We start from the raw sequence: 71,301 nt of genomic DNA, 5'->3' as shown, positions 1-71,301 counted from the left end.
TAGTTTTTTTTTTTTGTATTTTTTAGTAGAGGCGGGGTTTCGCCGGGTTAGCCAGGATGGTCTCGATCTCCCGACCTCGTGATCCACCCGCCTCGGCCTCCCAAAGTGCTGGGATTACAGGCTTGAGCCACCGCGCCCGGCCGAGATCTTCCTTTTTGTTTCAACTTTCGACAGCATGGGAAGTATTTAAAGCGACACAACATCAGCTGTGACCCAAACAATATTGTAAAGGCAAAATGACTTTACCACAATATAAGTTTTGCATATAAGCACTGTTTTGCCTTTTAATATTAGCTTGAATTTATTAAGAAATACTTTCAAATTCACAGCAAATTCTAAGCACTATTATACTATAGTATAATAGTGGTTGACAGAGGCTATTCTTATTCAGAAAAACTCAAATCTTGGCCCTGAGCTCAAAATATCTCAATTAAACTTCACTACCAATGAGCCTTCAAATTTCTGTGTGGTAGAACAAGTCAAGGTATTTATCATCTATTTCTGATAAAAATTCATGGAGCTGATGATTAAGTCCACAAGAGTCAAGTTCAGTGTTAACAGTACTCATTCAATAACACATAATTCAAATATTTTCCTGAAAATATCGATATATAATACAACAAATTTCACAGGCTTTAAACCTCTTACATTTCTGCATGCTTTATAGAGTTGTCCAGCTAAGCCTCTTGCTGCTCCACACATATTTTTACTGTCATCCGTTGTAACACATCTTAATAGATTCCATTTCTGATTGTAATGAATTAATGTTTTTTCGACTTCTTTAAAAATATTCTCCCCTATAGTTATTACATGCATAAAAGCTACTCCTCCAGCCACTTCAAATTCGGCATTGACTTCTCAAGTTTTTTAAAAACTGCCTGTTGGCCAGGCACGGTGGCTCACACCTGTAATCCCAGCACTTTGGGAGGCTGAGGCGGGTGGATCATCTGAGGTCAGGAGTTTGAGACCAGCCTGACCAATATAGTGAAACCCCATCTCTACTAAAAATTCAAAAATTAGCTGGGTGTGGTGGTGCGTACCTGTAGTCCCAGATACTCGGAGGCTGAGGCAGAAGAATCGCTTGAAGCCAGGAGGTGGAGGCTGCAGTGAGCCGAGATTGTGCCACTGCACTCTAGCCTGGACAACAGAGAAAGATTCCATCTCAAAAACAAAAAACAAAAAACCTCAAGAAAATTAGCCAGGTGTGGTGGTATGCACCTGTAGTCGCAGCTACTCAGGAGGCTAAGACAGGAGAATCACTTGAACCTACGAGGCAAAGATTCTTCCCAAACTCTTCAACCAGCTATCCTCAATGCAAGGCTAATATTCTTAAACAAGTTTATTTTTTCTGGGTACATTTATTCAGCCATTGTAATCAAACATCATGTAATTAACTTACCATTTATAAACAGATTTCTTTCTTGGTTAACAAATGAACTACTTGATAATTTACTTTAGTTATGGATTCTTTGTCATTTTTAATTTTTGTGAAGAAATTCTGCCATGATCCCTGCAATACTGATGCATATCATCCTCTTTTAGAAGAGCTATAATGTCATTGCACAATAAACACATTTTGTCATGTGACGTGATAGCAAAATAATTCACACCCCATTATGCCTTCAAAACAGACATTCAAAGTCTAATTTACCTTCTTTGTTTTTTTAACATGAAAGAAATGTACTCATAATTTTTTTAAAGTTAGAGTGTGGCAATATATGTAGCACTCAAAATCCTGTTGTTTTTTAACTGTGTAACTGCAATTCTCATTGTGCCAAGTAGCAGTTTAAGGCAATGAGAATGCTACATCCAGCCCTCGGCACAATTCCTCACTTTTGCCAGTGCAGCACAAAATCACCCATGGAAAAAAGTAAACAAATTAGCATGGCTGTGTCCCCATAAAGCTTATTTACGGATAATACAATTTGACTTTCATATCACTTCATGTGCTACAAAATATTCTTCTTTTGATTGTTCAACTATTTAAAAATGTAAAAACTATTCTTAACTCATGGGCCATACAGAAACAGGTGGCAGGCCAGATTTGGTACACAGGCTATATTGTTAGCCAATCCCTGCTATAATACCTTTAATTTTTTTTTTTTTTTTTTGAGACAGAGTCTCATTCTGTTGCCCAGGCCAGAGTGCAGTGGTACGATCTCCGCTCACTGCAACCTCCACCTCCTAGGTTCAAGCAATTCTCTTGCCTCAGCCTCCCGAGTAGCTGGGATTACAGGTGCATGCCACCACACCCAGTTAATTTTTGTATTTTCAGTAGAGACAGTGTTTTGCCATGTTGGCCAGGCTGGTCTTGCACTCCTGACCCCAGGTGATCCGCTTACCTCAGCCTCCCAAAATGCTGGGATTACAGGTGTGAGCTGCTGTGCCCGGCCACATTTAACTTAATTTTAAGTTCATATTAATTTAATTATTTGTATAGGTAATACTTGCACATGCTCTAAACTTAATTTCTTAGAGAAGCGTGGTTGGCATAAAATTTCCCTTCTGCATCAGCCACCAGCTACCCCGTTCCTCTCCCTGGAGGCATCCAGTGTTGCCAGTTTCTCACGTAATCTTCCAGAGACACTCTGTGAACATCTAAGCAATTACATACAGATATATATTTTTTCCTCTTTGTGTTTACATAAAAGGCAACATACTCTACTTCAGACTCACTCACATGGCTATAATCAAAGATAGCAATGTTGGCAAGGATATGGAGAAATTGAAACCTCTGCAGATTGCTGGAAGGAATGTAAAATACTGCAGCCGCTTACCATATCAGCCAGCACTTCTCCCCCAGGCGTATACCCAGGAGAAAGGAAAACACAAATTCACCCAAAAACTTGTACTCCAGTGTTCATGTTATTCATAATAGCCCAAAATGGAAAAAATCCAAATGTCTATCCACTGGTTAACAGATAAACTCTGTTAAAAATATATACAATAGAATACTATTCAGCCATAAAGATGAAATACTGATACATGCCACAACACACTAAGCCTTGAAAGCACCATGCTAAACGAAAGAAGCTGGACACCAAAGTCAGTGCGTTGTATCATTTCATGTATATGAAATGCCTAGAAGAGGCAAATTCATAGAGACAGAAAACAGATTGCTGGAGGAGGAAAGAATGGGAAGTGACAGCTAATGAGAACAGGATTTTTTTTTTTTTTTTTTTTGGAGTGATAAGAATGTTCTGGAACTGGATAATGGTGATGGTTGTACAACCTTGTGAATTTACTACACCACTGAATTGTGTACTTAAAAAATGTATTATATAATATGGGAATTACTTCTCAATAAAATTAGTAGCATATTATACATATGCCTTGCCTTTTTCCCTTATCATCATCTAGAGACCAATTAAAAGGGGATGAGACATGCAAAAGCAATATGAAATACAGTGGTGGCTTCTGTGAGCACTGGCCAAATTCAAAATGATAGTAACCCAAATCTAAAAATACTTGCCTCAAAAAAGAGAATATTGACTGGGCAAGGTGGCTCACCCCTGTAATCCCAGCACTTTGGGAGGCCAATGCGGGCAGATCACTTGAGGTCAGGAGTTTGAGACCAGCCTGGCCAACATGGTGAAACCCCATCTCTACTAAAAATACAAAATTTAGCTGAGTGTGGTGGCAGGTGCCTGTAATCCCAGCCACTCGGGAGGCCGAGGCTGCAGAATCACTTGAACCTGGGAGGCAGAGGTTGCCCGAGATTGCGGCACTGCACTTCAGCCTGGGCAACAGAGTGCAACTGTGTATCCAAAAAAAGAAAAGAAAAGAAAAGAAAAGAAAAAGAAAAAGGGAATATTCAAGTCTTTCTACAACTAAGTTTTAAAAAACTCTGTAACTGGTTATCAGTAGGCTGAAAACCGAACCCATCCGAGCCTGAACCTGCAGCTTGTGTATTAACACAGTTGAATTCACAGCCTATAGTACTTTTTTTTTTTTTTTGAGACGGAGTCTCGCTCTGTCACCCAGGCTGGAGTGCAGTGGCGCAATCTTGGCTCACTGCAACCTCTGCTGCTTGGGTTCACGTGATTCTCCTGTCTCAGCCTCCTGAGTAGTTGGGATTACAGACGTCCGCCACCACGCCTGGCTAATTTTTGTATTTTTAGTAGAGATGGGGTTTCACCATCTTGGTCAGGCTGGTCTCATGATCCAACCGCCTCAGCCTCCCAAAGTGCTGGGATTACAGGCAGGCATAGGCCACCACACCCGGCCTACAGTACTTTTAATGAAAAGTGAGGGCAATGGTTGAGAAAGAAAGAAAGCCTGACAAGATGGAACTGGAATAAAAATATCCAGAAATATTCTGAGACTCCCCCAGCCCTACCACTGTGCAATACTCCCACTGTGCCTCTCCTCCCTTAGGAAGAGTCCTCGCCCTTTTAGGGAAAATAACCACACTCTCATGCCCTGCTACTACACATTTTTACTTGGCTGGTAACCAGAATTGAAATTCAACAAGGCCTGGGAGTGAAATGCATTATTATGGAAGGAGAATGAAGAATTACTTCTTGAAGGAAGAGCATGGCTGCACCAACGTGTATAGTCATACTGTAAATAAAAACAAAAACAAAGATACGTATAGTCATCATGAGAAGGGACTTAGGGTCCCTGGGCACAGAGGGTGGAGTTTGTTTCTCCGCTGGAATGAAGTTATTGATTTAGGTGCATTCTTTCAGGGGGCGTGGGCAGCTGCTTTAGCAGTTTGCAGCTTTGGCTAATGTTCTGAATGCTGCTCTGTGCAAAATGACATGGCAAAGCCAGAGACACTTTGGCATAAGACAGAGAAAGAATTCAAAGACTTCAGGAGATAGGAATGCTGCCCTGGAACTGCGGTGGGTTTCCCCCTTACCGGCTCCTCCCGCCTCCATGTGGCTTCCATCAGGGCTGGAAGGCTCTCCACTCACCGTGGCCTTGAGAAACGGATTGGCGAGGAAGATGGCAGTCTTTCAAATGGGCTTCATTAGCTGTTCTCCTGGCCTGGGGATGTTGGTGGTATGGGCTGGAATTGCCTTACTGATCTCAGCAGGGATGAGAGGAGCAGGCGTTGGCTTGGTCCACGTGGCCACAGTTACCTGCCAGAAGCCAAGTAGATCGGGTGATCATAATAGGCAATAAGGCAAGCGTGCTTATTAGGTTTCACAACATGGTTGGTGTAAGGCCCAGAGATCTTTAGTTGTGGTTAATTAGTGGGTTCCCAGGAATTAAAGTGACAGTTGCTCCATCCTTTTGTACGCAACCATAAAACAAAAACAGAATAAAATAGACCAGGCTAGGTGGCTCACTCCTGTAATCCCAACACTTTGGGAGGCTGAGGCGGGTGGATCACCTGAGGTCAGGAGTTCGAGACCAACCTGATCAACATGGTGAAACCCCCGTCTTTACTAAAAATACAAAAATTAGCCGGGCATGGTGGTGGGCGCCTGTAGTCCCAGTTACTCAGGAGGCTGAGGCAGAAGAATTGCTTGAACTTGGGAGGCAGAGGTTGCAGTGAGCTGAGATCATGCCACTGCACTCCAGCTTGGGCGACAGAGTGAGACTCCGTCTCAAAAGAAAAAAAAAAAAAAGAATAAAATAAGTCCAGGTCTAATGAAAATCAAGACACAAGGAAGTCAAGAACTGGTATCTAATTCTGTACGCTGGGTCACTTCATCGATCCAGAGTCTCTCGTCTAGAGACTGGAGACTGTAAGTAATATGGTCTAGGTAGGCTTAAGACCCACATGATCACCAAGGCAACCTGGAGGGCTTCTTCCTCACATTTCCCCAAAGAGAAATGTGCCCTGGGAGAAGAAACATACCAAAACCTTTGGTCTACTGGATACTGGATCCAATCTAATTAATGCTAATTATTGAGATCCTAGGAACCTCGACATCACCATGGTCTGCCCTTTGGAGGGAGGTCTATGTGGATCCAGAGATGGAGTTGGGATTGAGTCCACCAATAGCAAGCCCATCCCAAGGATCTTTTCTGTCTAGATGTAGATAGTTAGATGGATCTCCTCAGAATCAGGCATCATCACCCACTGGCTTGTTAAGCCCTGGAGTAAATGCCACCATGGTGGGCAGGGCCAAAAACGAGACACTGGAACTTCCTCTTTCCTCCAAAATAGCAATCAAAAGCATTGTTACCTCTAAAAAATGTTTTAAGTACACATTTCAGGGGTTGTAGTATATTGTAGACAGTCCCAAACATCAAACACTTGGAAAGTTGGAAAGGGTGTGCTTGGTGACCCCCATGGCATCCCCACTGAATCTGCAATTCAGCCGCTGCACAGGGTGTCAGTTGAATTAGCCTTAGCTTAATCAGGTGGTTCTCCAACTGTCGATCCCAACCCAACTCCCATTTTCTTCTCACTGGGCAAAATCAATACAGTGCCTGGAAACTGGTGTGCAATTTTTTTTTTTTTTTGAGGCGGAGTCTCTCTCTGTCACCCAGGCTGGAGTAATATTGCGTGACCCCAGCTCACTGCAACCTCCGCCTCCCAGGTTCAAATGATTCTCCTGCCCCAGCCTCACGAGTAGCTGGAATTACAGGCATGCACCACCACGCCTGGCTAATTTTTGTATTTTTAGTACAGACAGGGTTTCACCATGTTGGCCGGGCTGGTCTCGAACTCCTGACCTCAAGTGGTCTGCCTGCCTTGGCCTCCCAAAGTGCTGGGATTACAAGCAAGAACCACCGCGCTTAGCCTGGTATGCACTTTTTTTTTTTTTTTTTTTTTTGAGACAGAGTCTCGTCCTGTTGCCCTGCCTGGAATGCAGTTGCGCGATCCTGGCTCACTGCAACCTCTGCCTCCCGAGTTCAAGTGATCCTCAGCCTCCTGAGTAGCTGGGACTACAGGCATGTGCCGCTACACCCAGCTAATTTTTGTATTTTTAGTAAAGATGGGGTTTTGCCATGTTGGCCAGTCTGGTCTTGAACTCCTGGACTTAAGTGACCTTTCCACCTCGGCCTCCCAAAACGCTGGGATTACAGGCATAAGCCACTGTGCCTGACCCTGGTATACACTTTTGATTGAGCAAAAGCATTTTTCTCCATCATGAAAGAGAAAATACCAGACGATGTTTCCTTTTACTCCTTTACAGGTCTTCCTCAGAGTCCTCTCTCCTTTTGGAACATAAATTGTTCCCAGTGAAATGGAACATTGCACATAACAGCTAATTGGTCTATTACATTGAAAGCAACATGTTGACAGACCAGGAAAAACAGAGGAACAGCGACCTTGAAGATATATATATATATTATGTACATGGAATATATAATCATATATCTCATGTATATGGATATATATTATATGGATATATAATATATGGTTGGTGCAAAAGTAATTGCAGTTTTTGCATTGTTGAAATTTGTTGTTTGATATTGGAATACATTCTTTTTTTTTTAAGCAACATAATGGGTTTATACTTAATATAGTACTTATCAGGATGTTACTTAGTTAATGTAAAGTTTTTTTCTTAATGTTAAATCTCTTTTCCATGTCAATGTCTATAGTTTTTTTAACATTAATTTTTTTTCTGCATTTCAGTGTTAGATACACTGAATACATTTTTCTAAATGTTTTTTCTCCAGAGAAAAAATTTCCCTTTTTGACTGACTCTCTGATATCTAAATACAATATTAACTTGGGAGACAACAAAACAAAAATCTAATAAAAAGACGGAGAAAACTCCCCAACGATTCAGGAGGCAGTGATTATAACTGAACAGTGGTGATTTCCTAAGATTCTGGGCAAGAACTTCCTTCTTCCTATTTCACATTCTTTGACAATTTTAAAACTATGAAATATTACTTATGTAAATTTCAGCCATCCGACTTCTTTGACCTCCTTTCTAACTAGCAAATACAAATTATAGGCTCCATTTTTCTGTGCATTATTTGTTGTAAAGAAAACATTTGTTTTTTCAATTTATATATGTATGTCTGTTCCCATTTCAGACATACTCCCTTATTTACTGAAAATGTAAAACTCCCTTATTTACTGATTCTTGGAAACTTTCAGACACCAAAGCTAAGGTTTAGCCTCCATAGCACAAAGGTTTTCAGGGTGAGGTTTGATTCAGTAGGCTTTTCAAAGTCACATCTGTCCATTTCTTTTTCGTGCATATACCCCCAAGCAGCACAAATGCCTGTAATGCTGAGAACCACACCTAATAAGAGGGCGATTGCATCATCAGCTTCTGCTGCTTCGACAACAGGCAGCACCAAAAGCAGTGACATGAGGACTAAGGACGACTGTGTTGAAACTGAGGTCATGATGTTGGAATCTTGAGGGCTGAAGGTTCTAAAGAAATGGTATATATAGAATTCTATCTGACTTGAAATTTTCCCTTCCTGGAGCTCCGGATGCTGACATGAAGAAGTTCCACGTGACACTACCTTCCAGGAAGCAGCCATTACAGGACTGGAATACATTCTTAAATTTGATTATGTCATACATCATCTTAATGAGCATTTCTCTCTTTATTTATTTTTGCTAATGACTTATTACTTGCTGTTTATTTTTTATTTATTTTAGACTATGGAAATGATGTTAGACAAAAAGCAAATTCAAGCAATATTCTTATTCGAGTTCAAAATGGATTGTAAAGCAGTGGAGACAACTCACAACATCAATAATGCAGTTGGCCCAGGAACTGCTAATGAACATACTGTGCAGTGGGAGTTCAAGAACTTTTGCAAAAGAGAGGAGAGCCTTGAAGATGAGGGGTGTAGTGGCCAGTCGTCGGAAGTTGACAACGACCAACTGAGAGCAATCATGGAAGCTGGTCCTCTTACAACTATACCAGAAGCTGCTGAAGAACTCAACGTCCACCATTCTACGGTCATTCGGCATTTGATGCAAACTGGAAAGGTGAAAAAGCTCGATAAGTGGGTGCCTCACGAGCTGAGCAAAAATCACAAACGTTGTCATTTTGAAGTGTCGTCTTCTCTTATTCTACACAACAACAATGAACCATTTCTCCATCGGATTGTGATGTGCCACAAAAAGTGGATTTTATATGACAACCAGTGATGACCAGCTTGGTGGTTGGACTGAGAAGAAGCTCCAAAGCACTTCCCAAAGCCAAACTTGCACCAAAAAAAGGTTATGGTCACTATTTGGTGGCCTGCTGACGGTCTGATCCACTACAGCTTTCTGAATCCCGGCAAAACCATCACATCTGAGAATTATGGTAAGCAAATCGATGAAATGCACCAAAAACTGCAATGCCTGCAGCTGGCACTGGTCAACAGAAAGGACCCAATTCTTCTCCAGGACAACGCCGACCGTAGGTCCCTCAACCAACGCTTCAAAAGTTGAACAAATTGGGCTACGAAGTTTTGTCTCATCCGCCATATTCACCTGACCTCTCGCCAACCAACTACTGCTTCTTCAACCATCTTGACAACTTTTTCCAGAGAAAACGCTTCCACAACCAGCAGGATGCAGAAAATACTTTCCAAGAGTTTGTCAAATCCCGAAGCACAGATTTTTACATTACAGGAATAAACAAACTTATTTCTCATTGGTAAAAATGTGTTGATTGTAATGGTTCCTATTTTGATTAATAAAGATGTGCTTGAGTCTAGTTATAATTTTAAAATCACAGTCCAAAACGGTAATTACTATTGCACCAACCAGAATATATGGAATATATAACATAATATATAATACATTCAAAATATACTATATAAAAATATTGTATATATTTATTTATATATTATATTAGCTATATATTTCATATATATTATACTCCATATATAATATAGATCATATATATTCCACATATTATATATAATACTCTATATATATTTCATTCATCATGTATATTTCATATATAGTATATTTAGGCAGGGTCTCGCTCTGTTGCCCAGGGTGGAATGCAGTGGCACAATCACTGCAGCCTCTACCTCCCAGGCACAAGCAATCCTCTCACCTCAGCCTCCTGAGTAGCTGGGACTACAGGTATGCACCATCACACTTGGCTAATTAAAAAATTTTTTGTACAGACAGGATCTCACTATGTTGCCCAGGAGTAAAACTCCTGGACTTAAGCAGTCCTCTTGTCTCAGCCTCCCAAAGTGCTGAGATTATAGGCTTGAGCCATCACACCCAACAAAGGATACTTTTTCTGGCTGTTCTGCACCACAGCCTCCTTGGATGGGTAGGAGTGTGTTCATTTATCATCTAGCACATAGGCTCCTGAAACAGGAGGAATAACGTTCAAATATGATCAAAAGGAGTATGCATCTCACACAGAGAAGCTGGGCTTGGAGCTGTTTTAACTGAATGTGACTGAACATGGTCTTAATTTGTAAAAGAAAGCAGGTTTTGAGTTATTTAAAAGATGCATATGGGATAAATTTTCAACTTTGTACACGTTGGGATTATGAACATGTGTCTGTGCACAGGTATAGGTGTGCATGAGCCCTTGAAAGTCAAAGCACAGGCCAGGAACAGTGGCTCACACCTGCAATCCCAGCACTTTGGAAGGCCAAGCCTGGTGGATAGCTTGAGTCCAGGAGTTTGCCTAAGTCAGGGAGTTTGAGACCAGCTTGGGCGACATGGGGAAACTCCGTCTCCATAAAATAAATAAATAATTTTTTAAAGTTAAAATTAAAAATTAAAAAAAAAGAAAGTCAAAGGGTGGACTGCAGTGAGCATTTTATTGTTTTTGTCTGGCCAGCAGCCCAAATGCCTTTGGAGAAAAGTTACCCTCAACTCCAATTGTGCAATACCAAAGAAGGAGCCAATCAGATCACCTTGCACGTGTGGCCACAGGACTGGGCAAACAATCCAGGCTGATAACAGGTTTTTGTTTGTTTGTTTTTTGTTGTTGTTGTTTTGTTTGTTTTTGAGACATAGTCTCGCTCTGTCACCCAGGCTGGAGTGCAGTGGTGCAATCTCGGCTCACTGCACCCTCTGCCTCCTCTGCCTCCTGGATTTAAGCAATTCTCCTGCCTCAGCCTCTCAAGTAGCTGGGATTACAGGCATGTGCCACTATGCCCAGCTAATTTTTGTATTTTCAGTAGAGATGGGGTCTCACCATGTTGGCCTGGTTGGTTTAGAACTCCTGACCTCAGGTGATCCACCTGCCTCAGCCTCCCATAAGCATTGGGATTATAGGCGTGAACCACCGTGCCCAGCCTGATAATAGGTTTTTATTGGTAGAAACATTTTAAATGACAAGACATAGAATACCTAACAAAAATGTCTTATGAATGAAAGAAACATAAGTGGCATTTATAAAACACTCCTCACAACAAAAACAGAACACACACTTTTTTTTGGTAATGCTTGTAGTACATATGCCAGGTTAGTTTACATTCTAGGAAATACAGCAAACCTCAACAATTTTTAAAGAATTGCAATTAAATAGAGTATGTTATCTGAACGCAAAGGAACTAAAAACTAAAAACCAATAACAAAAAGATGTCTGGATTATCCTGAAATATTTGGAAATTAACACACTTCAAATAACCCATGAGTCAAAGTCAAAAGGTCAATTAAAAATATTTTGCACTGAATTAAAATGAACAAACAACTTATCCAAAATTATAGGATATAATTAAAGGAGTGCTTAGGGGAAAACTGATAGCATTAAATATATATGTATGTATATATGCTATCAAATCAATGACCTAAGCTACCACCTTAAGAAACTAGAAAAAGAAGAGTAAACTAAACCCAAAGCAAGTAGAAATAAGCAAATAATAAAGACAAAAGCAGAAACTCATGAACATGTAAACAAAAATAATAAAGAAAATCAAACATAAAACTGGTTCCTCAGAAAGAGGAACAAAATTTATAAGCCTCTAGCCTGACTGATCAAGAAAAAGAGGAAAATAGATTACTAATGTCAAGAATGAAAAATATTACATTATAGATCTTAGACATTAAAAGGATAAAGGAATATTTAATACAATATTATGCCTATAAATTTGATAAATTAGATGAAATGGGCAAATTCCTTAAAAAACACAAACTCCCTAAACTCACTAAAGAGAAAATAAATAACTTACATATTCCTGTATATATCAAAGAAATTGAATTTGTCATTTAAAATATTTCACTAGCCTGGCCAACATGGTGAAACCCCATCTCTACTAAAAATACAAAAATTAGCTGGGCATGGTGGCGGGCGCCTGTAATCTCAGCTACTTGGGAGGCTGAGGCAGGAGAATCGTTTGAACCTGAGATGCAGACGCTGTAGTGAGCGGAGATCACACTACTGCACTCCAGCCTCGGCGACAGGGCGAGATTCTGTCTCAAAAAAAAAAAATTTTCAACAATACTCCAAACCTAGATGGCTTCAGTGGTGAATTCCACTAAACATTTAGGGAAGAAATAATACAATTTCCCACAGATTCTTCCAGAAAATTGAAAAGAAGAAATGCTTCCCAACTCATCTTATGAGGCCGTTACACAAATACCCAAACCAGAAATAAACACTACAAGAAAAAAAATCCTTTAGACCATTATCCCTCATAAACATAGATAACAAAAATCTTCAACAAAATGTTGGCAAACTGTGTTCAGCAATATATAAAAAGAATAATGCATCATGACAAAGTGGGGGAGTTATCCTGGAAATGCAAAATTGGTTCAACATTTAAGAATCAATGAATGTAATTTAATTGACTCAAGAAGAAAAACTATATGAACTTCTCAATAGAAGAAAAAAGATAATTGAACAAAATTCAGCATCAATTCATTATAAAAACTCTCCAAAATTAGACACAGAAGAGAACTTTCACAATCAAACAAAGGGCAATTACACAAAACCTACAACTAATGTCGTGCTTCATGATTAAAGACTGAAAACTTTCTCCTAAAATCAAGAACAATGTAATGATGTTCACTCTCACCATTTGTATTTAACATCATATTGAAGGCCCTAGCCAGTGGAATAAAGCAAGAACAAGAAAATAGATTGGTGATAAAGAAATAAAACTCTTGATTCAAAGGTGACACGATTGTCTATGTAGAAAATACAAAAGATTCTATTTTAAAATCTCCCAGAACCAGTAAAGGCATTTAGCAAGGTCACAGTATGTAAGGTCAGTTCAATTAATTGCATGTCTATAGACTAGCAATAAATAATTACAAAATGAAAACATTTTAAGTAGCATTTACAAGAACACTGAAAATAATGAAATATGTAGGCTAAAATCTAACAAAATATATGCAAGATCAGCATACTGAGAAGTACCAAACACTGATGAAAGAAATAAAATAGGATCTAAATAAATGGTGAGATAATCTGTATTTTTGAATTGTCAGATTCAATATTATTAAGATATAAATTCTATCAAAATAACCTATAAGTTCAGTGCAATCCAAAACAAAATCCTAGAATTTTGTAGAAGTAAACAACCTGATTTTAAAATTTGTATGTAAAGGCAAGGGAACTAGAAGTGCCAAAACAATAGAACAAAGTTGAAGGACTCAAAATACCTGATGATTTCAAGAGTTACTTCAAAGTCACAATAATCAATACAGTTTGTTATTGCTGAAAGGATGGATACATAGATCAATGTATACATAGATTAATGGAATAGAATAGAATCCAAAGAAAGATCCACACCTATATGGCCAATTGATTTTTGACAAAGAGATGAAGGCAATTCAATGGAGAAATGATCATCTTTTTGACAAATGATGCTGGAATAATTGGATATTGATATGAAAAAAATAGGAAAGTTGACCCAGGTGTCATACCATACTCAAAAATCAACTCAAAATGAATCATTGGTGTAAACATGAAAGCCCAAACTACAAAACTTCTAGGAGAAAATGTATGTCACTATGGGTTAGGCAAAGATTTCTAAGACAACATCAAAATACAATCCATAAAAGAAAAATATGATAAATTGGACTTCATTAAAATTTTGAACCTCTGCTCTTTGAAAGTTACTGCGAACGAAAATGAAAAAAGAAACCACAGACTTGGAGAAAATATTTGCAAAGTGTGTATATGGTAAAAGACTTATATCCAGAATATATAAAGATCTCTCAAATTCAATATCACAAATTATCAGGGAAACGAAAATTAAAACCACATTGAGATAACACTTTACTTCTGCAAGAACAGCCATAATTAAAAAAAAAAAAAAAAAAAAAAAAAAAAAAGATGTGGAAGTGGTGAAAAGGGAACACTTTTACACTGCTGGTGGAAATGCCATCCAGTACAATCACTATGGAAAACAGTATGGACATTCCTTAAAGAACTAAAAGTAGAACTACCATTTGACCCAGCAATCTCACTACTGGGTATCTACCCAGAGGAAAAGAAGTCATTATATGAAAAAGACAGGGCTGGGCATGGTGACTCATGCCTGTAATCCCAGCACTTTGGGAGGCTGAGGCAGGTGGATCACTTGAGGTCAGGAGTTCAAGACCAGCCTGGCCAACATGGTAAAACCCTGTTTCTACTAAAAATACAAAAATTAGCTGGGCGTGGTGGTGGGCACCTGTAATCCCTGCTACTCAGAAGGCTGAGGCAGGAGAATCGCTGGAACCCAGGAGGCGGAGGTTGCAGTGAGCCAGGATCACACCACTACACTCCAGCCTAGGTGACAGAACAGGACTCTGTCTCAAAAAGAAAAAAAAGAAAAAGACACTTGCACAGGCATGTTTATAGCAGCACAATTCATAGTTGCAAAAATATAGAACCAGTCAAAATGCCCATCAACCAACAAGTGGATAAGGAGAATGTGATACACACACACACACACACACACACACACACACACACACTCTCACACCATGGAATACTACTCAGTCATAAAAAGGAATGAAATAATGGCATTCACAGCAATCTGGATGGAATTGGAGACCATTATTCTAAGTGAGGTAATTCAGGAATGGAAAACCAAATATCGTATGTTCTCACTTATAAGTGGGAGCTAAGCTATGAGAACACAAAGGCATAAGAATGATACAATGGATGTCAGGGACTGTGGGGGAGGGTGGGAGGCATGAGGGATAAGAGACTACACATTGCGTACAGTGTATACTGCCCAGGTGATGGGTACACCAAAATCTTAGAAATCACCACTAAAGAACTTATCCATATAACCAAAAACCACCTGTTCCCCAAAAACTATTGAAATAAAATAAAAAAACGAAAACAAACAAGCAAAGACCTCAATAGAAAAATGGGCAAAATGTTTGAACAAACATTTGAATTAAAAAAAAAAAAAAACAGCAAATATGCACACAAAATGATGCTCCATGGCTCAGTCTTGTTACTCCGTACAAAAAAAGAAAAAAAAATAAAGACAGATGCTCAATGGCATTAGTCATTAGGGAATCGCAAATTACAGCCACAGTGTGATACAGCTATTGCAAAGACAAAACTAAAAAACAAAAACATCGAGAAAAACCTGGCGATACCAAAGGTGTGACAAGGATGCAGGGCATCTGGAACTCTCATTTGCTGCTGGTGGGGATGCACAATGATACATCCACTTGAAAAAACATTTTGGGGCCAGTGCAGTGACTCACACCAGTATAGTCCTAGCACTCTGGGGTGCTGAGGCAGGAGGATCACTTGAGTCCAGGAGTTCAAGATCAGCCTGGACAACATAGTACAACATAGTGAGACCCTGTCTCTATTTTTAAAAAATTGTTTTAACCAACAAACGTTTTGACAGTTCCTATAAAGTTAAACCTGTATTTTCCATATGACCCAAAAAACCCAATTCTAGATATTCAAGAGGAACGAAATTCAATTCAAGAGGAATGAAAGCTTATGTTCACACATCAGTGTTTATGGTAGGTTTATTCATAATTACAAAAAACTAGAAACAACCTAAATGTCCTTCAACTGGTGAATGAATAAACAAACTATGATACATCCATATGGTGGAATTATACTCAACGATAACTAGAAATAAACTTCTGATATACTCATCATGTATGATGTTGAGTGAATGAAGGCAGATTAAAAATTCTACATACCATAAAATTTCATTCATAGGACTAGAAAAGGCAAAATTACAGGGACAGAGACAGGATCAATGTTTGCCAAAACCTGGGGGACAGGGAAATCAGTTAACTACAGAGCAGCATGAAGAAATTTTTTCAGGTGATGGAAATGTTCTATATTGTAATCTTGGTGGAGCTTACATGACTGTATTCATTTGTCAAAACTCATAGAACTGTAACCCTAAAAAGTTGAATTTTTCTGTATACGAATTATACCTCAATTTTAAAAAATAAAATAAAGGAAGCTCAGAGCAACCAAATCGTTGATGAGGATAACATGCCTTTATAGAATTATTCCAGTTAATAAATGAAGAAGAAAGTATACAATAAGAACATAAGGGAAACTATATTCTGGTTATCTACTGCTATGTAGCAAACTACCCCCTCCCAAAACGGAATGGCTCAAAGCGATAACTGTTTTATTCTATTTCACAAGTTTGTGGCTCCTGAATTAGGGCAAAGCTCAGATGAACAATTCTTTTGCCCCGCTGGACACTGACTAAGGTCACTCAGTGGTATCTGACTAACAGTTGGTCTCATCTGGGGAGTACAAGAGGCTTTGCTCATATACCTGGCATCTTAGCCGGGACAGGTGGATGGCTAGGCTCAAATGGCCCTCTGCCTCTTCACATAATATTAGGTCTTTCTACCCCTGCCGTCTCACCAGCATAGTCGTTAGAGTCTTACATGATGGCCTGAGGCCCCAGGGATGACTATTCCAGTAACAGGAAGAAGAAGCCACAGGTATCTCAAAGCCTGAGCCCAGATCCTGACCCAGCATCTCTTCTACCACATTCTACTGGTCACAGCAGACTCAAACTCAGGCAGGAGGACACAGTCCTCACCTCCATATGAGAAGAGTGTCAGATTCAGAGTGGCCATCTCGAATCTGCCAGAAACCCCTAATGAATTACTAGATCTAGACAATCATTATCAATGGCTGCTAACATCAAAAAAAGGAGAAAAGACAGAAAATTAGATGTTAAGGGGTCAGGCATGGTGGCTCACGCCTATAACCCCAGCACTTTGGGAGGCTTAGGCGTGCAGATCACTTGAGCTCAGGAGTTCGAGACCAGCCTGGGCAACATGGCAAAACCCCATCCCTACTGAAAATACAAAAATTAGCCAGGTGTAATGGTGCATGCCTGTCATCTCAGCTACTCAGGACGTTGAGGCAGGAGAATTGCTTGAACACGGGAGGCAGAGGTTGCAGCAAACCGAGGTCATGCCACTATACTTCAGCCTGAGCAACAGAGCAAAATCTGTCTTAAAAAAAAAAAAAAAAGATGTTACACAACTCCTACTGGAACCACACAACACTACATAGGAAATAGTTTAGCCTTAAAAAATTAAATCTATTAGCCAGGCATGGTGGTATGTGCCTTTAGTTCCAGCTACTCAGTGGGAGGTTGAGGTGGGAAGATCACGTGAGCCCAAAAGATGGAGGTTACAGTGAGCTATGGTAGTGCCACTGCACTCCAGCCTGGGCGACAGAGAGAGATCCTGTCTTAAAAAGAAACAAAAAACTTGAATCTGACCGAGTTTCTAGATCAACATACTGATTTCACGGAAATACAAGGGACAAAGGAACATGTTAAAACACACCATGGGAGCTAACACAAACACACATACGTATGCATGTTTGCATGCATGTACGTGTATACGTCTACACATTATTTTATAGACAGTCATGTGGTGCTTAACGATGGGGATGTATACTGAGAAATGTGTCATTAGGCAATTTCATCATTGTGCAAACATCCTAGAGTGTACTTACGCAACCTTAGATGCTATAGCCTACTACATACCTAGGCTGCAAACCTGTAGGGTGTGTTACTGTAATGAACACTGTGGGCACAATGGTAAGTATCTGTGTATCTAAACATAGAAAAGATACAGTAAAAATATAGTATAAATGATTATAAAAAATAGTACCCCTGTGTAGGGTACTTAGCATGAATGGAGTTTGCAGGACTGTAGGTTGCTCTGGCTGAGTCCGTGAGAGGGTGGTGAGTGAATGTGAAGATCTAGGGCATCACTGTTCACTACTGTAGACTTTATCAACACTGCACACATAGGCTACACTACATTCATTTTATAACATTTCTTTCTTCAGTAATAAATTAACCTTAGCATACTGTAACATTTTTGCTTTATAAACTTTAAAATTTTTTTAACTTTTTTTTTTTTTTTTAAAGATAGAATCTTGCTTTGTCATCTAGGCTAAGGTGCAGTGGTGTGATCTTGGCTCACTGCAACCTCTGCCTCTCAGGTTCGAGCAATTCTCCTGCCTCAGCCTCCTGAGTAGCTGGGATTACAGGTGCCCGCCACCACGCCTGGATAATTTTTTGTATTTTTAGTAAAGACGGGCCTTCACCATGTTGACCAAGCTGGTCTTGAACTCCTGACCTCAGGTGGTCCGCCCTCCTCAGCTTCACAAAGTGTTGAGATTACAGGCGTGAGTCACTGCGCCGGGACTTTTGCTTAACTTTGTGACTCTTGTAATAACACTTAGCTTAAAACACAAACACATTGTACAGCCATACAAAATATTTCTTTCTTTACATCTTTATTCTATAAGCGTTCTTGTCTTTTAAATTTTTTTTTAACTTCTTAAACTTTTTTTTAAAAATCAAGACACACTTAAAAATAAAGTAAAAACTAAGACACAAACATACACATTAGTCTAGGCCTACACAGGGTCAGAATCATGAAAGTCACTATCTTCCACCTCCATGTCTTGTCTCACTGGAAGGTCTTTAGGGTCAATAACAGGTAGGGACCTGGCATCTCCTATGATAACAATACCTTCTTCCGGAATATCTTTAGAAGAAACTGCCTGGGGCTGTTTTGCAGTTAACGTTGCTTTTTTTAATCAATAGAAGGAGTATGCTCTAAAATAATGATAAAAAAATATAGTATAGGCCAGTATGGTGGCTCATGCCAGTAATCCCAGCACTTTGGGAGGCTGAGGTGGGTAGATTACCTGAAGTCAGGAGTTTGAGACCAGCCTGGCTAACTTGGTGAAACCTCATCTCTACTAAAGATACACACACATACACACACACACACACACAAAAGTAGCTGAGCATGGTGGCAGGCACCTGTAATCCCAGCTATTCAGGAGGCTGAGGCAGGAGAATTGCTCGAACCCGGAAGGCAGAGGTTGCAGTGAGGTGAGATGATGCCACTGCACTCCAGCCTCAACAACAAGAGCGAAACTCTGTCTCAAATAAAAAATAAATAAAACTTTAAAAAAGCATAGTATAGTAAATGCATAAACCAGCAACATTGCTTTTTATTATGTTATTATATATTGTATATGCTATAGTTTGATATGAATGGTGGTACAGTAGGTTTGTTTATGCCAGCATCACCACAAATACATGAGGAAAGCCTTATGCTACAACTCTTTGACAGCCACGAGGTCACTAGGCAAAAGGAATTTTTTAGCTCCATTATAATCTTATGGATTGTCATCTATGCAGCCCACCCATGACCAAAATGTCATGTGGCACATGACTGTAGTGTGTATATATATTTCTTTTCTAATTACATGTGTGTGAGTTCAGATACTGAAAGAGCTCCATATCAATGAGCAGGCCTAGTGGTCATATCTTAGTTTCTAAATGCTGTTCACCCCCAAACGAATCAGGGCTCCTACAGCATATGCAAGATACGATAATGATAATAAACAACAATGTTCCTGCTTTTATGATTATACCAGAGTGCTGGTTCAGGGAGCCTTCAGCACTTTCTTGTACCAGAAAGTAAGGAAGTTCCAAAGAAGATGGAGACATTTAGATGATACAGAAACTGGCTTCAAAGTCTTCCCACTTGGGATAATTTCAATATTAAAAAATGGATAATTATAAAAATAATAATATGAGGCTGGGCACAGTGGTTCACACTTGTAATCCCAGCACTTTGGGAGGCCAAGGCTGGTGGATCACCTGAGGTCAGGAGTTCAAGATCACCCTGGCAAACATGGTGAAACTCCATCTCTACTAAAAATAAAAAATTTAGCCAGGTGTGGTGGTGTGTGCCTGTAGTCCCAGCTAATTGGGAGGCTGAAGCAGGAGAATTGCTTGAACCTGGGAGGCCTAGGTTGCAGTGAGCTGAGATTGCACCGCTGTACTCCAGCCTGGGCAACAGAGCAAGACTCCGTTTCAATAATAACAATAATAATAACAATAATAATAATAATAATAATAATAACAACAACTCCTCACTGGTATAAACAGACAAGGGAGAAGGGAGATCTTCCTGACAATAGAAAGCCAATGACGACATATAGAAGATATGATGAAATTAGAAAATTATCTTATGGCCCTTGTAATCATTAATTGAGGGAAGACGTATTGATGCATGCTAAAACCAGTGAATGAGGCCAGGACAGAGGAGCAAACCCTCACATATGTAACAAAAGTAAAAACTGGACAAAACAACATCAAAATCCCCCACTATTTAAAGACACTGAAAATGTCCAAAACCAGGCAGAAACTGGAGGAGAGTTTCATATAAAACACAACTGGAAGTGGCAAAAACTATGTATTTTGTAGCTTTCTGACCTGAGCTTATTCCCCAAGCCCCACAGCCACTAGCTACGGAAACCTGTGGTGAAACCACAGCCATGGTGTTTCAAGGAATTATCAATCAGAGTTCAAGCAGAGAAAAGCAGCTGGGATTTTTAAAAATTAATTAATTATTACTATTTTTTTTGAGACTGAATCTTGCTGTCTCCTAGGCTGGAGTACGGCATGATCCTGGCTCACTGCAACCTCCGTCTCCGGGGTTCAAGCAATTCTCCTGTCTCAGTCTCGCGAGTAGCTGGGATTACAGGTGCATGCCACCATGCCTGGCTAGTGTTTGTATTTTTAGTAGAGACAAGTTTTTTACCATATTGGTCAGGCTGGTCTCGAACTCCTGACCTCAGGAGATCCACCCGCCTTGGCCTTCTGAAGTGCTGGGATTACAGGCATGAGCCACCGCGCCCAGCCCGCAGCTGGGAATTTTAACAGGAAATACTGCTATTGAAAGACTCACAGAAGGAGCGAGACAAATTCTGAATGTAAACTTTGCCCGATTCCCTGACTGGAAAATACGCCACACAGGGGAAACCTCAGGGTCCTGGTGAAAAAGGAGGCAGAGACCAGGGAGAAATCTCCTGAAGGATAAGCTATGCAGGAGGTGAGATCTGTGAGTCTGCTTTCTGTTTCTTGTTCCTTCTGAGTCCATTCCCCAACCACACACAGACCAAATGAGCAAGCACTAAAGTCTTACAGGCACGCAAGTATCTTCAGACAGACCCGAAAGCCCTCAGAGCAGCTGGAAATTGGGCAGGAACCTGCACAAACAAGAAGCCACAGAGATGCTGAGTTTCATCTTGGCTGATTACCAAGTTAAGCAGGGACAAGGGAGACCCCCACGGCCCAGGCTGAAAAAGCAGCAGTGAGAAACTTGAACAGGACAGAGGTATCAGGTGCTGAACACTACAGGGGAAAAAAAACTTGGTAGTTTGGATCCAGGCAAGTTAATGCCTATTAGAACAAGACAATGACCCTCAGAAAAACACAACAAAATCCAGAGTTCATATTGTATTATTTGCAATGTCCAATTTTCAACCCAAAATTATCAAACATGCCCCCTCAAAACCCCCAAAACAAAACAGAACAACAACCAAAAATTACCCAGAAAACAAGACAGTCAATAAAAACTGAATCTGATTGAACTCAGGTGTTGGATTTAGCAGACAAAGGCTTCCAAGAAGACAGAAAGATGTTCAAATAATTAAAGGAAAATATGGTATAAATGAATAAGCTGATATAAACATCACAATAGAGAAATGGAAGCTATTTGGGGGGACATTCTAGAGCTCTGAAGTATAATAAATGAAATTAAAATTTTACTAGATGGGCTCAAAAACATATTTGAGATGGCAGAAGAAAGATCAATGGAAATTACCAATCCAAGGGACATAAACATTGAAGAAACATGGGAAATGTAGCACTGATTTGATATTTGATGATATTAAGAAATTATTCTTGGCCAGGTGCAGTGACTCACGCTTGTAATCTCTGTACTTTGGGAGACTGAGGTGGGCGAATCACTTGAGGTCAGGAGTTCAAGACCAGCCTGGCCAACTTGATAGAACCCCATCTCTACTAAAAATACAAAAATTGGCCGGGCACGGTGGCTCACGCCTGTAATCCCAGCACTTTGGGAGGCCGAGGTGGGTGGATCACAAGGTCAGGAGATCGAGACCATCCTGGCTAACTTGGTGAAACCCCGTCTCTACTAAAAATACAAAAAATTAGCCGGGCATGGTAGCGGGCACCTGTAGTCCCAGCTACTCGGGAGGCTGAGGCAGGAGAATGGCGTGAACCCGGGAGGCGGAGCTTGCAGTGAGCCGAGATAGCGCCACTGCACTCCAGCCTGGGTGACAGAGCGAGACTCCATCTCAAAAAAAAAAAAAAAAAATACAAAAATTAGCTGGGCGTGGTGGTGGGCACCTGTAATCCCAGCTACGCGGGAGGCTAAGGCACGAAAATTGCTTGAACCCAGAAGGTGGAGGTTGCAGCAAACTGAGATCGTGCCACTGCACTTCAACCTGGGTGACAGAGTGAGACTCCATCTCAGAAAACAAAAAGAAATTATTCTCTTAGGTATCATAATATCACAGTTGATATAATATGTACCATGGTTAATATATATTATATGTAATATCTCATGGTGTGTGTTTTAAATACTTGACACATTTTAAGATGAAGACCTTTGATAGAAATTTGCTTCAAAATAATTATGTAGGGAGGGTCAGTAAGTACTAAATCAAATGTAGATGGCATAGATTAGCGGAATTGATAATTATTGAAGCTTTATTATTGTTACTAACTTTCTACATGTTTGAAATTTCCCACAATAAAAAATTAAACAAAATTAGCTCAAAATCAAAAATGTCCAGAAGTAGACTTCTGGCAAGTTTGATACGGCAATTTAATAACATCATCAAGAACCTGCCCACCTCACTTGCCTCCTCTCCTCTCCTGCTCTGCTCTTCCCCTCCCTGTCGCTCTCCCCTCTTTTTCTGCAGTATTGGTATCACCTTCTGGCTCCATGTAATGTACCCCCAGCAGTTCTAAAATCCCCTTTCAGTTTGGCAAAATGTACAGTTCACCAGGTGCAGTGGTTCACACCTGTAATCCCAGCACTCTGGGAGGCTGAGGTGGGTGAATTGCTTTAGCTCAGGAGTTCAAGAACAGCCTGAGCAACAAGGCAAGGCCCTATCTCTACAAAAAAAAAAAAAAAAAAAAAAAAATTACCTGGTGTGGTGGTGCACACTTGTGGTCCCAGCCGCTGGGGAGGCTGAGGGTGCAGTGAGCTGAAGTTATGCCACTGCACTCCAGCCTGGGTGACAGAGCAAGACCCTGTCTGAAAAGAAAAAAAAAAAAAAAAAGACAGTGCCAGTTTACCAAGGTAACAACCCTATGCCACTCTTCCCCAGGAAAGAGAGTGCCCTGTTGGCTTTCACAGAAGAAAAAGGAAACTTCCCCTTTTCAGGAGGCCCCAGCGTAATTCTCCTGTCAGGCCCCGATTGGGCTGCACACCCATCCTGAACCAGTCACTCCATTCCTGTTGATGGGATACACTGAGGAGGTGGAGTGAGTTTCTAAAGGAAATGGGAGGCTATAGAAGGAGGGGAAATGGATCCTGGACAGCAACCCACAAGTAACCCTAAAAACTTCCCCCATGGCCAGATATATTGGTTCAGAGAGAACATCTGACCCTTGCTGCCACAATCAAATTCCTTCCTTACCAAGATGCTGGAGTTAGAGAATAATCAGCCTTACCTTTGTGTCACAGACATGGGAGTATGTGGACTACCTGAAGCCATCTTCCCTGGTGTGTAGACAAAGTCCGCCTGCCATTAGAGAAGAGGATGCCAGCTAAGAGCAAGAAACTGAAGTAATACACACAGGACGAGGCAGGTTCCTAATTTCTTGTTTGAGTTTCTGGACCTATGCATGCATGAAGCTGGGTCAGCCAACATACTTCCCAGAAACATTAGCCAATATTTGGTTTTCTACTTTTTTTGTTTGGTTGGTTTTGAGATGGAGTCTCACTCTGTCACCTGGGCTGGAGTGTAGTGGCACCATCTTGGCTCACTGCCACCTCTGCCCTCCTGGGTTCATGTGATTCGCCTGCCTCAGCCTCCCCAGTAGCTGGGATTACAGGCGCACACCACCACACCCAGCTAATTTTTTGTATTTTTAGTAGAGACGAGGTTTCACTATGTTGACCGGACCGGTCTTGAACACCTGACCTCATAATCCACCCGCCTTGGCATCCCAAAGTGCTGGCATTATAGGTGTGGGCCACCGCGCCTGGCCAGTTTTCTACTTCTTATAGCTCAAAGAGCCTGAATGAATATGTATGCACTGTGCAGTACAAGTGTGCCTGTTTTAGGTCAGGTTCTTCCTAAAGCAAACCCTGAGACAACAATTCACGTGCAAATAATTATTTACTCCCAGGAGAAGTTGATTAGTGAAGCGAGGTGTCATATCTTGCAAAATCCCATTTCATCATGATCCTCTATGTATCTCTAGAGCATAAATTACACTTCAGAGTTGGTCCTACGTTGAGGTTGGTTTTCATACTCCTGCACGTGTCAGTCATTGGCTAAGAACTCTGCCCCAAGGACACAGAAACTTTCCAGCGTCTCTGCCCTTGGGGAGTTCTTGGGAGGTGGCATCAGTAACCCAAGATGGACTGAAGATAGTCACAAGTGAAAGCCATTAGAAGCAGAGACCTCAGAAGCTGAGACATGCATGTGCCAAGTTGGTCAGGGGTTCTCAGAGAATCTAGCTGGAGCACCACAGTGTCCGCTACAGAAAGAAAAGCAAGGAAAGAGGCCAAACAGACAGTCAGGAATTGCTGGGGGCTCCATGCGAACAAGTCTAAGAGAGAAAAACGCCAGGGTGACCCAGTCATCACGGCGCCCCCCTCCACTGCCACTTCTGTGTTTGACCTCCAGGAGCGCTATTGGGTCCTCACAGGGAATGTCAGAGAAAAATCCCCTCATGCTCCCAACAGAGGGACAGCAAAAGGAACCATTTTGAAATATACCAGGGCATTCTGCTCTCTTTAACAAGGTCTGTCAACAGGAGAAACTAACCAGAGCCTAACCAGCTGGGCTTTTATCAGAACCTAACTGACCCAGGCCAAAAATAAAACCTCAAAACCTAGGTGGCCCCAGCCTTCCACATGGGAGAAGGGAAATCCCCAACTCCAGCCCAGTCTGGCTGTTCTTTCCCACCTAAGAGGAGAGGGGCACTTAGAAGCACTTGTGAAACTCAGTCTCAGAACACAGGCTCATTGAGAGACTGAGACCTAGTAATAGGACTACAGAATTCTTCTCCTCTCCCTACACCTTACCAACACATTACTAAAGGGCTATTTACAACAGTTCCATTTATCTAGTACATCATGTCCAGCAATCAAGAAAAAATTACAAGATATACTAAAAGGCAAACAAAACAAAACAAAACAAACAAATAAAAAAACACATGGTTTGAAGACACAGAGTGAGCATTGAAACCAGACTCATATGTGGTAGGATATTGGATGATCAGAACAGAAATCCAAAAGAACCATGATTAATGTGCTAAGGGCACCAATGGACACAGTATACTTCATGCAAGGACAGATAAACAATGTAAGCAGAGAGTTAGAAATTCTATGAAAGAATCAAAAAGAAATGCTAGAGATCAAAAACACTGTAATAGAAAAAAGGAATCCCTTTGATGGTCTTATTAGTAGACTGGACACAACTGAGGAAAGAATCTTTGAGCCTGAGGATATCTCAATAAAAGCCTCCAAAAATGAGGCCGGGTGTGGTGGCTCACTCCTGTAATCCCAGCATTTTGGGAGGCTGAGGTGGGTGGATTGTTTGAGGTCAGGAGTTCAAGACCAGCCTGACCAACATGGTGAAACCCTATCTCTACTAAAAATACAAAATTAGTTGGGCATGGTGGCGGGTGCCTGTAATCCCAGTCACTTGAGAGGCTGAGGCAGGAGAATCGCTTGAACCTGGAAAGTGGAGGTTGCAGTGAGCCGAGATTGTGCTATTGCACTCCAGCCTGGGTAACAAGAGCGAAACTCCATCTCAAAAACAAACAAACAAACCTCCAAAAATGAAAAGCAAATAGAAAAAAAGACTTAAAAAAAAATAGAGCAAAATATCCAAGGACAATGGGGCAACTACAAAGGGGTAACAGATGCATAGTGTAATTCCAGAAGAAGAAGGAAAGAAAGGAACAGAAGAAATACTGAAACAACAATGACTGAGAATTTCTACAAATTCATGATCCAAACCACAGACCCAAGAAACTCAGAGAACACCAAATAGGATACATGCAAAAAACAAAACAAAACAAAAACAAAACAACAAAAGCCCCACACCTAGACATACCATTTTCAAACTACAGAAAATCAAAGATAAAGAAAAAATCTGAAAGAAGTCAAAGGAAAAAAATTTTGCTTCATAAATCTTACAAATAATTACATCCAGCTTCTCAGAAACCATGCAAGCAAGAAGAGAGTGGAATGACATATATAAAATGTTGAGAGAAAAAACTCTCCAATGTAGAATTCTGTACCCTGTGAAACTGTCCTTCAAAAGTCAAGGAGAAATGAAGAGTTTCTCAGACAAACACAAATTGAGGAAATTTGTTGCCAGTAGACCTGTCATGCAGAAAATGTTAAAAGAAGTTCTTGAGAGAAAAATAAATTGATATAGTCAGAGTCTTGGATCTGCATAGGGAGAAGAAGAGTGTCAGAGAAGAAATCAGTCAATGTAAAATCACAATTTCTATTTTTCTTATTCTTAGTTGATTTAAAAGAGAGCACTTGCTTCAAAATAATAATACCAACAAGTTACTTGGTTATATGTATGCTTCTATATATGCTGATGTATATATGCTTACATATGTATGTGTGTGTATGCACAGCGTCCCGAGTCCCTAGGTGCAGTCCTTCCAGAGGCCACCGTGACTCTGTCTGTCCTGCTTAGAGGAACTGGTTCATTTCCTCCCACCTGCCCTTCTGTTCTTTTTCACTCAAAGTCATAAGGTCCTGACCATTACAGGGACCCTCCTTTGCTCCAATCAGGTGTGGCCTGGAAGCTGGGTCACAGAAAGCAAGGCAGTGTCTCTGGATGGGTCACTGCAAGATACTGAAGGGAGGTTTGGGCAAGGTGGCCCCTGACGGTTTCTGCACCTGGGTGCTGAGCACAGGGAGCCCCTGGGGAGGGACCACCCCAGCTTCTGCCTTCCCTGAGAATTGCCTGTTCCCCCAGGTGAAGGAATGGTGTCTGCGTTCCATGCCTCGGTCTCACCTGGCCATGGCAGATTGGACTGGGGTGGATACCTGCCCTAAGCCTGGGCAATTACGTTCTCTTTCCCAGGTATTGAAACTGGGACCAGAGACTGTAGTTCAGAAATGTTGGTGGCTGCAGCAGAGAGATGGTGCAGGGCTGGAGCTGGGGAGTCAGACATGCCTGAGCTGCAGGGCTGTGGCTACAATGTGCTTTGCCAAGAGACACAATCCACGGCACTCAAGCTCGTCAATCAGAGCGCTGTAACAATGGTGGGCCCCTGGTAGCCATTTCGTGTCTTCGGTAGCCCTCTCTTGCCCCAAGGCCACATTTTCTTGATCCAGGAATAGACCCCTCATCTAGATTAGGTTATCAGAGTCTCTAACTCATGATATTGCACGCGAAGCTAGAATATTGCATGGGTGTTTGTTTGTTTGTTTTTTAGAGACAGGGTCTTGCTCCACCGCCCAGGCCAGAGCGCAGTGGCCCAATCATAGCTCCCTGCAACCTCGAGCTCCTAGACTCAAGTGATCCTCCCACCTCTGCCTCCGCCTCTCAAGTACCTAAGACGATAGGTGCGAGCCACTGTGCTACTGGCTTTCAGTCTTCACCTGAATAACTTATTGAATGGTGGGGCTGAATACAGGCACTGTTGATACTTTGTGCTATGTAAACTGAAATGTACGGGACATTAGTCTGCTGAGAGAGGGAGACAGCAGCACATGTGGAATGAGGAGTGTCCTGACAGCGTTCCACAGCCTGTGGCTGTTTTCCCTGCCCACCTGTCTTTGTTTCCACATAAAGGAAGTTTATGATAAATCCTCTATTTCCTTTTTTTTTTTTTTTTTTTTTTTTTTGAGACAGAGTCTCACTCTGTCACCCAGGCTGGAGTGTAGTGGCGCAATCTCGGCTCACTGCAAGCTCCACCTCCCAGGTTCACGCCATTCTCCTGCCTCAGCCTCCCAAGTAACTGGGACTACAGGCGCCCACGACCAGGCCCGGCTAATTTTTTTGTATTTTTTTTAGTAGAGATGGGGTTTCACTGTGTTAGACAGGATGGTCTTGATCTCTTGACCTCATGATCCGCCCACCTTGGCCTCCCAAAGTGCTGGGATTACAGGCTTGAGCCAAAATTCTCTATTTTCTTAGGTTACTGTTTTTTGTTTTTTTTTTTTTTTTTTGACAGGGTCTCACTCTGTCACCCAGGCTGGAGTGCAGTGGTGCGATCTCAGCTCACTGCATCCTCCACCTCCCAGGTTCAAGCGATTCTCCTGCCTCAGCCTCCCAAGTAGCTGGGATTACAGGCGCATGACATGACACCCAGCTAATTTTTTGTACTTTTAGTAGAGACAGGGTTTCATCATGTTGGCCAGGCTGGTCTCGAACTCCTGACCTCAAGTGATCTGCCTGCCTCGTCCTCCCAAAGTGCTGGGATTATGGGCATGAGCCACTGAGCCTGGCTTTTTTTTTTTTTTTTTTTTTTTTTTTGAGATAGTTTTGTTGTCGCCCAGGCTGGAGTGCAATGGTGCAATCTCAGCTCACTGCAACCTCAACCTCCCAAGTAGCTGAGATTACAGATGCGTGCCACCATGTCTGGCTAATTTTTGTATTTTTAGTAGAGACAGGGTTTCACCATGTTGGCCAAGCTGGTCTTGAACTCCTGACCTCAGGTAATCCACCTGCCTCGCCTCCCAAAGTGCTGGGATTACAGATGTGAGCCACCACGCCCAGCCTAGTTCTTGAATGCAAATTTCCTTACCAACCCGGCAAGGAAGTGACAAATTGAAAATTTCATTTAAAGGAGTCCCCAAGCCACTCAGTAGTATTTATCAATAGGATTAGGTAAATGTAACACAGCATGGAATTATTAATAATTAATTTCCACCAATAAAGCTGAATATAAAGGTAAGAGACATTGAAATTATATTACAAAGAGAGAAATAACTGAAAATGACACAAGTGAGATTGTTCTAAGAGTTTCTTAGAATCTTAGGATACATTTGCTCACTCGTTCAAGCTAGGTCAAGCAGAAAAAAGAATTAATTGGAAGGACAAAGGAATGGGAACTTCGTGGCAACAATGGTCAAAAATGCAGTCACTCATGAAGAATCAGTACCTAGTAAGTCAGAAGAGTGTACCGTGGTGTCTCTCAGGAACCACATAACCCCTCAGCCCTGCAGATCAGCAGTGTCTGACTCCCCAGCTCCAGCCCTGCACCACCTCTCTGCTGCAGCCACCAACATCTCTGAACTACATACAGTCTCTGGTCCCAGTTTCAACATCTAGGAAAGAGAACTTAATTGCCCAGCCTTGGGGCAAGGGTCCACCCCAGTCCAATCTGCCATGGCCAGGTGAGATCAGGGCATGGAATGCTGACACAGAAGCTGGCACTGTCCCTTTAGAAAGGATTGGGAGACAGGCAGTTCTCAGGGAAGGCAGGAGCTGGGTGATCCACCCCCACCCCACAGGGGCCTCTGTACTCCACACCCAGGTGCAGAAACTGTAAGGGGCCGCCTTGCTCAAACCTCCCTTGAAGGCACCCGTCCAGAGACATTGCCTTACTTTCTGCCTTATTTTCTGCCAGGTGACCCTGACTCCCAGGCCATACCCGAGTGGAGCAAAGGATGGTCCCTGTAATGGTCAGGACCTTTTTCAATGGTGAGTCTTGAAATTTTTTTTTTTTTTTTTTTTTTTTTTTTTTTTTTTTTTGAGACGGAGTCTCGCTCTGTCACCCAGGCTGGAGTGCAGTGGCCGGATCTCAGCTCACTGCAAGCTCCGCCTCCCGGGTTTATGCCATTCTCCTGCCTCAGGCGTCGAGTAGCTGGGACTACAGGCACCCACCACCTTGCCAGGCTAGTTTTTTTGTAAATTTTTTTTTTAGTAGAGACGGGGTTTCACGGTGTTAGCCAGGATGGTCTCGATCTCCTGACCTCGTGATCCGTCCGTCTTAGCCTCCCAAAGAGCTGGGATTACAAGTTTGAGCCACGGCGCCCGGCCTGAGTTTTGAAATTCAAATGACCTGCAGTGAAACAGAAAAAAGGGTAGTAGGAGGCAATGAGCCAGCACCCCTCAGCAGGAAGGGCAGAGTCATGGTGGTCTCTGGAAGGACTGGACCCAGGACCCAGGGACTCAGGATACCATCTGACCCTCTTCTTCTCTGCTCCCTTTTGCTTCTCCCTATAGAATGCCCTCATCTTCTCCGCCTGGGACCTCATATGCATCATGCCAGGAAGCACGGCAGGAGGCCCTTCAGATTGATGTCCGACCAGCCCTACAATGAAGGCAAAAGCAGCTTTCTCCAATTTGAGCTTGAAAAATCCTCCATGAGGACTTGTTAGGAAAATATATATATGACAAAATATTTAAAACAAAAGTAGAAAAATTGTACTTTTAAACCAGTGATGTACTCATCACCGGTTTTCAACAATTATCAACCAACGGGCAATCATGTTTCATCTGTACAACCGCCCTCCACTGGATTATTTATTTTAAAGCAAATCTCAAATATTCTGTCACTTCCTCTGAAATACTTCTGACATATCATAAGGAGTTTTAAAAACTTAATCATGGCCAGGCACAGTGGCTCACGCCTGTAATCCCAGAACTTTGGGAGGCCGAGGCGGGCGGATCATCAGGTCAGGAGATCGAGATCATCTTGGCTAACATGGTGAAACCCCGTCTCTGCTAAAAATACAAAAAATTAGCCTGGTGTGGTGGCAGGCGCCTGTAGTCCCAGCTGCTCAGGAGGCTGAGGCAGGAGAGTTGCTTGAATCTGGGAGGCGGAGCTTGCAGTGAGCCGAGATTGCGTGACTGCACTCTGGCCTGGGCGACAGAGCCAAACTCCGTCTCAAAAAAAAAACCAAAACTTAATCATAATGTCAATATCATGCTAAAAAAATTAGCAAACACTCCTTAATACCATGAGCATAGTCAACCAGTGTTCACATTTCTTTAATTGTCTTAAAAATTGAAAAACTGGACCAGAGCAATTGGGCAAGAGAAAGAAGTAAAGGGCATCCAGATTGGAAAGGAAGAAGTCAAGTTAGCCTTGTTCACAAACACGACCTTATACCTAGAATAACTCAAAGATTTCACCAAAAAAATGTTAGAACTGATAAACGAATTTGGTAAATTTGCAGCATACAAAATCAACATACAAAAGTCAGCAGCACTTATATATGTCAATAGCGAATAATCTGTTAAAAAAATCAAGAAAGCAATCCCATTTATAAAAACTACAAAGAATATTAAATATCTAGGAATCAATCTAACCAAAGAAGTGAAAGGTCTATATAAGGAAAACTATAAAACTCTGATGAAAAAAATAGAAAAGGACATACAAAAAAGTGAAAAGGTATTCCATGCTCATGGATTGAAAGAATTAATAGTATTAAAATGACAATACTATCCAAAGCTATTTACAGATTCAATGCAATCCCTATCAAAAATAGCAATGACATTCACAGAAATAGAAAAAAAATCCTAAAATTTATATAGAACCACAATAGACTCAGTATAGCCAAAGCAATCCTAAGCAAAAAGAACAAAGTTGGAGGCATCACACTACCAACTTCAAAATATATTACAAAGCTATAGTAACCAAAACAGCATGGTACTGGCATAAAAACAGACAAATATACCAATAGAACAGAATAGAGAACTCAGATATAAATCCACACATTCACATCCAATTCATCTTTGACAAAGGTACGAAGAACATACAATGGAAAAAGGATAGTCTTTTCAACAAATGTTGGTGGAAAAACTGGATAAACTATATGCAGAAGAATGAAATGAAACCCTATCACTCACCATACACAAAAATCAAATCAAAATGGATTAAGATTTGAATGTAACACCTGAAATTATGAAACTACTAAAACAGAACATTTGGAAAATGCTCCAAGACATTGGCCGTGGGTAAGCAAAGATTTTTTTGTGTAAGACCTCACAAGTACCAACAACAAAAGCAAATGAAAATAGACAGATGGGATTACATCAAGCTAAACAGCAAAGAAAACAATCAACCAAATGAAGAGACAACTCACAGAATGGCAGGAAATATTTGCAAACTACCCATTTGACAAGGGATTTATAATCAGAATATATAAGAAGCTCAAACAACAGAAACAAAGAAAATAAAAAACGCACAAATAATCTGATTTTAAAATGGGCAAAAGACTGGAATAGACATTTCTCAAAAGAAGCCATACAAGTGGCTAACAGGTATATGAAAAATGTTCAATATCACTAATCAAATGCAAATGCAAATCAAAACCACAATGCAGTATCATTTCGCCCCACTTAAAATGGCTTGTGTCAAAAGAAACAAAGAGTAACAGATGCTGGTAAGGATGTGGAGAAAGGGGAACCCTTCCTCATACACTGTTGATATGAATGTCAACTGGTATAGCCCCTACGGGGGACAGTATAAAGCTTCCTCAGAAACCTACAAATAAAACTATCAAGTGATCCAGCAATTCCACTATTGTGTATATATTCAAAGGAAAGGAAATCAATACATCCAAGCAACATCTATGCTCCCATGTTTATTGCAGCACTATTCATGATAGCCAAGATACGGAATCAACTGAAGTGCTCATCAACAGATGAATAAAGAGAAAGTAGTACATATACACAATGGAATATTATTCAGCCATTAAGAAAAAGCCAGAAGCGGCGGCTCACACTTGTAATTCCAGCACTTTGGGAGGCAGAGGCAGGAGGATCTCTTGGGGCAAGAGTTCAAGACCAGTCTGGACAACATAGGGAGACCTCATCTCTACTGAAAAAAAAAAAAAGGCGGGCATGATGGTATGTGCCTGCAGTCTCGGCTACTCTGGAGGCTGAAGGGAGGATTGCTTAAACCTGGGCGTTCAAGGCTGTAAGGAGCCATGATTGCACCACTGCACTCCAGCCTGGGCAGCAGATTGAGAGAGAAAAAAAAAAAAAAGATCCTGTCACTTGCAGCAACATGGATGGAACTGGAGGCTGTTCTGTAAAGTGCAATAAGCACAGAAAGACACGTGTCACATATTCTCACTCATACGTGGGAGCTAAAAACACAGCTCTCATGGAAAGAGAGTAGAATGTTGGTTACCAGAGGCTGGAAGGGGAGCAGGGAGGGAGGAATAAAGGGGAAAAAAAGAATATAAATATATTTATAACCACTGAACTGCACACTTAAATATGGTAAAGAGGTACTGACCATTTTTTATTTGGGTTAATAAAAAGGAATAAGAGCAAAAAAAATTTAAAAATGATAAAGAGGAACAGGCACGGTGGCTTACGCCTGTAATCCCAGCACTTTGGTAGGCCGAGGCGGGCAGATCACGAGGTCAGGAGATGGAGACTATCCTGGCTAACACGGTGAAACCCTGTCTCTACTAAAAATACAAAAAATTAGCCAGGCGTGGTGGCGGGCGCCTGTAGTCCCAGCTACTCGGGAGGCTGAGGCAGGAGAATGGCGTGAACCCGGGAGGCAGAGCTTGCAGTGAGCCGAGATCATGCCACTGCACTCCAGCCTGGGCTACAGAGGGAGACTCCGTCTCAAAAAACAAACAAACAAACAAACAAACAAAGATAAAGACAGCAAATTACGTATGTATATTTTACCTCAATAAAAAGAACAAAGAAAAAAACTTGAAAAATTGGCTTCAAATCAGGATCCAAACAAGCTTCATTCATTGCATTTTGTGGCTGTGTCTCTGCAGACTCCTTCAATCTACAAATCCCTCCTCTTTTGTCCTCCTTGTAGCTTTTATTTATTTATTTATTTTCCCAAGAAACTGAGCCATGTGCCATCTAGAGGTCCCCACATTCCAGGCCTTGTGTGGCATCTCTGCAGGGTCTTTTCACAGGATCCTCTATCTGACTTCATTGGCAGCTAGATCTAGAGGCCTCCTTTCCCACGCTGGGGTGTGCAGGTGAGCTACCTCACAGGTGGCGGGTGCTCCCTCAGCATCAAGATGGGAGACAGCGAGCCTGCTGGCGTCTCTTTTCCTGAGCCTGGAGAAAGGTTTCAGGTGTCTCATATGGCCATGATTTTAGGGCTTCCCATCAGGTTTCTGCCTGAGGGCTTTGGCAGATATTGATCACCATTGCTGTGATCCATTTCTTCTTCAGTATCCATTATCCATCTATCATTCCTTCTTAATTTATTAGCTAGAATTCTTTCTAAAGTGAGTTGGCTCACCTTTTCTCTAAAGAGCTAGACAGTAAATATTTTAGGCCTGATGAACCACATACAGTCTGTCGAATCTTCTTCTTTTTTTATTGTCCTTTAAAAATGTGAAAATCTTCCTTGACAGTAGGCATTACAAAAACAGGCTGCAAACCAGATTTGGTCCATGGGCCATAGTTTGCCAACTTCTGTCTAAAAAGAAGAGAACTTTTCCTCATCCACTATCTGGTTGCCTTAAAGTATAGGATAACTTGGACAAGAGAGGTGGGATTCTTTTCTTTTAATTCTCAATTTCAGAATGATGGTTTGAGGCTGGGCTCATGCCTGTATTCCCAGCACTTTGGAAGGCTGAGGCAGGAAAATTGCTTGCATCCAGGAGTTCGAGACCAGCCTGGGCAACATGGCAAAACCCTATCTCTACAAAAAATACAAAAATTAGCTAGGCATGGCGGTATACATGGCTGTAGTTCTAGGTACTTGGGGGTGCTGAGGTATGATGATTGCTTGAGCCTGGGAGATCAAGGATGCTGTGAGCCATGATCACACCACTGCACTCACCCTGGGTGAAAGAGTGAGAATCTGTCTCAAAAATAAATAAATAGGCTGGGCGCAGTGGCTCACGCCTATAATCCCAGCACTTTGGGAGGCCAAGGTGGGTAGATCACGAGGTCAGGAGATCGAGACCATCCTGGCTAACACGATGAAACCCCGTCTCTACTAAAAATACAAAAAAAATTAGCCAGGTGTGGTGGCAGGTGCCTATAGTCCCAGCTACTTGGGAGGCTGAGGCAGGAGAGTTGCTTGAACCTGGAAGGTAGAGGTTGCAGTGAGCCGAGATTGTGCCACTGCACTCCAGCCTGGGTGACAGAGCGAGACTCCTTCTCAAAAAAATAAAAATAAAAATAAAAATAAATAAATAAATGAAAATAACAGTCTGGCACCCTTATATGCTCCAAAGGTGATTAATTGGACACCTCATGTCACCAGCTCACCTGTTCTCGAATCACCATTCCCTCCAGGCACTACTACAGCTGCCAACTTTGCTCAGGTGAGACTTGGCTGCTCCTGCATCCACTGTACCTCTTACTTTTTCTTTCCTGTCCCAGGACTCCTAGGACACTGTGATATGTGACGATTGCAGAAATCTGCAAGACACTTGCATCTGGGCAGCCTGGAAGAGTGGGGAAGATAATGCCTCCTAGGGTGGTCCTTGACCAATAGAGGAAAAAAAAGCCAGGGGGAGGTAAACGTGTCCCCCTGTGTCCTTAAGTGAGCAATTTTGAGGCATATTTTAGATGATTCCACCAAAGGTCCTGCAAGAATATGGTCCACAGTCATAACCACCTCAGCACAGCACCCTCGTACTGGCTTCCCTCCTTTCCTATTCCTCCCTCCTGCCCCTGGAGTAACTTTGAAATTGAACTACCTGATGTTGTTCTGCCCAGTCACAGTGCTCCCAGCCACTGGTGAGGGATTTGCTCTGCTATCCACTCTGGTAGCAGCTTCATGGTTCAGCGACAGCTTCATTCAGATGTTCCCCAAGCGATGCTGCAAATTCGTCTTCAAGTGGGCAAACCTTCTCAAAGTGTAGAGATTTTCGCCGGGTGTGGTGACATGCACCTGTAGTCCCACCTACTCAGAGACAGGAGGATCATTTGAGTCCAGGAGTTCAAGGTTGCAGTGAGCTATGACGGTGCCACTGCATTCTAGCCTGGGCAACAGAGCAAGACTCCATCTCTAAATAATAATAATAATAAAGAAGAAGAAAGGCTGGGCGCAGTGGCTCATGCCTGTAATCCTAGCACTTTGGGAGGCTGAGAAGGACAGATTGCCTGAGCTCAGGAGTTCAAGACTAGACTGGGCAACACAGTGAAATCTCATCTCTACTAAAAATACAAAAAAATTAGCCAGGCGTGGTGGCATGCACCTGTAGTCCCAGCTACTCGGGAGGCTGAGGCAGGAGAATTGCTTGAATCTGGAAGGTGGAGGTTGTGGTGAGCCAAGATTGTGCCACTACACTCCAGCCTGGGCAACAGAGTGAGATTCTGTCTCCAAAAAAAAAAAAAAAAAAAAAAAAGAAGAAGAAGTAGGAAAAAAAGTCTTATAATTTTTCCATCCTTTTGCTTTCCACCTATTTGTGTCTTTAAATCTATGATGTTTCCATTATAGACAGCATATGGGTGGGGTCTTGCTTTTTCATCCAGTATGACTATCTCTGTCTTTTGAGGTATTTAGTCTATTCACATTTAATAAAATTCCAGATATGGTTGGATTTATGCTGCCATTTTGCTATTTGTTTTATATTTGTCTCCTGTCTCTTCAGGTCTGCTTTACTGTGTTATTTTATGTTAAATGTGTTTTCATGAACTACATGGATTTATCTATTGATTTTCTTTTTCACTTTTGTTTTTTAGTTTTTTCATCAGTGATTGCTCCAGGGATTACAATTCACATCTTAATTTAGCACAGTCTGTCAAATTTGCTTTTTTTTGTTTTTGAGATGGGGTCTTGCCCTTTCACCAGGTTGGAGTGCAGTGGCACAATCTTGGCTCACTGCAACCTCTGCCTCCCGGGTTCAAGCGATTCTCCTGCATCAGCCTCCCAAGTAGCTGGGAATACAGGCACGTGCCACCACATCCAGCTAATTTTGTATTTTTAGTAGAGCTGGGGTTTCACCATGTTGGCCAGGATGGTCTCAATCTCTTGACCTCGTGATCCACCTGTCTTGGCCTCCCAAAGTACTGGGATTACAAGCGTGAGCCACTGCACCCGGCCCAAATTTACTTAATTTCAGTAAAATATAGAAACCTCGGTCAGGTGCAGTGACTCACACCTGTAATCCCAGCACTTTCGGAGGCTGAGGTGGGCAGATCACCTGAGGTGAGGAGTTCGAGACCAGCCTGGCCAACATGGTGAAACACTATCTCTACTAAAAATACAAAAATTAGCCGGGCGTGGTGGTGGGTGACTGTAATCCTAGCTACTGGGAAGGCTGAGGCAGGAGAATCACTTGCACAATGGTTCAAGTGAACGGCGGAGGTTGCAGTGAGCCAAGATCATGCCTCTTCATTCTAGCTTGGGCAAAAGAGCAAAACTCTGTCTCAAAAAAAAAAAAAAAAAAAGAACCCTCGCTCCAATGTCTCACTTCCCCTCATCCTTTTGCTATTATAAATGCAACCGTACAGTGTTATGATGATGCTATATTTAATATTACATATTTTTAAAAGATAAGAGAAGAACAAGAGTCTCTTTATAGACTTTAATATTTACCTGATAATTCTGATATTCTTCATCTCTTGTGAATTGAAGTTACTATCTAGAGTAACTCAGCTTGAAGAATTTCCTTTAGTTATTTCTTGTAAGGCAGGTCATTAGCAACAAATGCTTTCAGTCTTTATCTGGGAATGTATTTATTTTACCTTTATTTTGATATTGCTGGATATAAAATTCTTGGTTGACAGTTTGCTCTATTCTAGCATTTGGAATACGTCCTTCCACTACCTTTGGCTTCCAGTTTTTCCTGATAAGCAGTCAAGTCATTAATCACATTTCCCTTGTTGCTTCAAGAATAAGAAAATACACAGACCAAAATGTCACAGATTCACACTGATTTTACTTAAAGTTTAGTAATTTTAATTAATAAATGCTTCTCCATTTGCTGTATGCCTTTGGTCTATTATTTCCAGAGGCTGCAATGGTTATTTTTGACAGTTTTGTCCAGTATCATTGTGGCATTTAAGGGGCAAGATTTGTTGACCTCACTCTGTTGTCATGTCAGACATGAGAAAATGGTTTGTTGGTATTTATTTTTATTTTTTCCAGATGAAATGAGAGGCCACTGAGATGTATTAAGCAGTGGAGGGACATAATCTGTGTTTTAAAAGACTGCTTTAGACACTCACATTAGTTAATTATTGCTGCACAAAAACTTACCCCAAATTGATATACTTACAACAACACACATTTATTATGTCATAGTTTCTGTAGGAAATTTACAAGCAGTTTAGCTGGATGGTTCTGACTCAGGGTCTCTCATGAAGTTGCAAGCAGTATGTCAGCTGGGACTTGACTGAAAGTGGAGAATCCACCTCCGAGCCCACCTACTTAGCTGCTGTAGGAGCCCTCAGTTCCTCACCATGGATTTCTCCATGGGGCTGCTCTCAGTGTGGCATCTGGCTTCCTCCAAAGTGAGTGATCTGAGAGAGTGTGGCCAAAATGGAAGTCCCAGTGTCTTTTTATGACCTGGTCCATGAAGTCCCCCACCGTTACTGCCTTATTCTATTCATTAGAGGTGAGTCACTAAGTTCAGCTCACACTCAAGAGGGAGGACATTAAGCTCCGCCTCTTGAAGAGAGGAGTATAAAAAAAGTTGTGGATATATTTTGTAAACCATCACACTGCTGTTTGGAGAATGGATTGTAACAGAGAAAAGAAAGATGAGTCAGATCAGTCTGTGGCTATTGCAGCCACCCAGGTGAGAGCTGGTAAGAGCCTGAACTAAGACAGTGGCATAATGATGGAGACAACCGGATAGATTTGAAGTAGATTTTTCAAGTGGATCTGATGCAGAATTTGCCTTGGGTTGAATAGAAGTCATGGGGGAACAGAAGTTACAAATGGTTTTCAGGTGTCTGATATTGGTAACTAAGGACCTGGTGGCCCCATGTCCCGAGAGGAGAAAACAGAAGAAAGATGACATTTGGGTTGCTCATGGAGATGTTTGAGATGCCCATGGAAAACCCAAAGATGAGGTTAAGAGGCAGTTAGATTAGTTGAAGACACAAGTCTGGAAATCAGGGAAGACACGAGAGCTGGAGATAAATTTGAGAATTCTCAGCACATAGATGGTTTTAAAGACGTGGGCTAAATAAAATCTCTTAGGAAGAGAGTGGAAGTAGAGAAGAGATCCAGGTCTGAGTCCTGAGGAACTGCAATATCTAGAGAATAAGCAGAAGGACAACAAGAAGGAAGTCCAAGAATAAACAAGTGATGGGGTGGAAGGAAATCCAGGAGTATTGTACTGCAGATACAGAGGAAGAATAGCTCTGTATTTCAAGAGGGTCAGAGCTATCACTGGTGTCAATAACTGTCGAGAAATCAAATCGAATGAAAACAGAGAAGTGCTCTTTGGATATGGAAGAAATGATGGCATTGGCATGAAAGAGACAGAAGACAGAGAGGAGTGGATTGAAACATGAATAGAAGAGGAAAGATTTAAGGATTGGGGTGTTCATTATACACTCATTGGGTAAGACCTTTCAAACTGCGATCTATCTGACCTTCTAAGTTTCCACGAAATGTGTTCACTTCATCCTCATGCCTGCCTTCATCTCAGTTACCATAAAGTCTCATCTGGACGTCTCATCAATAGCATCCTAACTGGTCTCCCAGGTTCTACTTTGCTCCCCTCAGATCTCTTCTCCATAGGGTAGCCTGAAAGAGCTGCAAACCCATTTCTGATCATGTCACTCTTGTATTTAAAAGCCTTCTCAGGCTACCCATTGCCTGGAGATGAAGTCCAAACTAAGTTTCTAGGCCATCTGGCTCCTGTCTACCTCTCTGGCCTGGCCTCTCTCTCTCTCTCTCTCTCTCTCTGGACCGGCCTTTCTCTCTCTCTCCCTTACTCTCTCTCTCTGGTCTGCCCTCCCCCGCCCCAACCCTGGCCTCTCTCTCTCCCCTTTACTTTCTCTTTCTCTCTAGCCTGGTCCCTCTCTCTCCCTCTTACTTTCTCTCTCTCTCTCTGGCCTGGTCTCTCTCTCTCTCCCTCTCTCTCCCTCCCGCCCCTTGCTCTCTCTCTCTGGCTTGGCTTCTCTTTCTCTCTCTGGCCTGGCCCCTCTGTCTCCCTTATTCTCTCTCTCCCCCTTACTCTCTCTCTCTGTCTCACCTGGCCCCTCTCTCTCTCCCTTACTCTCTCTCTGGCCTGGCCTCTCTCTCTCTCTCACTTTCTCTCTCTCCCCCCCTCCTCTCTCTGGCCTGGCCTTGCTCTCTCCCCTTACTGTCTCTCTCTCTCCTTTTGATGTCTGCACTCCAGACATTTTCTTTACTGTCATTTCTGATTTTCTCCACTGTACCCTATTCTGTTTGTCCTCCAGATTCAAGTCACAAGTCTCAGTTTAAACGTAATTTCCCTGGAAAGGACTTCTTGGCCTCTTTCTGAGGTCGCTGCATTTGTTAAAAATTATCAGAGACAGCTTCTCTTTTCTCCTTTTCTGCCATTAGCACCAGATGAACTGTGATTCTGATTCAGCTGTATCCCAGCACATGACACCTAGTAGGCACTCAGTATTTCTTCAATGGATTAAGTGAAACCAACTTCTAATTTTCATAAAAATTCTCCAACAGAATTCTTCTTCTTCTCTCTCCTCCTCCTCCTCCTCCTCTTCCTCTTCCTCTTCCTCTTCCTCCTCTTCTTCTTCTTCTTTCTCCTTCTCCTTCTTCTTTTCTTCTTTTTTTTGGGGGGCAGGGGGGCAGGGGGACAGAGTCTTGCTCTGTCGCCGAGGCTGGAGTGCAGTGGTGTGATCTCACTTCACTGCAACATCTGCCTCCCAAGTTCAAGCGATTCTCCTGCCTCAGCCTCCCAAGTAGCTGGGACTACAGGCACCCCCCACCACACATGGCTAATTTTTGTATTTTTAGTAGAGACGGGGTTTCACCATGTTGGCCAGGCTGGTCTCAAACTCCTGACCTCAAGTGATCCGCCTGCGTTGGCCTCCCAAAGTGCTGGGATTCCAGGCGTGAGCCACCACGCCCGGCCCGGAATTCTTCTTAAACAGGAAAATGACTTTAGAACTTAAATGACTTCAGGAGTATTTAAGCAATGCAAGCTAATTTGGACAATCTAGACAAAGCTTTGGAAGAAACAACAGATCCACAATATCTCAGGAGGCAAGACCTATAGACCCAACTACTATTTTTTTTTTTTGAGACAGAGTCTTGCTCTGTCACCCAGGCTGGAGTGCAGTGGCACGATCTTGGCTTACTGCAAGCTCCATCTCCCAGGTTCACGCCATTCTCCCGTCTCAGCCTCCAGAGTAGCTAGGACTACAGGCACCCACCACCACCACACCGGCTAATTTTTTTGTTTGTTTTTAGTAGAGACGGGTTTCACCATGTTAGCCAGGATGGTCTCTATCTCCTGCCCTTGTGATCCGCCCGCCTCAGCCTCCCAAAGTGCTGGAATTACAGGCCTGAGCCACTGCGCCCAGCCGACCCAATTACTTTTAAATCATTGCGACTTATAGACTGAATGTAATGCTTTCATTATGGGTTGTTTGTTAATCCATTTAACAATAAATGGATTAACCAACCTTTTGGTTGAAGGAGAAGTGAGTTGAATAATCCCCAATTCTGTAGGCACAATTAGTTATACATACATTAATTGGTCTGCTTTCAATTCCGGCACTATTTTTAAAAAAATCTTAAGAGGAGAGGTAGTAGGAGTTTAACAGCCATATATTCTTTCCAACATTTTGAGAAAGCAAGTGAAAATGAACCCTGAAACAAGCCAACAGCAGGGGCACTCATTAACTTAATACACTTTAATCTTGTGAATAGAAGCTGGAGCTGGATCCTTTGAATTGGAGCTGCAGACTTCCATCTCCAACCACCTGCAAGACATCTCCGCAGGGGTGTCCTGCTGGCACCTCTAACTCAGCACAACCCAATCTGAACTCATTATCATCCCATTGCAGAAACCTGCCCTCCTCCTGGGTTCTCTGTCTCAGCCGTGGGCCATCCCCAGGCACACAAGCTGGGGGTCACAGCAGCATTTTCCCTGCCCCTGCTCCTGGCCCCTATCTCCCACCTCCGAGGCTGTTGTATCCTCTGGACTTGACACCAACTTCACAGCAGTTAGCCGCAGCTCCTTCTCAGGCTGCGTTAATGCTCACTGGAGCCTCTTAATTTACATTCTCACCTTCTCACTTCCTTCTGTAAGGCCCCCTCAGCTAGGAGAAATGCCTTTGAAAACTCAGATATGTCCTTTCACCCACTCAGAGCAAGCAAACCAAAAAAAAAAAAAAAAAAAAAAAAAAAAATCCAAACGTTTCATGTTCCTCATAATGATGCATACTTGTTGAACATCTACCATGTGCAAGCTCTCTGCTCAGTGCTTGGCATACCTTATTACATTCAATCCTTAGAGATGGCCCTCAGTTAATACAGACCTAACTTCCTCCCAAGATCTGGCCCTCCCTGCCTTGCCCACCTCATCTAGATTTCTCCTCGGCCTGCCAGGTGCCGGTCTCAGTGGCCTTTCTTTTCCAAGTATGCATGCCTGGCCTTTGCCCTGGCAGTTCTGCTCTCTGGAAATGCTCTAGCCTGGGTCTTAGCTTGCTTGGCCCTTTCATGACATGACTCTCAGTTCAAATGTAAGTTTCTCAGCGGCCATCTCTGATCTCCCCAAGAAGATCTCTCCTGTTACCACAGAATACTAGCACTGATCACCTGTCCTTATTTCATTTGTTCCTCCCACCCCCTCCCCACCCATTCAGCTCCTTCAACAGAATGCAGGCTCTACCAGGGCAAGGATCACGTCCAATTTGTTCACTGAGCTCCAGGGAGCAGCGTAGTGCTGGGCACTTAGGGGACACTCAATAAATATTTGTTGAATAAATGAAGACATATTCCCTTATAAGTTCTCCATAAATAGTCACTATTATCAGTATTCTGGAGCTCTTTTCTCTAATACTCTTTCCTTACTGACATGGGCATTACCTTTCTTTTTTTCCCTTATAGACAGGCTCTCACTTAGTCACACAGGCTGAAGTGCAATGGCACAACTATAGCTCACTGTAACCTCAAACTCCTGGGCTGAAGCAATCCTCCTGCCTCAGCCTCCTGAGCAGCTAGGACTACAGGGGTATCACCATACCTGGCTGGGGGCAGGGGGCGGGGGGCAGTGTCTCGCTATGTTGCCCAGGATGGTCTTGAACTCTTGTCTCAAGCAATCCTCCCACCTCGGCCTCCCAAGGTCCTGGGATTACAGGTGTGAGCCACGGCGCTCAGCCATGGGCATTACCTTTGAAAACATCCAGATTTGATGGCGTTAATCTCCCTGTTTAAAACTTTCTGTGATTTGGATACAAAGATGGGAACAACAGACATGGGGGATTCCAAAAGGCAGAAGGTGTGGAGGGGGGTAAAAGTTGAAAAAGGTTGGTGAAAGGATTATTAGAAGCATCACCCAATATATCAATGTAACAAACCTGTACATGTACCAAATCTAAAATTAAAACAAAACAAAAACACAACAACCAAACAAAAACCTTTCCGTGATCATCAGGAGCCTGTCATACTCTCACCCCCTACTTCATGCTAGGAATCGTGCTGCAGGCTTCACAACAGCATCAGCGGCTCCCTTTGGCAACTACCAGAGAGGTCCCTTCTCTAGAGATTTCTGTTGGCTCTGGGCACTTTTGCTTTGTGGGCTCTTCTTCCATTTAAAAAATAAAATAAAATAAAAATGCTACTTTCCACTGCATTTAGTACTTTTTCTTTTCTTTTCTCTCTTCCTTCTCCTTCTCCTTTCTTCTTTTTTGACACAGTTTCACTCTGTTGCCCAGGCTGGAGTGCAATGGTGTGATCCTGGCTCACTGCAACCTCCACCTGCTGGGTTCAAGCGATTCTCGTGACTCAGCCTCTCGAGTAGCTGGGACTTCAGGTGCCCGCCACCACGCCCAGCTAATTTTTGTATTATTAGTAGAGAAGGGGTTTTAGCATGTTGACCAGGTTGACCGGGCTGGTCTTGAACTCCTGACCTCAGGTGATCCACCTGCCTCGGCCTCCCAAAGTGTTGGGATTACAGGCGTGAGCCACTGGCGCCCGGCCCTTTTAATTAATTAATTAATTTATTTTTCTGAGACAGGGTCTCACTCTTTCGCTCAGGCTGGAGTGCAACGGTGCAATCTTGGCTCACTGCAACCTCCACCTCCTGGGTTCAAGAGATTCTCCTGCCTCAGTCTCCCGAGTACCTGGGATTACAGGCGCATACCACCACGCTCGGCTAATTTGTGTATTTTGAGTAGAGACGGGGTTTCACCATGTTGGCCAGGCTGGTCTCGAACTCCCGACCTCAAGTGATCCGTTTGCCTCGGTCTCCCAAAGTTCTGGGATTACAGGCGTTAGCCCCCACGCCCGGTCGCGCTTAGTATTTTTTACCAAAAATAAAAGATATTAAAACATTTTCGTGGGTCTTAGCCACTTCCCGAAGGATTTGTTTCCAGCTGTCAGATGAGGAAACTGGCGCTCGCAGGGCCGGCGCAGCAGGGGCGGGGCTCTGCACTAGTCCAGTGGGAAACCTCTCTCCGGAGCTAAGCCCCCGGCCCACCCGGCAGCGCTCCGGAATCGATTGGGGACGTTCCTTCCGCCGGTCCCCTTTGTTCCCAGCGTCGAGCCCGCGGCCCTGCCCTTCCTCCAGGCCCCGCCCCTTTCTCCAGGCCCCGCCCCTTCCTCCAAGCCCCGCCTCCCGCTCTAGCCGAGGCGCGCGGCCGCGCGTGCGCCCTCCCGTCTGTCCCCGCCTCGCGCATGCGCAGCGCTCGCTCGCGGGAGAGCGTGGCGGGGGCCGCGGCGGGCGCCATCATGGACGAGGACTACTACGGGAACGCGGCCGAGTGGGGCGACGAGGCTGACGGCGGCCAGGTGAGGCGGGACACCTGGCGCCCCCCGGCGAGGATCGTTCATCTCCGCCGCCGGCGGGCCGGCCCCGCTCCCAGCGAGGCCGCGCGGCGCGAGGCCGCGGGCGTGCGGGGGTGTGCGCGCGCACGGCCCGCGCGGTCACCGTGTGTTTCAAGCACAGCCCGCCCCGCCCCCGTCCACCTGGGGTCCTGCAGCGCTGCCGCCGGGGTCCCCGCCTCCTCGCCTGCAGGACCGTGGGGCGGGGCTTAGGCGGCGGAGGTTCTGGCGCAGGGCGGCCCGAGGGCCCCCGTACCCTCTTGCTCCGGCCAGGCCCGGCGCCGACCCTGCGACCCCCACGGCGGGCGGGACACCAACGCTAAGGTGGAGGGTTGGGCCCGGAGCTCACACAGTTTTAAACAAAAATAAAGTGGAAAAACTTCACACCAGCATCATGGTGAAAAAGTAGAACTTAGGGCATTCCTACATGTGCTTCAGTGTTTTATAAACTGTTCTTTTCAGCACCTTGGGCTGATTTCATCTGTCTTTGAGCAAACTGATGGAAAGGATCTTCAGGCCTTGACCTTCCAGGGTTTGGGGTGGAAGACCAGGAGGGATCACTCTGTTCCCACCCTGAGAACAGAGCCTGCAGAGTCAGGGCAGGCAGCTCTAGTCTGGCCGGTGTGTACCCTCCTTAACTCTAAAGACCCACCTGCGGCGCATGATTGAAATGTAGCTTCTCACGTCCCTCCCCTGGAGACAGCCCAACAGTTGGTCTGGACGGGAGCCTGGGAACTTGCTTTTTTTTTTTTTTTTTTTTTTTTTTTTTTTTTTTTGAGGGTTAGTTTCGCTCTTGTTGCCCAGGCTGGAGTGTAATGGCGCCATTGCGGCTCACCGCAACCTCTGCCTCCCGGGTTCAAGCGATTCTCCTGCCTCAGCCTCCCGAGTAGCTGGGATTACAGGCGTCCACCACCATGCCCAGCTAAGTTTTTAAATTTTGAGTAGAGAGGGGGGGGTTCACTATGTTGGCCAGGCTGGTCTCGAACTCCTGACTTCGGGTGATTCACCCACCTCGGCCTCCCAAACTGCTGGGATTACAGGCATGAGCCACCGCGCCTCGCCCAGGAACTTGCATTTTTAACAAGAGTCAAGATTGGGGATGTCTGGTGCATTTTGAACTGGTGTTTTGAGGGAATAAAGGATGAAGTGGGGCTTACGTTGATGAACATGGGTGGTGGTGTGATGGCGGCTTCGGAGCCGTGTTATAAAATGCCAAGGCAGGCGATGTGTTTCTGGAACTGAAAGAAGCCCTGTGAAGTTAGCTGCCTGGTGGAAGCAGTGGCAGGAGGTCAGTAGGGAGCAGGTTCTGAAGATCCTTGGAGAGTGCTGAATGGTATGGCTTGTTCAGGAGTTTGGGGCAGGGAGTGACACGAGTAGATTTGCATGTTGGATCATTTCACAGTGTTGGAGGCTTAGGGTGGAGTAGATAGAGTCAGACTTAGCTAACTGAGAGCCTGGGCCATGTGCTTCATCCGTTATCGCCTTCCACACTCAAGATTTTGAGTTGGGTGTTACTCTGCTTATCTGGTAAGTGAACAAAGTGAGACGAAAAGACTTAGTGACCTGCCCAAGGTCATGAAACTAATAAGGAAGGAGAGGGGACCCAAGCCCACGTCCTTTGGCTCCATTGCCACTTTTATCAAATTGCTGACCACCAAAGTGGTCCAGATGGGAGGGTGTGAATTAGCTTAGTGGTGGGTTGGTGTTTGGGGCATCTTGTATATCACCTTGAGCCTTTTATTCTTTTTTGTTTTTTTTTTTTTTTTTTTGAGATGGAGTCTTGCTCAGCCACCCAGGATGGAGTGCAGTGGCTTGATCTCGGCTCACTGCAACCACCATCTCCTGGGTTCAAGCGATTGTCCCGTCTCAGCCTCCCGAGTAGCTGGGATTACAGGCACCTGCCATCATGCCCAGCTAATTTTTGTGTTTTAGTAGAGACGGGGTTTCTACCATGTTGGCCAGGCTGGTCTTGAACTACCTGACCTCAGGTGATCCACCCGCCCCGGCCTCCCAAAATGCTAGGATTACAGGCATGAGCCACTGCGCCCAGCCTTTTTGTTTTTTTCTTTGAGACAGTCTCTTGTCACCCAGGCTGGAGTGCAGTGGCACCATCTTGGCTCACTGCAACGTCCACCTCCCAGGTTCAAGTGATTCTCCAAGTAGCTGGGATTACAGGCTGGTGCCGCCACACCTGGCTAATTTTTGTATTTTTAGTAGAGATGGGGTTTCACCATGTTGCCCAGGCTGGTCTCGAACTCCTGGTCTCAAGTAATCTGCCCGCCTCAGCCTCCCAAAGTGTTGGGATTATAGGTGTGAGCCACCATGCCCGGCTCACCTTGAGCCATTGAGTCATAAAATGTTAGAACTGGGGCATATGAGGGCCATCTAATCAGTGCCTTCACTTTATAGACCAAGTGAGTGAGTTACTTGCCCAAGTTTATGCAGTCAGACCTCGACCCCACTGATGGGAGACTGGGGAGTCTCACGTTTGGGGAATTTTAATCATGATCCTAATTTTGCCCATTGACACCTGTGGGCTCTCATTGATGGGGGTGGACCAGATGTTCATTTCATGTTTATTCTGTGACTCAGCTTGGAAGAGGGACAGAAAGTTAGGAAAGGTGTTAGGAGGGTGGCAAGAACTGGATTTTAAAAGATAGTTGGCGACCCAAATCCTGTTCGCCTGATGCCGCGTTACATAGTGGGAGGCAGGAAGATGTGTAAGGAGGCCACTGTGATGTTCAGTCTGGATGATGGAAACTAAGAGCTACAGACATTGAAACGGATGAGTCCTGCTGCAGGTTGCAAGTGGGGAGTGGCGAGAGGTCAGAACGGACAGGGGAAGTGGGAAGGGCATGCTGTTGCTAGTGCTGGGGTGTTTTTTCCTGAAGGAGATGGGAATCTTTAAGCAGGAGAGAGATGTCAGTTTTGTGGCTTACAAAGATCACTGGCCACAGTGTGAAAGACGATTGAAAGGAAGGAATAAGACCGAGACTTCAGGGGAATGTTGCTACTGCAAGCATACAAAAAATAAGGAAGAGCAGAGGCAAATGTGGAAAGAAGGACCACCTTGGATAGACAGATGGGAGATGGAATTGATGAATCTATGTAACAGGATGTGGGGGTGGGGGGAGGGAGAGAAGCTGAAGATGATTTTCAGGTTTGGGGGTAACAGGTAGATATATGATGGAATCCTTTACTGAAATATGGGTTGTAGAAAGAAGATCTGTTTCCAGGGAAAAGATGTCAGTTTTGGACCTAAGGAGTTTGGATACTTGTGAGACATCTGACTGGAAATGAGAATGGAATGTTAGATACCTGAGTCTGGAGCTTAAGAGAGGAAGGATGGAGAGAGAGATCCAGGCTAATTCTGGATTTGTGAGCAGGTAGATAGCATGACCCGAGAGGTGGTGGAAGAGGCAGGTGAGCGCCCAGGGTGGAAGCCCAAGAGAACAGACATATGGGAATGAGGCTTGGGGTGAAGTCCGGCCTCTGTCACGCCCTCAGGGGCTCAGGGTTCCCCCACACAAATCTGGTCTGAGAGAAGACTCCACAGTCTTTAGTGGGAAGCCATCAGGTTCTGTCTGCTTCCAAAGCACTGCTTTTAGGATCTTAGTCCAGATCAGGAGTGAGCAAACTTTTCTGAAAAAGGGCAGATAGCAAATATTTTAGGCTGTGCCTGTCTCTGTCTTAACTACTTAACTCGGCCCTTACAGGGGGAAAATGATCACAGACAATCCTTAAAAGAATGGGTGTGGTTGTGTTCCACAAAACTTTATTTGCAAAAATAGGAGAGGGCTGGATTTGGCTCTGGGTCATAGTTTGCTGACCCCTGGCCCGGCTCTTGCCCCGTTATGTTAGAGTAGGTTGCATGGAGATCTGTCTCTATTAGTTTGTAAACTTCTTTGATGGAAAAAGCCTTGTCTTGTCTTATATTTTCTTAGGTTCCTTGGTGGATGAGCACAGTGCAGACTGTTCAGAAAGCATCTGCTTGTTAGTTAGGGTGGCAGTGTTAAAGTTGAACAGGGTTTGGGATCACTCAGTCCATCCTCACATGGTCATCAGCAGGTGAAGAAGCCTGCTTTGCCCTTAGATTGAGTGACAGGCCTGAGGTTGCTTCCACATAGAATTGGGACTGGAGTCCAGCTAGAAGTGCCGATGCAAGGCAAGTTAGCGATCTTTACTTTCTAATGGTAAGTGATGGCTCACGCTTTTAAGAATCAGGTTGTTACTCTTCAATGGCATGTATGAAATAAGAATAGTGAAAATAATAATAATAGTTGACTGTCTATTGCACTGTTACTAAATGTCAGAGGTTATGCTGGGCTCTTCCAAAAATTAGCTCATGGAATCCTCACAACAGCCAAATGGGAATAGGTATTATTATTATCTTCACTTAACAGAGGAGGAAACGGACGCTCAGAGAGGTTGGGTAACTTGCGTGAGCATGGAACACGGTTTGCCAGGGAGGAGCTGTACACACCCACTCAGTGTGATCCTGGATCCCGTTTTCCTAGCCGCTCACTACCTGCCCAGCCCATTTCATGAAATTGTCACGAAAGTCACGTGAAATAATGTGTGTAGAATACTTTCAAAATGGGCAGCATTATATGATTTAAGGTGAGATTAGGGTATTTATATTAATGAAAAAAAATCCTGGCTCCTGGCATTTACCAACAGCAGGAGGATGATTCTGGAGAAGGAGAGGATGATGCAGAGGTTCAGCAAGAATGCCTGCATAAATTTTCCACCCGGGATTATATCATGGAACCCTCCATCTTTAACACTCTGAAGAGGTATGTGAGAAAGGTGTTTGTATTGGGAGGAGGCTGGGATAATTTAGAGAAAGTTTTGTAATACACCCAGAAGGTGCTATGTAAAGCAAGAGTAATGTGAACTGAACTAAAGGCTTCAAGGGGTGGCCCCTCTGCCACTTTTTTTTTTTTTTTTTTTAAGACAGAGTCTTGCCCTGTTGCCGTGGCACAATCACCGCTCACTGCAGCTTCAGCCTCCTGGAATCAGGCGGTTCTCCCACCTCAGCCTCACAAGGTGGCCACCGCAGACATGTGCCATCGTGCCTGGCTTTTTTTTTTTTTTTTTTTTTTTTTGGAGAGACAGGGCTCTTTATGTTGCCCAGGCTGGTCTTGAACTCCTAGGCTCAAGTGATTCTCCCACCTCTGCCTCCCAAAGTGCTGGGATTACAGGTGTGCACCACCACATCCAGCCCCCTCTGCCGCTTTAAAAATTTTGAAACCTGATTCTCTTCCTCCTTCCTTACCTTCCTGTTGTCCATCATTCCATTCATTCTGGTGTAATTGCCGCTTTGTTACTTTCCCTAGGTATTTTCAGGCAGGAGGGTCTCCAGAGAATGTTATCCAGCTCTTATCTGAAAACTACACCGCTGTGGCCCAAACTGTGAACCTGCTGGCTGAGTGGCTCATTCAGACAGGTGCTTTGTGGGTGGCCCGTGTCCTGGCTAGTCACCCCCACCTTTTTAAAAATAGACTTTTGTGTCCTTATAACACTGATACATTGCCTTGTTTTCCTGGTTTCTGAGACTTGTGTAAGAAAGAGCTGAACTTCTTATTTTTATGTTTATTTTACTCATTTGTATCTGCTTGCCTCTTATCTTTGATTCAGTAATTGAGGTTTACTGGTAGCCTGCAAACGTGATTCTCATTGAGCTATTTTCCCTACCATGTTGTAGAATTATAGGATTATACAGTGTATGTTCAGTGTGTCATTTTCAAGACGTCTATTACAGCAAGCAGTAAATGACGGATAATTTAGGACTGGCTATGATTATGGCTTTTAGCTAATATGATCAAAGTAGAGCCTTACTGTAAATCCACGGAGCCGGGTGCATATGACATCACTGGAGTGCGTGCTGTCCGGAAGCTTGTGGACGCACTGCTGTCCCGGTGATTAGATACGAGTGTGTCTCTTTTGGCTGCCATCTGCTCCCTCCTCACTGGGCAGGGGTGTTTTTCCATCCCCCTACCTGTCTGCTGTGGCCATTTGTCTTTATCCTTAGTGAGGCTCTGCAGACGGTGCTGTCCTTTGCATGAAGTCAGGGTGGACCAGACTTGTGTGTTCTGTTCTGTGCTGCTTTTTGGGTCTTATCATTGAGTATCATTGATAACTACTTTTAAGAGTTCCAAAATCTTACATTTATAAGTGGTCAGAAGCAATTCTTTGATATTTGATTCACATAGAGACTTTTGACCGTTTGCTTTCTAAAGCCACACAGTGAATGGAGAGCTTGCCATTGTCTTGTTGCTTTCATTTTCTTTCAGGTGTTGAGCCAGTGCAGGTTCAGGAAACTGTGGAAAATCACTTGAAGAGTTTGCTGATCAAACATTTTGACCCCCGCAAAGCAGATTCTATTTTTACTGAAGAAGGAGAGGTGAGGAATTATTTTGCTTTGTCTAGTACCAGGCCCTAGGGTCTTTTGCAAATTTCCTGTGTACAGTGGAGTGTGGCATATCATGTAAGTAATGGCAGAGTTGGGGACTAAAATCAGAGTGTGAGACAGAAGTTGCATCTAGTCAGAATTGCCCTTTAAACTCCGTACCCAGGGTCGTGACATGCTTGCACACGAGAGGCACACGGGTGCTGAGACCAAGAGAAAGAACAGCAAGTTCCCACCACTTCCCCTCTCAGGCTGACTCCCAGGCACAGCCCTTGGAGTGTTGTGGTGGATTTCGTTTGGTTCCTCCAGGAGCAGTTGCCAAGACAGGGCTAGACCTGCAGGAGATTATGGGGGAAGCAACTATCAGGGAAGATGGGGGTAGGGCTGGAGGAGGCTGGGGTAGCTGTGATGCAGTCTGACCCTTGAGGGCAAGAGAGAAGGAATGAGGATTAGTAGGAAGAATGTTAGGCTGCAGTGTGGTTTCCAGAAAGTTCCAGCCATATCAGTGGGGAATCTTTAAGCCACAGGTGCCCATTCTGGGAGCCCACGTCTCTTGGACAGACCTGCTTTTGAGGCCCTGCTGCATTCCGTCTGTGGCTGGGAGCAGCCTTGGGGAGCTGGCCTTGGCACAAACAGGATGGCAGGTTCAGAGCACAGCCCTTGAAGCCATCCGTCACATAGGAGAGCTGAGAGAAACGTTTTTCTGGCTACTCCATGTGGTGATGGGCCAGACCACCTGTGCCATTTAAAAATGGCCTCTTTCTGTTTTGCTGAGGGCATACAGCTGGGGCAGCATGAGCTGCCTGGGTGTGCAAGGCAGCTCTGTGTGGGTCTTGGTGTCTCCTAGGAAGCGACTTTCTGTACCCTCTTGTGTTGAGTCCAATCTTCTGAAAGCTGAGGGGGCATCCAGGGACCTTCCTGTCACTCAGCCAACTGTGTGGCCGTGGCCAGCTCTGGGTCTGCCTCCCCCAGAACTAGATGCCCATGGGGACTCCATCAGCACCAATCTCCTGCAATCGTTTATACAACAGAATCTCCACTCAAGTAAAAGCAGGGCCTCCTCCTATTTTCCTGTCTGTGTGTTTGTTGGCAGACCCCAGCGTGGCTGGAACAGATGATTGCACACACCACGTGGCGGGATCTTTTTTACAAACTGGCTGAAGCCCATCCAGACTGTTTGATGCTGAACTTTACCGTTAAGGTAGGAAGGGTTCTGGAGTTAAAGAGAAAGGTGTTTGTGAATGAGGGTTATTTTTCGTTGTTGGTCTGTTTCCTTTGACAGTTCATATTTGCTTTTTTTCATAAAGGTCTTTATTGTTTTATTTTCATAAGCCTTACACTGAGAAAGAAAAGTGTAAAATTTGTATCTGTGTTTTTGGGTCAGCATCGACTGTGTTTTAGGATTTAGCAGGGACACATAGAGTTCTCTGTGCTTTGAGAAGAGCTTTAGGTGTGCCTGCTTGATCTTCCTCTTGCATATGAAGAAACGATGGAGAGGTGGTCAGCCCAGGGCACACACCTAGGTGATAGCAGTGTGGGGGCGGAGTGAAGGCCTGAGACCCATGACCAGCGCACACTTACTCCACCTCACCACGAACACTGACAAGCCAGCTTCCCGTGGAGGTGCGGTCACTGCATGCCACCCCTTTGACTTCTTGTTTTGTGTCCTAGCTTATTTCTGACGCAGGGTACCAGGGGGAGATCACCAGCGTGTCCACAGCATGCCAGCAGCTAGAAGTGTTCTCGAGAGTGCTCCGGACCTCTCTAGCTACAATTTTAGATGGAGGAGAAGAAAACCTTGAAAAAAATCTCCCTGAGTTTGCCGTAAGTTCTTTCTTTATGAACCTCAGATTAGAAGGAGGCTACTTTGGGTCTTGGTTTTCAAGCATGAGATGCTCCTTCCCTGGAGAGAATCTCCATTTCTGAGGGCACCTTCCAAGATGCTCACTCCCGGGCCTGAGCACAGGGGAGGCTTGGCTCTAGTCCGCTGTCCTGTGCTAGAGTAATGAACCCCACACCCTCTGTCCTTGAAATCTTTCAGAAGATGGTGTGCCATGGGGAGCACACGTACCTGTTTGCCCAGGCCATGATGTCCGTGCTGGCCCAGGAGGAGCAGGGGGGCTCCGCTGTGCGCAGGATCGCCCAGGAAGTGCAGCGCTTTGCCCAGGAGAAGTGAGAGGCCCTATTTCTGCTCAACCCCTCCCTCCCTAGTGCTCCCCACAAAACCCTTCCCATGGCCCTCATTCCACAGCCAAAGCTGCTAGCTCCTTCTGTTCAACATATAGGTAGACTTCCTTGTGGCTGGGCATGGTGGCTAACGCCTGTAATCCCAGCACTTTGGGAGGCTGAGGCGGATGGATCACCTAAGGTCAGGAGTTCAAGACCAGCCTGACAAACATGGAGAAACCCCTTCCCTACTAAACAAAAATACAAAATTAGCCAGGTGTGGTGGCACATGCCTGTAACCCCAGCTATTTGGGAGGCTGAGGTAGGAGAATCGCTTGAACCTGGGAGGTGGAGGTTGTGGTCAGCCAAGATCGCACTGTTGCACTCCAACCTGGGCAACAAGAGCGAAACTCTGTCTCAAAAAGAAAAAAAAAAACTTCCTTTTATCCAGCAGAGCTGGAAAAGTTAGAGTTGTTTTTGGTATACTTAGAGAGCTGGCATTCTAAAGTGCTGCTTTGAGGACTGTTTTGTAAAGCACTTGATTCTTTTTCACTTTGCCAGATTTATGGACCTGGGTTTTACACTGGGATTCATAAGTAACAAATAACATCAGTCCTGAAATAGTTGCTCAGAATCTCATTGTTACAGTGTCGTCCATATCTTACTGTACAAAATGAGCTCGTGTTAACTTTATTTTCTGCTACCAATAGAGTGTTCATAAGTATTTAAAGTGCATGACTCCTTTATTATAGAGCCAGCAAGCTGTATTTGAATCACTTTCCCAGTGTTGTAAATGTTAGGAGTCAGTACACTCGTGAATGACAGAAAAACAGACATCCCGACAATGTAAAGTATTCTATGTGTAAAGAAGAACAGAAAAAAGAAGCTGCCTTGTTAGTAACAGGCTCTCTGGTTTTTCTCATCAAGAGGTCACGACGCCAGTCAGATCACACTAGCGTTGGGCACAGCTGCCTCCTACCCCAGGGCCTGCCAGGCTCTTGGGGCCATGCTGTCCAAAGGAGCCCTGAACCCTGCTGACATCACCGTCCTGTTCAAGATGTTCACAAGCATGGACCCTCCTCCGGTTGAACTCGTAAGTTGCTTCTCAAGAACCCCCAGTGCCAACTGGTAGGGTTACTTTGGAAAGTCTATGCTTGTCTGATTCTCTGAAGGCTGTGCATGCAAATCCATCATTGTCCTGGTCCTTCCTCAGTCACGCTCTCGGCCTGGAGCCTGTTAGGCCCCTGCTGTGTAGGGAGCCCTGAGGGGAGGTGGGTGAGCAGTGCCCTCAGGCCTGCCGTCCCGAACTGGGCCTGTGCTTCTCCTCAGATCCGTGTTCCAGCCTTCCTGGACCTGTTCATGCAGTCACTCTTTAAACCAGGGGCTCGGATCAACCAGGACCACAAGCACAAATACATCCACATCTTGGCGTACGCGGCAAGTGTGGTTGAGACCTGGAAGAAGGTACCATCGGTTCTGGGAATTTGTGGATTTTTTAGGAGACAAATCTCCTCCTCTGCTTTGATATTATTTTGGAATTTTGGCTACAAGAAATCTTGAGCCTTCTAGTATCAAGCATTTCTTTTCTTCTGTTTCTGCATAGAGAAAGTGCTAAACGTCTCAAGGAAATGTGTGTAACCTCTCTTAATACTCTGCAAACCGTAATTTGAAATGTGACTAAAGAAATGAAACTGATTTCCATAAGACATGGACAAACACTAGTCTCAATGCTTTTCAGTTTCTGTACACTGTGTGACTGTGAAGTTTGACAATTAAATTGACTCCCAACTTAAGGAGAAATAGGGAAAGTGATTTGCAAGGAGAGGTAGCCGATACCAGAACACCCCAACAGCAGGGATATCTGCCCTGTCAGGCTCACTAGCTTGTGTGTGTGTTTTCAGAACAAGCGAGTGAGCATCAATAAAGATGAGCTGAAGTCAACGTCGAAAGCTGTTGAAACTGTTCACAATTTGTGTTGCAACGAGAACAAAGGGGCCTCTGAACTAGTGGCAGAATTGAGCACACTTTATCAGTGTATTAGGTAAGTAAAACGAAACTTAGTTCTTCAGTCAGTCCTCTGGGGAGGAGGTGGTTTGAGTTTTCATATTGAAAGCTCAAATAACAAAAGCTTCAGTGATACGTATTTTATGTACTTTTTCATTTTTAAACAGTATGTAGGGAACTTTGGACAGCTTTAGCAGCGTGAGGAATTTTCAGGTGTTTATTTGCCAGAAGTCTCTTGAGCACATCTTCACAAATTAGACGAAGTAAAAGATAGCCAGAGTTACAAAAACTGATTTGAAGGGTCTATTTACAGTAAAGTTATACCCACAAACTATTGCTTAGATAGAAATGATTTGTGATTATGCCAATTATATAAATACATGTGTCCTAGAAATAGTATGTTCTCTTAGGCATGTCTTTCCCCTAATAATTTATACTAGGGATGAAGAAAGAGTTTGCTAAATAAAGGTAAACTTCAACCCAGTTCACCAAACTCACTGAGGGTCGCTCATTAATGATCTTTTCCTTTAAATAAGTGGTTTAAAGTGAGCAGAGAATTGAACTCTGCTTCTCGCATCACATGTTGAGTGGCTGCCGATTCATTCACGCTATTTACTAATAAGCAGAGCTTAGGCCGGGCACGGTGGCTCCCACCTGGAATCCCAGCACTCTGGGAGGCCAAGGCAAGAAAATCGCTTGAACCCAGGAGTGCAAGACCAGCCTGAGCAACATGGTGGACCCTCTCTCTACAAAAAATTAGCTAGACATGGTGGCACGCACCTGTAGTCCCAGGTACTCGGGAGGCCGCAGTGAGCCATGATTGTGCCATCCATTGTACTCCAGCCTGGGTGACAGAGTGAGACCCTGTCTAAAAAAAAAAAAAAAAAAGGTTGGGGGGCGTATTGAAGGGTGAATGATGGAGTCGTTTGAGTTTGTTTGTAACCATCCTTTAACGCTTTTCTAGCATATTTTGTGTTTTCAATTGTTTTTTAAAGGAAGCATTCTGCCTTGACTGTAGGTTTCCAGTGGTAGCAATGGGTGTGCTGAAGTGGGTGGATTGGACTGTATCAGAACCAAGGTACTTTCAGCTGCAGACTGACCATACCCCCGTCCACCTGGCATTGCTGGATGAGGTAAGAGGGCGGAGGGCTGTTCACAGTGTACACAGTGTCTGTCTCATGCTGTTTACATTGGCATTAACATTGCATCTATTTAGTAAGTTTAGAGGATACTCTTTTCAAAAATAGTTATTTCAGTCCTAAGTGAGGATTTTCCTCTTAAGGACCTAGCGTCATTGACTGCAGAAAGTGTTACTGGAAGCTGATGGCCCTGGCTTAGGTGTCAGGACCTTCCTCCTCAGTGATAAGCTTTTTGGTGACTGTGACAGTGCCCGGTTTCTCTGTGTGCCAAGTGTGACCACATTGCTCAGCGAAGCTCCCTCTGGCCTGTTTGTAGATCAGCACCTGCCACCAACTCCTGCACCCCCAGGTCCTGCAGCTGCTTGTTAAGCTTTTTGAGACTGAGCACTCCCAGCTGGATGTGATGGAGCAGGTGAGCAGTGCCCGTGGGGCTCGCCAGGGGGCTGGGGAGGACCCCCTCTAACCAGCTCCCTGTCCCCCTTCTTTTGTAGCTTGAGTTGAAGAAGACACTGCTGGACAGGATGGTTCACCTGCTGAGTCGAGGTTATGTACTTCCTGTTGTCAGTTACATCCGAAAGTGTCTGGAGAAGCTGGACACTGACATTTCACTCATTCGCTATTTTGTCACTGAGGTCAGCAATGCACCGTTGGTTTCATGTTTCATACTGTTTACACTAGCACTGCCCTTTTTGGCTTAATGTAGTTCATTTTGTACCTAACTGAGAACTGTGCTTTCTGATGTAGTGATGACAATGACAGATACTCATTTACCAAAAAGCACTTCCTGCCTGCAGCAGCTGTATTACACACTTTGCCTCCGTTACCACCCTGGGCATCTTAATGTTGGAGACGGGTGGTGTCACCAGGGAAGCTGGTGGGGGCGGGGAGGGATTTTTTTCAAACTGATTGCCATTTCACCCAAATGTCGGTGGATGCCCCACACTAGTGTGCGGAAGAAGTCACCCTGTGCTCCCCCACACAGGTGCTGGACGTCATTGCTCCTCCTTATACCTCTGACTTCGTGCAGCTTTTCCTCCCCATCCTGGAGAATGACAGCATCGCAGGTACCATCAAAACGGAAGGCGAGCATGACCCTGTGACGGAGTTTATAGGTGAGGCCCAGTGCCTAGCCCTTTGTTACAACAGAAAATGTCAGCTGGGCGCGGTGGCTCATGCCTGTAATCCCAGCACTTTGGGAGGCCGAGGTGGGTGGATCACCTGAGGTTGGGAGTTCAAGACCAGCCTGACCAACATGGAGAAACCCCATCTCTACTAAAAATACAAAATTAGCCAGGCGTGGTAGCACGTGCCTGTAATCCCAGCTACTTGGGAGGCTGAGGCAGGAGAATTGCTTACCCTGAGAGGCGGAGGTTGCATGAGCCAAGATCGTGCCATTGCACTCTATCCTGGGCAACAAGAGCAAAACTCCATCTCAAAAAAAAAAAAAAAAAAGAAAATGTCATGTTCTACTTCCTGTTTCTAACGCAGTCACTGTTTTCCTCGTTACAGCTCACTGCAAATCTAACTTCATCATGGTGAACTAATTTAGAGCATCCTCCAGAGCTGAAGCAGAACATTCCAGAACCAGTTGTGGAGAAACCCTTTCAAGAAGCTGTTTTAAGAGGCTCGGGCAGCTTCTTGAAAATGGGCACCATTGGGAGGAGGTGGATGACTTCTTTACAAAGGAAAATGGTAGCAGCTTCAGTGAGAAACTGCTCTTACGAACAGTCCCTTCTCTGCTGTCAATCCAGTACTGCTCTCAAATCCTGTTTTCGGTGTTCATTTCCTTCAAGGCAGGCACTGGGCTCGCATGACGCCTCAGGACAGATCCAGCCGTCAGCCGTGGGCCGCTGGGAACTCAGACACTCGGGGAACTCCTTTCAAAGCTGACCTCAGTTTTCTCACAAGAACCCAGTTAGTTGATGTTTTATTGTGATTGTCTTAATTTGCTAAGGACAAGTAATAAATTTTTAAAAAGCCTTTCTGCTGGGTTGGATTGGGTGCTGATGTGACATTGTTTTTGTGTGTGAATAAGGCATAGTCAGCCTCAGTCTTGTGTGGAGCCAGATACTTTATTCATCACTTGGGCGATTTGAAACTGCCATCTCCCTCCTTCCCTCCCTCCCCAGCCCTTGATTCCAAAGTGACATAAGAAGCGGTGATGCGTCTGAACTGTTTCACCTCTCACATGCCGTATGATTGCCCACAGTGGCCAAATACAAAAGATCAAGCCCTCTACGGAAGAAAACTGAGGTCCCATGGTTTGCTGGGTCACAAATCACTTCTTCACCAGGTGGCTGACTGCAGTCATTGTGAGGCAGAGCCCTCCTGTGTCCTGTGCAAGTGTTTTAAGTCATCCCATTTTCTTTCTTTTTTTTTTTTAATTTTTAAATTTTTTTAAATTATTTTTTATTTTTTTATTTTTTTATTATACTTTAAGTTCTAGGGTACATGTGCATAATGTGCAGGTTTGTTACATATGTATACTTGTGCCATGTTGGTGTGCTGCACCCATCAACTCGTCAGCACCCATCAATTCATCATTTATATCAAGTATAAATCCCAATGCAATCCCTCCCCCCTCCCAAGTCATCCCATTTTCAACCCTCAGGAACGCTCTCAGCCAGTACTATGTTGTCCTTGCCATCCAGTATTGATAGCCAGCCCTGTTCCCACCTGCCAGCCTGGCACACACAACCATAGGATCTCCCTCTGATCACGGCTCACCAGGCCTTTTCTTAAACGGCTCTTCTAGTGACATAGCCTTAAACGATGGGGTCCCCAAACGTACAGAGCTCCTCGATGGCAAGGTTGTATTTGGCGCCCTTCCCATCCTTATAGGTGCTGGTCACGATCCTCAGCCAGCCTCTCTCGCCCTGTGAGAAGTGGGATCGCGCGTCAGCCCATCTGCAGCCGTCCCCAGCTCCCTCTGCTGCTCTCAGCACCCTGCCCCCTGCTTTCTGCCTCCATCCCTCAGGCCAACCTTGGGGGATCCAGACAACCCACTCAGCTGCCCCTCAGCTTTCTCATGACCCCTGTTCTGAAATACCTTTTGTGAAATATTTCACTTGGTTAACGTTTAACATGAGGGCCCTCTATGCCAAAAGTGAATTCATGTAACAAAACATGTCGACTCTAGACCGGCGACGACTCCACCTACTGCTACCCCCATTAGTAGTCACCTAGTAAAAAATATATTTCATCACCTGCACGTGAACTGCCTTTCCTCCATTTCGTAACAATGAATTTCTGTGTCTTAAATTATTAATGGCTAACACTAGGCCTGGCAGTTGATTTATCTCTCCTGGACTTTTGGCCCAACTTGAGTATTTTTGAAAAACCTACACAGTATTTTAGGGGAGCCCAGAAACCATGATAGGAAAAAGAATGAGCTGGTTGTAAAGGAAGAAGGTGGCAGAGCTCCTCTCCAGCAGTGCTCACAAGGACTTCCCCAGGGCACCAGGCACCATCTGGAGACAGTTTTGGTCACACTGGGATTGCGGGGAGTCACCTAGTGGGTGGAGGGGCCAGGGATGCTGCTAAACACCCAAAGTGCACAGGATGGCGGCAGCCGTGCACGACAGAGAAGGGTCTGGCCCCAAAAGCCACTGGCGAGATGGCTGAGACAGCTGGAGCAAGGAACCGTCCGTCAAGGCCCCAGTTTTTAGCTAAAAGTCAACAGAACCATTCAAGCGAGAGGAGTACCAGGACGCTTTTTTCTAGGAATGACCTTAAGAAAATGCAAACCTCTTACCCATGGTTCACCCCATGAATTCCGGACAATCCAGTACTCAGTCCCATCGCTGATGCCCCACCCAGCCACGGAAATGACATGGTTTATGTAGGTGACATCCTGGTATTCAGCATAGATACCTCCAGTGTAGTTAGTCAGTCTTTCTGTTGCCATTATTCCACAGCTGAGAGCAAGCAGTTAAGGAATTACCACTTTAAATTGAGAGAATTTACCATCATTAGAAATAATCTGATATGGCCAGGCACAGTGGCTCACACCTGTAATCCCAGCAATTTGGGAGGCCGAGGCAGGTGGATTGCTTGAGTCCAGGAGTTCAAGACCAGCCTGGGCAAGATGGCAAAACCCCCACCTCTACAAAAAATACAAAAATTAGCTAGGTGTGGTGGTGTGCGCCAGTAGTCCCAGCTATTCGGTGGAGGGGGCTGAGGCAGGAGGATCGCTTGAGCCCAGACGGTCAAGGCTACAGTGAGCCAAGATCACACCACTGCACTCCAGCCTGGGTGACAGAGTGAGACTTTGTTTAAAAAAATAATAATAATAAAAATAAAAAATAAAAATAAATTCTGATATGACGAAAAAGTTATGTAAACCCAACTCAGATAATCTATATCCAATGGTTCTGGATAAACTTCTGTTATTCACATAGTCTTCCCTGCTGAAACTGCCCCCAACACACTGCCCTCAGTACAGCTTGGGGGAGCGCCTCACCCGCATTCCACACAGCCGTCCACAGGGCAGACTTGCTATCAGCTCAGCTTTACCTCTGAGAAAACTGAAGCTCTCAGAGGGGAAATGATGTGGCTGTCTCGAGCCTACTGAATACAACCGGCCAGAAGGAAAGTGGGAAGGACGGAGACACGTGCACCTGCATGAGCCCACGCTGGCGCTGTCACCCGCGGATCTCTCCTCACCCGCAAACCTCTCCTCACCCGCAGACCTCTCCTCACCCGCAGACCTCTCCTCACCTGATGGGACCATTTGCATAGATTTCTGCCATCATCTTCTCCCTCCCAGAGAGGGAGCCGTAGTCTCCCACTCTCCAGAGGGTGTAGTTCCGGATGGCGTGGCAGTCTTTGAATTCATTGCATGTCCCACATTGGTTAAACTTGTCACACTCTGGGGGAGAGCAAGAAAAGTCAGCATGAGGCCGTCTCCTCATTAACCCACTGACAAAGAAGCCCGCCAAGCGCACTCTCCACTCTCCTCATGCAGCCTACCACTCAGCAGCTAAGAACAGAAATCATCTTGCCATTGGATGCTGCTTTAATGACGCTCTTCTTTCAGCTGCCAGGGAGTTATGAAAAGCCCTTCCCCAGGCCTTGGCAGAGAACGAAAGAGACACATTAATTAGCACATAGTAGGCACCCAGGAGTTCGCTTTTTTCTGTCTAATGGCTGGAGAAGAAGGACCTTTCCACAATACTTTCTGGCTGAAAATGGAGCATAATCAAATGATTAGCACTTAATAAAATGTCTCTATTGCTGGCTGGTGAATAAATAGGCCAATACGTTGAGTAACAATAGAAAAGCATTTTCTTCTGTGCCCATGCTGAGGATACCGAAAAAAAAAAAAATTCTGGTTATTTCGACTTAAGAGGTTATCAAGAATTAGGCTTAAAACAATAAAATAAAATAAAGAGGGCCAGGCACCTGCAATCCCAGTACTTTGGGAGGCCGAGGTGGGTGGATCACCTGAGGTCAGGAGTTCGAGGCCAGCCTGGCCAACATGGTGAAACCCTGTCTCTTCTAAAAGTACAAAAATTAGCCGGCCGTGGTGGTGGTGCATGACTGTCATCCCAGCTACTCGGGAGGCTGAGGCAGGAGAATTGCTTGAACCCAGGAGGTGGAGGTTGCAGTGAGCCTGGATTGCGCCACTACACTCCAGCCTGGGTGACAAGAGCAAGACTCTGTCTCTAAAAAAAAAAAAAAAAAAAGGAAAGGAAGAGGACGGGGTGGTGGCTCACACCTGTAATCCCAGCACTTTGGGTGGCCAAGGCAGGAGGATGGCTTGAGGCCAGGAGTCTGAGACCAGCCTGGACAACAGAGCGAGACCCCATCTCTACAGAAAAAAAATTTTTTTAATTAATTAAAAAAAAAGAAGAAAATAAAAAGTACAGCTCTTGGTTTTGCAAGCTCAGAGTCGCTGTGTTCCCACTTTTCACTCTATCCACACAGTGGCCGTTGGCCTGCCATTCGCTGCTTTGGTGTGACCTGTCATAGTTACCCATCTGTCCAATCCTTCCCCCAGGAACATGAGCACCTTGAGGCTCAGACACTGGTTCAATTTGTTCCTTGCACACCAAGGGCCCAGTGCCCAGTACTACAGGAAAATGGTGGATTTGTGGCCACATTTTGCTAACACTACAAAGACAAGACTGTTTATCGCAATCAGTTTTTTTTTTTCTTTTTTGAGACTGAGTCTCACTCTGTCACCCAGGCTGAAGTTCAGTGGTATGATCCTGGCTTACTACAACCTCCACCTCCTGGGTTCAAGTGATTGAATAATCCCAGTAGCTGGGATTACAGGCACACACCACCACGCTCGGCTAATTTTTGTATTTTTAGTAGGGACAGGGTTTCACCATGTTGGCCAGGCTGGCCTCGAACTCCTGGTCTCAAGTGATCCGCCCACCTCAGCCTCCCAAAGCGCTGGGATTACAGGTGTGAGCCACTGCGGTCACCAGTCACACAATCAGGTTTCTGATGAGCTCCATCTGCTCCTGTCAGGCTGGGTGGGGTGGAGGGGCCTGGCCTCGGCTGGGCGAGAGCAGTTGGGGGATGGAGTGGGGTGGGCGTGGCCCTGGAGACCACCCAATACCCGCTTCCTGCTTCCAGAGCTGTCTGACCGCCCTTCCCTCTGTGCCTTCATCTTTTCCCCTTCTCTAAAGACTCAGTCAGTCCAGGAGAATTCTTTCTGGCTGAACAATAAGGCCTGAGAGGCAAGGCAAGGGAGCCCTGTTGGCAGAGGGTGGTGCCCAGGGGACCTTGTGCCACTTCAGAGTGCACAGGGCGCTGGGGCCAGCCTATATAGCCTGGGGCGGGGGGAAACAGCAAAGCAAGCAGCAGCTGTTGGGCTTTCCCAGCTCTCTGCTCTGACTGTGAGGGAGATCTGAGTCAGGTGGCTTAAAACTACCAATTATGGCCGGGCACAGTGGCTCATGCCTGTAATCCCAGCACTTTGGGAGGCTGAGGTGGGCGGATCACCTGAGGTCGGGAGTTTGAGACCAGCCTGACCAACATGGAGAAACCCCGTCTCTACTAAAAAATGCAAAATTAGCCAGGTGTGGTGGCACATGCCTGTAATCCCAGGTACTCGGGAGGCTGAGGCAGGAGAATCACTCAAACCTGGGAGATGCAGGTTGCAGTGAGCAGAGATCGTGCCATTACACTCCAGCCTGGGCAACAAGAGCGAAACTCCATCTCAAAAACAAACAAACAAAACCTACCAATTACGGGATTAGGGTCTGGACTTTCCTTTCCTTCTGTTTCCAATGGGAGCAGCCTGAAAGGAATGCCAGCTACAGGGATTCCAAGCTAGCTTGGGTCTGCTCATCCACACAGCACCCCCTTGGCCGCAGACACACCTGAATGTGGGGGACCTGGGCCCTGGGTCACCAGAACAGGAACCAAGCCAATAGCTGCTTCCAGCTTGGGGCAGCACCTCCCCACCTGCCCTTCACCAAAGCTCCTGGAAAATGAACTCTCCTTCCACAAGGCCCCCTACACCTCTCCCCTACAAAGGCCCAAAAAGCCACCAACATGCCAGCATGTCAGAACCCAAACAACACATCCAGGCCCAGCCAAAGGGGCGCAGGAGCAAGACACTTCCACAAGGCTGGAGACATGGGGACAGGAATTTTTTTTTGAGACGTAGTCGTGCTCTGTCACCCAGGCTAGAGTGCAGTAGCATGATCTTGGCTCACTGCAACCTCTGCCTCCCGGGTCAAGTGATGCTCCTGCCTCAGCTGCCCGAGTAGCTGGGATTACAGGCGTGCACCACCACACCCGGCTAATTTTTGTGTTTTTAGTAGGGACAGGATTTCACCGTGTTGGCCAGGCTGGTCTTGAACTTCTGACCTCAAGTGATCTGCCTGTCTTGGCTTCCCAAAGTGCTGAGATTACAGGCGTGAGCCACCGCGCATGGCCAAGGATGCTCTTCAGCCCACTCCTGCACCAGGCTTTTTCGCTGACCTTCTCAGCAGGGACTACGGGGTCCAGTTTTCTGGTCCCCAGCCCAAGCAGGTGCACAGTAGCAGAGGGGCTTCTGCAGGGAGAGGCTGGAGCAGGTGCTGTGAACACTGCCCCTCACGGTCAAGCACCCCTGAGGGTTGCAACCTCTGCCCTCCCGCAGCTCCCCAGCCACCAGCCAATGTGAGGAGCATGGGATTGGGCTGGGCCCTCAGCCACGAGTATCCGTGGAAGATGGCGTAGAGGGCGGGAGGGTGGAGTGGGGGCGTGGGCAGCAGCCTACCCTGGTCCTTGGCCTGGTAGTTGTTGCAGGTCTCATCGGGGATGCCGTGCCGGTGGGCGTAGTCCCACACAGGCAGGTCATTGCCCCCTTCACAGGAGCCAGCGTTACCACAGTCGATGACGTGCTGCACGGACAGGAGGGTGGAGGGCCACGCTCCCTTCCTCTTGATGTTGATCCGATCTGCAACAGTCAGCACCTGCCAGTCAGCACTCACCCGCCCTCCACCCACTTCCCCAAATGGGCCTGACTGCCTGGGGTGGGATGCAGGCTCTGCCCAGCCTGGCCTGCCTTGGGCTCTGCCCAGCTTCCTGTGTCTCCCTCTCCCTGCTGACCTCTTCATAGAGGTCTCTGCTCAGACTTCACTCTGCAGAGAGGCCTTCCCTGGCCTTCTTTGGGCACTGTCCTGTCTGCCACACCTCCTACTACAAATGCCATGACAGCAGGGCCAGGGCCAGGCAGTCACCAGCCTCTGGCCCTGCAGACACCAGAGAAGTGCCTGCTGAATGTAGGGCTGAATGGACAGAGACTCTGCCACCCGTGCCAAGTGGGCCACGCCCCAAAGCCAGCCAGGAGAAACCATCCCTGCCCTCGTGGACAGGGGGCCAAAGTGTCAGCTCTGTAAACGAGTATAGCCCAGGGAGCTGCATGAGCCCCAGTGAGGGGCCAGATGCAGTACCAAGGGCTGGGGAAGGCCAGCAGGGACCCAGCTCCGAAGGCACAGGGGGATGCAGAGGGCTCCCAGTGGCTGGCTGACCATGCCCTCACTGCCCAGGTACCTGGGATCTAAATCCCAAGGTGCAGCCAAGGACAGGTGAGGTTGGTCACCAAGGGACCTGCTTCCCTTCTCATGCACAAATGTAATAAAACAGATCCTACAAGGAAACCCAGGCCCTCATTCAAGGTCATCTCACTCTCTGCCCTCCCAGGACAATGACTTCACAGCCACACACCCCTGCACCTGCCTCAGGCCTCATCTTCTGACCCTACCTCCAAGTCAGAACCCTTCTGGCAGCCTCACCTGTCCCTCCCCCAGGGCACAGTGAGCAGCGGGTTCCTCTGCCCATTGGCAGCCCCCTCTGGGCCTGCACACCTCCTCCATCTCCTGTCACCTTCCAGACTTTCCCACACTGCCCCACAGTCTGCTCTTCCACCGGCCTCCTCCCGGTCGCCCAGCCAGGGGCCTTCTGAACTGGCCCTGCTCTGGTGACTTTGCTTCACACATCACTGAGAAGTCCCAAAGCAGACCTCCATCCTGCCGCCACCCAGCCTGCCCACGCTCTGCACCCCAAACGCTCTTCCTGGAGCAGCCAGTGCCTGGTTTGTCCCCTCCCACCCGACCGAGCCACTCTAGGTTCCATCCTGTTTCCTCCCAAGGACTTGGCTCCCTCCAGCTCTTCTCCTCCCCTCCCCCTTGTCAGCCACGCCCCCTCTAAGCGGATCTGCACACCTCAGACTTGCCTTTCTCACAACACCACGTGAGCCCCCGGCGCCCCCCCCCCCAACTCACTGTCATGGTTTTCTGCTTTCCTCAATGGTTTGAGACAGTGCCCCGACCTCTATTGCCCCGCTCCTCTTCAGCCCTTTCTCTCTTGCTAATGGCGACTTCTCCGTCATCCGAGCCAACCACTCTCCGGCAACAGTCAGCACAGTGGTCGCTCCATCCTTCTGGAAGTACCTCCTGCCTGGGCTTCTGGGGTTCCACTTGGCAGTGCAGGGTATCCCATGGCCTGCCTGGAGCCCTTCCCTTCTCTGCCCAACCCAACCTGGCAACAGCAGTCCTGGCCCAGAGGCAGAGCTCGGATGGATGAGCAGTTTCGGTTCTGGCCTCTCTGTCTACGCCTGCCTGAAGCATCTGGACCCGGCCTAACCAGCTCACTGAGGTGTGCACAAGCTTTTCCCATGGCCAGACTCAATCCTTCATCCCACCGGCCCCATCCGGCAATGGGCTTATTACTCACACCCAACTGTGGGCTAACACAAGTGTCCTGAATACGTTTAACGCAGACCAGGCCAAGCTAGGGTGTGCAGGAAGTTGGGTGTGTCAAACGCATTTTCCACTTACGGCGTTTTCAACTTATGATGGGGTTGTCAGGACATGACCCCACTGTTAAGTCAAGGAGCATCTGTAACCGTGCAAAGCATACAGTGCCATGAAGAAAAATAAAACGAGGAGATAATTCAGGAAGTGGGGTGTCATATGCATAGGGTGGCTGAGGAAGACCCCGCTGAGGTGACATCCATAGGAGGGAGGCAGGGAGCCACAGGACCTCAGGGAGAGAGGAGGTGCCTGGCGGGAGAAGCTACCACCCCGATAGGGCAGGGGAGTGAGAGGGGTCCTGGGAGGGAGCCTGATGGTAAAGGCTCTTGAAGACCAGAGGGTTCTGTCTTTTATCTGAGTGCAATCCTGAGAGGGTTTCAAGCCAAAGAACATGATCTGATGGGTTTTCACAGGCTCACTGTGGCCATAGGGGCTGAGGCCAGGAGACCAGTGAGGGCAGTCGGCAGCGGGGCGGTGTGGCTTACACCTGGAGGAGGCGGTGGGCGGTGCATGATTTCTGTATCTGCTTCAAAGGTAGAACCGACAAGACTTGTGGGTGGATTATATGAGGGACAGAAACCAGAGGAGTCGTGTACCAGTCCAGGCTTTTGCCTGCATAGCCGGAAGGACAGCCAGGGAGGACTGGGGAAGAAATGGGCTCTCGGGTCACAGCGGTGGAAGGAGCCATCCAGACCTCAAGGTCTGAGGCTGGAGGCGTCAGGTGCCTGGGCCAGCGGGCAAGTGGGCAGGCAGATGAAAAAGTGAGTTCAGGTGAAGAGTTGATCCTAGGGTAGCTGACACTCAGAACTCTGAGGAGACAGTTGGGGAGAGGGGAAGGATGGGCCAGGGAGGTGCAGGCAGGGAGTGTGGTGCAGGAGAGGGAAGCATCTTGGGGAGACGTGATCAGGAGAATGCTTCATAGTGGGCCCCAGGTAGCTGTGGCAAGAACAGTGCTGGTGGAGTGGCAGAGGTGGGACTGAGGCTGGAGTGGGTTCAAGGGTAGAGAAGAGGAAGTGGAGGAACTCCAGATACTTCCCCAGGGAGCCAGCAATTGGGGTGGGGCGGGACCGGGGGCTTTGTGTTCCTTTGTTCCAGGTGGGAGAGCTTCCCTGAGTGGGAAGGGACGGGCTTAGTGAGGGGCCAAGCCATTTGATCCTGGGGGAGAGGAGGGAAGACAAATGGAGGACCTGCCGCCTTGGCTGGCAGATGGCCAGGGCCCCGTGGAAGTCCCCTTCTGGTGGCTTCTATTCCTCAGTGAAAGAGGACGCAAGGGCCTGGGTCTGGGTGCACTGAGAAGGAGATTTCAGGAGAAAGTGGGGTGAAGCAGTCATCCACCCAGAGAGAGAGTCCCCTGGGGAAATGCGGCAGGGCTGACCCCTGGCCAGGGTCCCGCACCCATCTGAAAGCCATCTCCTTCCTACCCGTAGTCCTTCGCAGATGCACATCTTGTCACCTGACTCCCTCTCAAAGAGTTCAAGGCTTCCCACAGCACCTGGTGACCTTTCTATCCTCCCCTCACCCTCACCCCACCCTCAAAGCCTCTTTAACTTCCTCAGCAGGTGCCAGGCCTGGGCACTTCCCCTGGACTCTGCCCAGTCCTCTGCCTCTAGCCCCACCCACACCCTGCAGCCCACCCAAGGTCTCCCAGACCTTCCAGCTCCATCCACATCAAAGGGGACTTTGAGCGGTCAGAAGTGTGTTCCAGCCCCCGGGGGAGGTGCCACAGATGCCACAGCTTCAGTTCGCTGGCTCCGGGGTCCAGACCCTACCCCCAGAGCGAGAACCCCTCATTCACAAGACAGAGCCCATCAGACATCCTGGCACAAAGCCCAGGCTTCCGGGCTCAAATCTCAGCCGTCACTCACACTACGCTCAAGCCTCCCAATCTCTCTGCAAAAAGTCTGTTTCCTCATCTGCAAATGGAAAGCAATCATGGCATTGAGGAGGCGTCAGTGAGATGGAGCACACACAAGCGCGTGTCCCCCAGCCTTGGCCCACAGCGGCAGCCACACTGGAGTCGATCCTTTTCACATGGGTGTACAGCAGGCCTGGCCCATGAGGACCAAGGCCAGGGAGGAGGCAGCAGCACTACAGCGCTCATGGCCCAAACTCCCAGCCCACGCAAGTCCCGTCTCCTGGGGAAATCCAGGCTCCTGGACCCTGTGCTGTGACTGGAGAGGGGATAGCAGAGTCCCTCCCAAATGCTGTGGGGTGGGCCTGGGGCTGGTTTGCAGCTGTCTCTTCTTCTGCCTTCTCTCCCAAAGCAGGGTGCAGCAGCCTCGTTGATAGGGTGGGCCTCAGCTTCCCCTTCCTCTTTGCTGAGAGCCTTCCTACCCCACTGCAGCCAAAAGCCTAAGATAGAAACCCACCAGGCTGGGGGTAGTGACCAGGTTAGGCCATAGGCTGTAGCCAACAAGCCTCACTCAATATTCCAAGCCCAGGACAGGCTTTCATCTGTGCTGAGAAGTAGTTTACTTCTGTGTCCTCAAATACAGCCGGGGGACTCTGATTTTGCATTTCTGTTTCTATCCCAATGGCTGAGGTCACAAGCTTTGGGGGAAGAGAGGGCACCTGGCAGCCACTTGTCACTGGGCTTCAGTCCTAGTCCTGCCTATCGCCCAAAGGCCCCAGAATGACCCAGCTTGGGTCATCTCAGCAGAGGGCAAAGGCCTGCACCCCTCGGCCTTAGCACCCCAGCCCAGGCTGACCTGGCCTTGAATCACAGGCCCCTGGAATCGCGGGCTGAGCTGCCTGGGCTGATAAAAAGGCAGCCGGGATGGGCTTTCCTGGCCCACAGTCAAAGGGCGGCCACTCACCCGCCATAGCGCTGGTGCTGGCGTGAGCCCAGCAGGAGCCGCAGTATTGGGGGATGTGCTGGTTCCGGGTGATGCTGGCATAGTTGACACCATTCACGTTGCGCCAGTCCCAGCTCTTGGGCAGATCCGCTGGGGACAGGTACTCATGAGGCCGGGGGTATGTGCTGAGAAGAGACCATTCCTACCCAGATCAGTTCTGGGGCCCTGGGGGGTCATGAGCCCAGGAAGCCCTGGCTAGGGTCCTCTCGCCCTTCCCAACACCTGAGGGCATGGAAGTGAGGCCACAGTCACCAGAGGTGAGCCAGGTGTGGGCCCACCTCACACTAGGAGGCTCCAGCGCTCTCAGAATGTGAAGGAGGCAGGGCACCCCCGAAAGGAGGGAACTGGGGTGCTCCCACAGCCATGCCATGCCATGAGGGTTACCCCCAGAGGCCGAGGAGGTGGGGCTGGCCTGACTTTCTGGCCAGGTGGGGCTTGTCCAACCCCACAAACATCAGGGCTCACCCTGGATGTGGAAGAGAAGGAGCGACCCCCAAAATGAAGCGGCTGGATCTGACCTTCCAAGGCCTGGTGGCGAGGCCCTCAGGAGGCAGAGCGCGCACCTGGCCCGGGAGATGGGCCTCCCGTCCCCCCAGGGCTGCCTCCCTGCCGGCGCCCACCTGCGCCCCAGCGGAGCCAACCGGTCCCCCCGCAGAGGCCGGTAGCAGGTCTGTCCCGGGCGGAAGTAGAGGCCGCCCTGCGCCGCGCCTGTCAGCAGCACGAGCAGCAGCAGCGGTCGCCACCCCCGGCCCGCGCCTCGCCATGGTCCCGCGCCGGCTCCTGGATCCTGCTCCAGATCCCGCTCCGAGTCCCAGATCCCTCGCCGGCTCCCGCTCTGGATCGCGTCCCGACCTCGGCCTCGGCCCCGCACCCGGCCGACCCCGCACTTTGGGCCCCTGCCCCGCCCGGCCCTTAAGGCTGCGGCGGCCGGGCCGGGACACTCCCCCGGGGCGGGGCTGTCCCATCGCGGCTCCTGCCCCGCCCGGTGACCCCTGCCCGCCCCGCCCGGCGCCGCGCCCCGCTCCCTCCCTGACTCCGGGGTGCCTGAATTCACGGGCCAGACGCGAGGTCACCGGGCAGACCCCAGGCCGGACCCCGCCGCCGGCCGCCGCGGGCTAGTGACCGCCCTGAGCGCGGGACTGTCCAACTGGACCTCTTTGCCGGGGTTCCTGGCTTCGGGGTGGGGGGCCGCAGGCTCATGGGCCCCCTTGACCCTGCGTTCCTGGGGCCCTCAGCCCTGGAGA

At 46.0% G+C, this 71,301-nt stretch overlaps 2 protein-coding genes and 1 pseudogene across 3 annotated transcripts; 1 reads left to right on the top strand and 2 right to left on the bottom strand.

Annotated features, from left to right (window-relative positions):
- Positions 1 to 8,095: 8,095 nt before the first annotated feature.
- LOC115892705 lies at positions 8,096 to 8,274 on the bottom strand (annotated as a pseudogene).
- A 36,756-nt stretch (positions 8,275 to 45,030) lies between these two features.
- On the top strand, positions 45,031 to 58,938 carry NELFCD (negative elongation factor complex member C/D). 2 transcript variants are annotated; one of them, XR_004052632.1, is made up of 15 exons: positions 45,031 to 45,186; positions 49,900 to 50,015; positions 50,559 to 50,668; positions 51,516 to 51,625; positions 52,725 to 52,832; positions 53,303 to 53,455; positions 53,673 to 53,803; positions 54,725 to 54,890; positions 55,127 to 55,261; positions 55,699 to 55,838; positions 56,820 to 56,934; positions 57,257 to 57,352; positions 57,432 to 57,483; positions 57,923 to 58,052; positions 58,450 to 58,938. XR_004052632.1 is itself a non-coding variant. In XM_030914540.1 (15 exons), exons 1-15 carry the CDS (start codon positions 45,073 to 45,075, stop codon positions 58,482 to 58,484), a joined length of 1,800 nt encoding a protein of 599 aa, XP_030770400.1. In that variant the 5' UTR covers positions 45,031 to 45,072; the 3' UTR covers positions 58,485 to 58,920. The 2 variants fall into 2 exon arrangements, 1 of the variants encoding a protein (XP_030770400.1); XM_030914540.1 differs by having other exon boundaries at positions 57,432 to 57,572; positions 58,450 to 58,920.
- A 53-nt stretch (positions 58,939 to 58,991) lies between these two features.
- On the bottom strand, positions 58,992 to 70,999 carry CTSZ (cathepsin Z). The gene is given in 7 exon segments (XM_010365155.2): positions 58,992 to 59,816; positions 60,695 to 60,857; positions 61,660 to 61,810; positions 65,165 to 65,344; positions 70,019 to 70,182; positions 70,678 to 70,802; positions 70,804 to 70,999. Coding segments are annotated over 7 exon segments (912 nt in total). The 5' UTR covers positions 70,822 to 70,999; the 3' UTR covers positions 58,992 to 59,705.
- Positions 71,000 to 71,301: the final 302 nt, after the last annotated feature.

Source organism: Rhinopithecus roxellana, chromosome 13 (assembly GCF_007565055.1).
Source record: "Rhinopithecus roxellana isolate Shanxi Qingling chromosome 13, ASM756505v1, whole genome shotgun sequence".
Taxonomy (NCBI): Eukaryota; Metazoa; Chordata; class Mammalia; order Primates; family Cercopithecidae; genus Rhinopithecus; species Rhinopithecus roxellana.
The sequence above is the reverse complement of the archived record's forward strand: the minus strand, read 5'-3'. Positions and strand labels throughout refer to the sequence as shown.

What these genes read in the sequence shown, in the direction of transcription:
- NELFCD (XM_030914540.1), top strand. Translation starts at nt 45,073, where the DNA reads ATGCGCAGCGCTCGCTCGCGGGAGAGCGTGGCGGGGGCCGCGGCGGGC. An exon ending in ATCTTTAACACTCTGAAGAG is followed by an intron (nt 50,016 to 50,558) that starts GTATGTGAGAAA and finishes TACTTTCCCTAG; the next exon opens with GTATTTTCAGGCAGGAGGGT. An exon ending in TTCGCTATTTTGTCACTGAG is followed by an intron (nt 57,573 to 57,922) that starts GTCAGCAATGCA and finishes TCCCCCACACAG; the next exon opens with GTGCTGGACGTCATTGCTCC.